General features: G+C 35.1%; 1 protein-coding gene across 1 annotated transcript; it reads right to left on the bottom strand.

Moving 5' to 3' along the window:
- Window positions 1-16,909: 16,909 nt before the first annotated feature.
- On the bottom strand, window positions 16,910-69,258 carry dmrt99B (doublesex-Mab related 99B). The gene is made up of 3 exons (XM_074181098.1): window positions 68,715-69,258; window positions 20,747-21,155; window positions 16,910-18,029 (listed from the first exon to the last, which is right to left on the bottom strand). The coding sequence occupies exons 1-3, from the start codon at window positions 69,196-69,198 to the stop codon at window positions 17,729-17,731; spliced, it is 1,194 nt and encodes a 397-aa protein (XP_074037199.1). The 5' UTR covers window positions 69,199-69,258; the 3' UTR covers window positions 16,910-17,728.
- Between the last annotated feature and the right edge of the window lie 2,831 nt (window positions 69,259-72,089).

Below are 72,089 nucleotides of genomic sequence, written 5' to 3'. Positions count from 1 at the left end.
TTATTTTAAAGGAAGAATTGATTCTGTAACCCAACCAACCTTTTATCAGAAAAATTATTGGATCACTAAACTAGTTAACTGTAAATATAGAATAGTTACTGATAGTTGTGCCTGTACAGGTTTGTTCGTGGTGGATTGCGACCATTATTTTAGTTGTTGAATTTTGCAATTGGAGGTCTAAAAAGTTTATCGAGTCATCGGTTTTTAGTGGAATTGTGAATTTTATGTTTTCGTGAACGTGGCTTTTATCCTCCATTTTGAATGTTGGAAGTGAAAGAATCAATTCCAAATCGCAAAGAGCATATTCGAATGATGTCAATATATTTTGGTGCACGTCACTGGTTAAATATTTTCGAAGCGTATGAGTATCTATTGAAGTGAATCGTTCAAAAGTATTTTTGCCAATATATTCCACATGCTTCTATGACTTTTGAATGACTGAATCGTAAAAAGTTTTCGACAAAAGTTTATGGAGACATTGAATGGTTTGTCATATTTTGTAAGGATGTTTGGAGGTTAGATGATTATGAAAATATGTCACATGCACTTCAAGTATTATGAGTTTATAGCTTTTGAAAAATTCGGCAGGAAATATCGAATAATGGAACGCTTCGAATGATTTTTTTCTAATTGATGATTCAGATTACTATAATAGTGAATATACACCTTCCATTTGTAATTTGTTTTCCATAACATAAAAAACACTAACAATTTACGTCTCCTTATTCTCAAAATCATTTTCAGGTTACATTCGTCCAATTAAGAATGGAGTAGTCATTTCATTGTTAAGTCTCATTTAGGGATAATATTTTCGATTATATGTTCATCAAAAATTATAAGTTGAGTAATGAGAACAATGTCATCTGGCTTATAGAAGATTAGAATCAGATCTTAAAATGATTCACAAAATAATCAATGGTATAGTATTTCCAATACCAATTGGAACAGCTCAGAAGGAATTCCCGCCATGACATAGGCGTCGGCATATTATTTTTCAGTGGTAGTTTTTCAGTTACTTATTCTTACAATCATAGCAATTGATCACCCCATGAAAAAGTTATCTTGACTGAATTTTTCCACCATGGATAATTATGAAAAACTCCGAAATTTAAGGTAGTTGATTTCCGAGTCGAAAACTCTAAAATACAATGAAAACACAAATAATCACAATGAATTCTCGTCAAACATATAGTGACAAAATAATAGAAGCCAACAAAATTGCTACAAAAATCAAAATTCTTCTTCGCTATATTCGGATGAGGTGGAATCATCATCGGGTTGAATAACGATCGGATTTATGGAACTTTGCACATACTATTCGTTCTCTTTTTTTATAACGTGGGCCACACAGTTCTTTCACACATCACTATTACCTACTTCATTCATCACTAGCCTTATATTTTTAAGCCCTACAGCATTTCAATTGGATTGAACACACAATAGTATGGAGGCAAACGTAAGAGAATATGACCACGTGTTTCACACATCGAATCAATAATATACTCTATTTTGAAATTACTTTGTTTTATGTTCGCCAATAATACCTTTTTCGTTGGAATCTTTTCGGGTATTTCCATGTCATAATTTCGCATGAAATCAACAATATCTGCTTTTTTTGTGCTATTGTTTGGTATTGTAGTCAATAACCGAGAATGATACGAAGCGTTATCCATAACAATAACCGAGTTTGGAGGAATATTTGGGAGAAGCTGCTCACTGAACCAGGTTTCGAATAAAGCTGCAGTCATATCTTCGTGGTAGTCAGTAGACGAATCTTTCATATTTTTGGCCGACAGAAGCAAAGCGTTAGGTACGAAACCACTTTCATTCTCGGCATGCAAAATTATAACACGTTTCCTTGAAGAAGGTGCAAAGCACAATACTTGGTTTCGTCTACCCAGCCATATTTGACAACATCATGGGTGTCAAACCAAGTTTCGTCGAGGTAGATTATATGTCTGCTGGATTCTTGGTAGCTTTTCATTCGCCTCAAACATTCTTGTCGGAGTTGAAAATGCATGTCGATTCCATTATGACCATCCGATTGTTCAATTTTTTTTATTTGAAACCGCAAGACAATAAGACGCCTCGTAGAGATTCTAAAGATTTGTAATTGTAATCGGGATAGTCGAGTAATTTATAGCAAATCATTTTCAAGGTTGGTACTTCCTTTATTTGGTATATATCATAAATTGTTCGCCGAATCACATCTTTAGTAGCACCATCAACGTTTGCGAGTTTTTTATTCCTTTGTTTTCGTTTCAAAAGGTCTCCAGAAAGTACCCAAAAACACTAACATTTTCACAAAAATCGGTTTAAGCGATGATATTGGAACCTTTGGTGTAAAAGTTGAAAACTTTTTCTAGAGATCAATTACCCTAACACTAAACTGATATTTTTGCACTCGACGCGAAATTCGCTAACAAGGTTAGCACCTTCAGAAGCAGCAAATTGATACTGAATCTAAAGAGAAGGGTTAGCTGTTTATATACCTAAAGTTTTTTGGTCCGATGTGGACTTTGTTTGTTAAATGATGATTATCCTAATTGATTTTTTGGTAATCAACTAGTGGAACCACTACCTGCAAATTAATTTGTCTGCTTTTTAATCTATTCCTGACAAATTAATTTGTAGGTAGTGGTTCCACTAATTAATTACCGAAAAATCAATTGGGATAATCATCATTTAACTAATAAAGTCCACATCGGACCAAAAAACTTTAGGTATATAAACATTTAACCCTTGTCTTTAGATTCAGTATCAATTTGCTTCTCCTGAAGATGCTAACCCTTTTAGCGAAACGCGTGTCGAGTGCAAAAATATCAATTTGGTGTCAGGGTAATTGATCTCTAGGAAAAGTTTTCAAAAATCGGTTTGCAAAACCACTCGCTACCTCACCTAACCCCACGAACACACGGCACTGATAAAGAAATATTGTGAAACGGACAAAAAATTATTATTCAGCCAGTCCAGCTGGCCGAGCCTTTACTCCTCAACTACATTTGATTGCACGTTTACTAACTATCTGGGCGACTAGGGGCCACAGGCAAGAAATGTTTATGACTGTACTCTTATTTTTATTGCCGTTCCAAGAGGGAATGGATAGACTATAGCATTAATTCCCCGGAACTTGTTGACCTTATAACTTTGATTGTAAATCCAAAGAGAACAAGAAATACAGAAATTTTCAAAATACCCTTTTATCATACCAACTATGGCCAGACTGAGTCTATCGGTAGTACTTTGAGACTTGCAAATACTTATAATGTGAATTCAGAACTTTTTAATTCTTCTTTGGAATCATTTAAAAAGATTGAAAGTATCGTAATTGATTGGATTATTTTTGCCTTTTTTTGTATATGTTTTTCTTACAACTATCTGTTATTTATGGTATATATGTGTGAATATGTTAATTATTTTGTAAAAATAGGCAATGCTGTGAATAAATAAACAAATAAAATGCTCTTGCAATAAAGTTGTTGAAAAACATATTTCAAATCTAAAAGTATCGAGATGATTAACATGAATTTTAATAATTGCTCAACTCTAAGGCTTTAAGTTCGTCGATACTTTTGAGAGATGACCCCAAGTTATTGTAGTTGTTCACACATATTGGACGTATTCTAAAGAAGAATACTAACAACGGTCCCAGGATACGACCTTGTGGAACCTCCACTTCGAAAATTAGTCGTATATTTGTTCTTTTCATTTCGATTTCGAAATGTGTTTACACTCGAAAGACGATAGCTCTCGACTACCCCGAAAACATAGTATCCAACACAGGTCACGAGCCCATAACAATCATATCAAACCGCACGTTGTAATTAATTTCTGAAGGGCCGCCAAACGTCACAATGGTTGTAACAAACATGTCGCCGTCGAGAGCCATAATTGTAATTCATTTTTGAGTGCGGCCACAAATCTAGATAGAGAACGAGAGGGTAGACTTGCATTGATGTCACTTGCAGCTACCCTCGTGGCTGTAGATTCGCAGTAGACCAACTACTTAGGTTAATAAAATCGAAAGAAAGGGTGATTTGCATTTAAAATGCTATTCTCGATAGCGTTTTGTTTGCGGCGATGTGGTCTGTTCCAGAGTTCGAAGGGTTCGTGTGCCCTGTGTTTAGGAAGGGTAAGGGCGTGATGATGTCACCTGGTAAGAACTGGTAAAAGAGGCTTAGTCCTGTTTGTATTTATTTTTGACCTCAGTCAAAATGATTCGAATTTTTATTTAGTCCGGATACAATAATAATACGGTAATTATTTTCAACAAATCTACAAAAAATCTTCAGCATCAATTCTGAAGAGCTAAGCAAATGAAAGGTGAGGGTTCAGTTTTCTTTAAACACCAGGAAGAGAGAAACTGGTCTTCCCAAAGCAATTTGGGGCCAGAATAAGTAGTAGTTCATCATGAAAAGTAGGTAGTTCATAAATTTCGGTTTTGAAAAAAAATACCCAAAGACGTTTTTCAGGGTGTAATTCCTGATTAAAATTGGCGCATTGCAGGAAACTTGGATTTGAGTTGTTAAAATTCTAAATTTCTGAACGGTGTTCAGGGGAGAACAAAAAATTGAAGTTTTGATCACGAGTAAACTATCTTTATTTTCGACAGTATTGAAAAGGTTCATTTCATTTTGAAAAGTTGTTCAAATTTGAAAACAATATTAAGATTTTAAATCACAGTCACCTACGTAACAAAACATAAAAAAATCAATTTTGTTATGGTTGTAGCCTCTTAGCCTCATATGACTATAATTATATTTCAATGCGAAATTCCGTCCAATTCATTATTCGAACCAGTATATCGATGTTTGTTGAAAATGGTTTGAACTTTTAGTAGTTTTTTGGTGTAAAATTGATATTTCACTTTTTATACAGTGTGACCCATTTTTAATAGAAACACCCCCCTAAAATTTGAAGTTGTAAACCGATTTTAATATTTTTTTTGAAATGTCAAGTACTAAAAGGTCTACCTTGGAACAAAATTTGAAATGTTCATTAAAGTTTCAGGGCATACTACGATATTATTTCTTAGTCGAAAATCGGGATTTTTCATTAGCGATTTTTTTATTGAAAAAATCACTACGCCACTGGATTCAGAGTGTCTTTAAACAGGTGTGACCAAAATTTCATGAAAAAATATTCATTTTCAACAAAGTTATGACTACTCAAAAATTCGAAAACTCACACATCTAACAGTTACAAAAAACACCCTATATCAACAGATATAGCCATGAGAATATTTTTTTATGATTTCAACAGTAAAGTGCCGCCAGATGAAAAAAAAAACAAATAGCGTAAATATTTTTAATGAAAATAACGGAATTACATTCAAGTTTTCACGCAAATTAACTAAAACTAAGACCTAATATTTCAATTTAAATCTTAGTTGCCACGGAAATGATATTACAGTTTTCACTTGTGAAAGATTTAAGTGTACTATTGTCAACAATATTCTCCTTACAGTTCTTCGAATTATTTTGTGTCATGGCTGCAAGATTGAGCGTAAGAGAAAAAATTGAAATCGTACGCCTTTCGGGAGATGACGTTAGAAGTACTAGAGAGTATTAGCTGCGGTACGGTAAATAAAATAAATAAAATATTCAATGAAACTGGTGCAGTATCAAAAATGATGTTAAAAAGTAATCCTGTACAAAGACGAAACAGGAATGACAGGAATAATCAAATCATTTTAGATTATTTCGGAAATAATCCTAATGCCAGTATAAGGAATGCCACTTTAGATTTGAATATTCTACAAGAAACTATTCGGAGATGTCTCAAGGCGAAGAATATTAAACCTTTCAGGCCAAAATTTTTTCACACACTTCAAGAAGGCGACGAAGCAAGACGCCTGGAATATTGTTCATGGGGCCAAGGGGAATATTCAAACAATAGAAATTTCCTAAAAATATTTTATATACCGACGGAGCCACTTTCACTACAAATGGAGTAGTGTCATCACAGAATTGTCGCTATTGGGCAGCGGATAGTCCTAACTGGGTAATAAACTGTAAAAGCCAGTATTCCCAAAAAATCAACGTCTGGTGTGGGATATTGAACGAACGAATTATTGGCCCTTTCTGTTTTGTGGAGAACATTAATGCGCAGAGGTTTCTAGAATTTTTAAACACAGAGTTTTGGGATGCTATTCACGAGCTGCCAATCAATGAACGATCAAATTTAATTGTCCAGTTAGATGGGTGTTCAGTTCATTATGCCAGAGCTGTAAGGCAATGGCTTAACGAACATTTTCCAAACCGATGGATAGGCCGTGGTAGTCCGTTTATAGAGTGGCCACCCAGATCTCCAGACCTCACAGTTTTGGACTTTTTTCTCTGGGGACTTCTCACACAAAAGGTTTACAAAAACCGCTCAAGAGATAGAAATGAACTTTGTGCAAGAATTCGACAGGTATGTACAGATATTAGCCCTCAAGAACTAAGGAACGTAATCAGAAACATTCATTAGCGCTACGACACATGTATCAAAATACGTGATGGATTTGTAGAGACTACTAGAATATGAGTTAGTATCAATTGTTGCACTGGATCGAAACATTTCAATAATTAGTTATTAGTTACGTTTTTTGAAATATTTTGCTTCATTGTTAGTTGAATTGTGTGAATGTAATTCCGTTATTTTCATTAAAAATATTTACGCTATTTTTTTTTTCATCTGCCGGCACTTTATTGTTGAAATCATAAAAAAAAAGATATATTGTGACAGTAAGCTGTGTGAGTTTTCGAATTTTTGAGTTGTCATAACTTTGTTAGTAATGAATATTTTTTCATGAAATTTTGGTCACACCTATTTAGAGGCACTCTGAATCCAGTGGCGTAGTGATTTTTTCAATAAAAAAATCGCTGATAAAAAATCCCGATTTTCGACTGAGAAAAAATATCGTAGTATGCCCTAAAACTTTAATGAATATTTCAAATTTTGTCCCAAGGTAGATCTTTTAGTACTTGACATTTAGAAAAAAATTATTGTAATCGATTTACAACTTCAAATTTTAGGGGGGTGTTTCCATTAAAAATGGGTCACACTGTATATGTCCAAAATAACTATCAGTATGATTCAATGACAAAAAATAATTGACTAAATTATTTAAAGCCAAACAATTAGGTAATACAAATCTATAAGTAGTACTAGTACTCTTTATGAGGCTAGAAGCATAAAAAATGAATTTCTTTTTTTTTTTCGCAGGTGAATATTAGTGGAGTTTCATCCCCAACACCAAACCGTTATTTTATCACCTCGACACGTGTTTAGATCACCAAGTGATGAAGATGATCACTTGGTGATCGAAACAAACAGTGCATTACATGTTACGTAGATGGCTGTGATTTCAACTTTGAATATTGTTTTCAAATGTCAACAACTTTTCTGAATAAACTTTTTTAACAGTGTCAAAAATAAGGGTAGGTTACTCTTGATCGAAATTTTTATTTTTTGTTCTCTCTTGTACACCGTCCGGAAATTTAAAATTTCGGTGACTCAAATCCCAATTTTCCGCAATGCACCAATTTTTTTCAGGCATCAAATTTTCTGACAAATGGATAACTAAAAAGTTTCCCATATGGTGCAAACTTTTTGAAACTCACTGTATGAGACAAAGGGAATACGATATACTATGAATATTTTGGAACAGTAATTTATTTTGTATGGTTCGTTACAAAACATTCAACATGTAAATCAATGTGACACTTTTGATATCTGGTGGTACTTTTTTCGTGACAAGAACCATATCTAGTTTGTTTCTCTTAGGGCATAACTGAATGGTCCATTCCCTCAAATCACAACTCTAAACCCATATTTTTGTAACAATGAATTTTTTTAATTTTTAGTGAGCAGGATATCGGCTATACTTCTTCTGAAGAAACGCTGATCCTTTACTGATCCACAGTTTTTTATGCAAATGCCAAACATTGTTTACTGCTATATCTAGCCTATGAGTGACTGAATCACTTTTTACCGATCACAGATATGTGATATGAACTAAAGAACTGAAAGAACGTTCCCTGCAAGTGGACGTCGATGAATATCTCTCGAATACTTTCACCATCAACGCTGGTGTTCCCCAGGGATCCATATTGTCTCCAACCTCTTTTTTATTTTTATTGTATATCAACGACTTATTGAAAAAAACCAAGAATCCAATATATTGCTTTGCTGACGACAGCACACTTGTCTCGTCATTCCATTTGGATTCCAGAACATCGGCTACGGAGGCACATCTTCACCGGCAGCAGAAGGTTGAATATCTTAATGAGGATGTAGAAATGATTCTGAATTGGGGTGGAACTAACCAGGTTCGATTCAATGCCACAAAAACCCAGGAATCGGTTTTCTCCAAGAAGATAAATGTCTCCCTACCAGATATAATAATGTCAGGTCAAACAATTCCGCTTTTCCGTCGATAAGTTTGTTGGAGGTCAAAATGGAAACCAATATCTTTTGGCACAATCATATCGCTGGAATTGCAGAGACTGCTTCTCAAAAGCTTGGAACACTGTTCCGAACTAGAAAACTGTACACACCTCAGCAACATTTGATGCTTTATAAAGCTCAGATTTGGGTGATAAACAACAATACACTTGAGTGATTTTGAATCCAGTTGCAGCAATATAATTTTGACGAAATGTTTGAAAAACATGAGTTTATGTTTCTCCGTGATCCAAAATCAGCCACTAAAACATTAATTTTTGAGAAACTAAATTATTTCCGTCATCAATGACAGAACATACTTTTCTCATGCGTGATGACGTTTATCCAATCAAAGCTCCATTTCTATGAAGACATTTATTTCACAAACTATTCCTGTTATCATTATGAGAAATTTCTGAATTACATACTACATACACCTCTCTTTGATGAGTGGAATGAGAAGTATCAACAAAAGTATAATCAAAATCAGTATATTCAAACCTATCAAAATGAGCAGAACTCTAATCTTAGAATCTTCATTTATAAGTTCATTTTCACTGTCGTCTTCATCTATTTTAGTTGCAGTGTAAGTGACGGTTCTACTTCTGATGCTTCGAGTTTCCTCTGCCGTTGGCTGAATAAGACCTTGTGATGTTATCATCTTCTATAGATTGAAGGAAATTTGACGTCCAGTCAAATGATTAAATGTCAAATGCGTACAGGGGTTCTTGAGATTATTTCTAGAAGTGGAAGATTTCAGATTGCCATCATGGATCTCAAGGGTGTCATTGCGGCAATCTAGAGTTTCATTGGCTATTGGCTATTGGCTGCACCGCGCTGATGAGGCCAATAGCCAGAAACACATGTCCGCGGTTTGCCTCCATATTTCTTGAGTGTACTGTCCACGAATTTCCCCCTTTTGATGTATATCATACACACTCGATAATAATCTATATCTATGTATTTATATCCTGGACCCGGAAGTCACGCAGGTAGCTATAGCTGCCTACGTGGTGATGTTAAATGATGCCTGGGAATGCTGGGTCTTCTAATTGAAACCACAAATGTGCGGTTAGCTCCTGTTGGTGACACCGTGCATATGTGATGTTTTTTCATTTTTGGTAACCAGTTGTTGTACATCTTTGCAATTGGCTGCACCGCGCTGATGAGGCCAATAGCCAGAAACACGTGTCCGCGGTTTGCCTCCATATTTCTTGAGTTTTCTGTCCACGAATTTCCCCCTTTTGATGTATATCAAACACACTCGATAATAAGCTATATCTATGTATATATCTATGTATATATATATATATATATATATATATATATATATATATATATATATATATATATATATATATATAATCTAGAAAGGTTAATGCAGTCAAGCAGTCAAGCATATCATTTCTAGAAACATGTGGATTCGTTTTCCGATGGCATTTCAGGTTAGCTTCCCAAATTTCTGCTACCGCAGTTGTTGGTTGATTGGTCAAACCACCAACACTGACATAAAAACTTGACTTGGGTGTCACACCAATAGGTGGTTCCACTTATGTTTCGCTTGCGTATACGCAGCTATTTTGATCAAGTACTTTCTTGGTTTTTTCTCATTTTGTCTTCAATCGAGGACCGCCTGCCCGGTACTGACGATGCCCAATAGGCTGAAACAGCTGTCTACCGGTGGCTCTTAAATTGAAATCAATATGGAAATGATCAAAAAGTACTTATCTATTTATTTTTTTATTTTCATGGAATTATTTTCCAGCAGCTTGACTGCATTAACCTTTCTAGCATTTATATCATTTCTAGAAACATGTAGATTCGTTTTCCGATGGCATTTCAGGTTAGCTTCCCAAATTTCTGCTACCGCAGTTGTCGGTTGATTGGTCAAACCACCCACACTGACATGAAAAACTTGGAAAGTTGACTTGGGTGTCACACCAATAGGTGGCTCCACTTATATTTCGCTTGCGTTTACGCAGCTATTTTTATCGAGTACTTTCTTGGTTTTTCTCATCTTGTCTTCAATTGAGGACCGCCTGCCCGGTACTGACGATGCCCTATAGGCTGAAACAGCTGTCTACCGGTGGCTCTTAAATTGAAATCAATATGGGAATGATCAAAAAGTCTTGTATATAAATCTCTCAAATACATCTTGTCTTATATATTTATGTTTTGGTCGTCGAGTAATACAACACATTTTGTAACATTCAGTTCATTTATTCAGACACTTTTATTTATCGTATACAGTTAGTTACACATTCTTCGGAAAATGATACACTTTATTCTATCTATCAATATATAATACACAAATATGTTGGTAGTAATTCTATCAATATAATATATTCTTTCTATTCTACTTTCCACAACAATTCTATTATACACAATTATATACAGATGTCATTTGCTACAATTGTCTAATACACATCAGATATCTATGAATCGCAGTATTTCGATAAAATCATCATTTAATATCTCATCGGGAATCATATATACAAAATAATCAGTTATCATTAAATTTGATCTAGCACTGCAATAACATTTTTGATAGGGAATTGGCTAAGTGAAACCCATTTCATGTTATATGGAAAAATATCTTGATTTGTCCAACCCACATTGATTTGTCCAACACAATTTATATGAATTTTATTTCGTGCCTTTCTGTTCAAGTTTGAACGATTAATTTTTACTGTTCGAAATTTCTATTGCTTCGGAGAGTTTGAAACAAATCTCACAACTACTTTCTTCACTCATTACTGAAAAATATAAATATAGTCCTTCTTTTGATATCATGACTTATTGCACCGACATAATTACCAATCACGGTAGTTATCAAAAAATTCTGAGTCACGTAATTCCATATGTACCCCTAAAAAAAAGATACTACTCCCGGAACTGTAAGATCAATGAATATTACTTGAAGTATTTTCCCAACATCAAACCGTTATTTTAACACCTCGACACGTGTTTCGATCACCAAGTGATCATCTTCAAGAGGAAGATCAAGTTTAGTTTAATCTTCCTCTTGAAGATGATCACTTGGTGATCGAAACACGTGTCGAGGTGTTAAAATAACGGTTTGATGTTGAGAAAAAACTCCAGTAATATTAATTACTACATCAAAGGTTCCATCATCAGTGCATCATAAGTAAAATGTAGGATCAATATTTATAATTTTCCCAGAAGGTTGTTAATACGCCCTGAAACGGATACTCTAGCTTGCGCAAGACACACACTTCGGACTTTTGAAGGAAACCTATTATTTCAACTTATTAAAATATCAAAATTAGGAATTGAAAAAATTCAGCCACCTACTGGATGTATGAATGGAAAATAATTCATGGTTTTCCACTTCTTTTTTCTGTTCAAACTTTCAAGCCCCTTATTGTCTCTTCATCAGGAACTTTAAAATTATTGAATGAACAAAGGTATGGACAACGCGTTTATATTTACGAAAGTGGTATTGAAATGAAGTTTGCCAAAAAGTAGCAAAAAGATCCTCATATTTGTAAGTCAAGATTAAAATTGGTTAAAAACATATCACATTACGTATTATTTTCATGATGATATAATGAGATGATTATACAGATAATATGTAATTAAGAACTGGAAAATGAACTCAACAGGTTGTCTGATATGATTGACAAAACACATGAAAATTTGATAGAAAGTGTTTGACAGAATTTCTTGTTCTGGCTATTGCAGTGGTGCCAATGAGATCTCACGGAACTATAAAATGATATATAACAGAGAGTGAAGCTAAAGAGTTTTTTCTACGGAATTATTGATTGTTATCAAATTTATTATCTTCATTTAAGCAAAGGAGATAGGTATGAATCAGGCTTAGACTTTCAATGTCTGTCCTGAAATTAATATTATCTAAATGTTTAAAACTTCATTGTATGAAATTTTTATGGAACTTTATATGTTTACTTGGTGGGTCTAAAAATTAGTTCTAGTCTATTTTTGATACCCTCAAGAGATAAGGGTGCTCCACCCCAAACTTTTTTTTTATTTTTTCGTCAACATTTTTTGTTTTCATTTTTTCATGATGTGGCATTAAAAAATACATACAACCCTCAATTTTTACCTTTCTATAACCAATCCTCATTTTTTAATAGTAATTTTATCCATTATTATTCATTATTCATCATTATTGCCACCAGGCGTCTACCGGTGTCACTTCTCACTCAGTAAACGGCACAGATGAGAACGAGGTGAAAATATATTAATATCACGAATCCCTGTCATACCTATAGACGTGCCAATTTATGTTAATCGTGTGCAATTTTCACTCAGATTGGCATTTGCAATGACTTTTGAGTCCCAAGGCCAATGTCCGTTTCTGGCATGGATATGAGAAAATCATGTTTTCACACGGACAATAATTGTATATAGCATGTTTTTGAGTGGATAAACCATCAAGTTTGATTGTTCTAGCTGCACATGTACTAACGAGACTAACGGGAAAAGGGATTGATATTATTTGTCAGTGTTATTGTTCTGTCACACACTTATTATGAGTTAGTTAATATTTTCTACCCGAATACATCAGTAATTACTGTGGTTGATTGTAAGACAATAGGCTTTTGGTATGAGGAATAAGACACCTACATATGTTTTCGAATGAAAATTAGAAAAATATCTAGAAAAAACTGCATCGATTGTTGTTCTAAGTCTTGTGGTAGGCTCATTTCAGTTATTATTCATTTGTAGTTCTAAGTATACCAAGAGTTGTCCATCGTTGGACGCGAAATTAACATCGAAATCTCCTGCTGAAATTAGTGGCAACGGTTTTTGCTAATTCTTCAAAGCCTACTGGATTGTAAATGCTCGCACTTCTCTCTCTCTCTTGCGCCTACAGTAATATACGAAACATATCTCTCTCTTTCTATCTTCACTAACTTATACCCCCCTTTAAACTTCCGTTCGCCTCGCCTGATCACACTTTTCGTAACTCTCTCGTCCCGCATTGAGCCTAAGTCAAGCACGCGTAGAGAAGTTTCACTTCAAAAATTGTTGATTCAATTCGTTGAAAGGACAAGTTGCCACTAATCTGCTATGAGTTTTAATCTAAATTTTTGAAGAAACCGAACTTCCGCAGAACTTCCGGTCAAGCCCTCTGAGCCAAACGTATTAGCGGGCCATAAATCGCACTACAATAAATCAGCACGCTCCCAAATGAGGGGAAAATAACCACAGTTTAATTCAGACAATGAAACCGACATACGCCACTGTTTACAATATAATTTATATGATCTGGTAGCTACAGGCTAACAATGGAGACCTAATAACTGGCTTCATGTATTCAATACAGTCGGGTCGCCCCTCGATGAACAGAGGGATGAAGGGATGGAACTTGATTCATATGTATTTTATAATTAAATTTTGATGTGATTGTTCGGCTGGAAACTCCGAAACTCCGACTCCAATAGGTCTCTTCTCTGATTGTTCGTCTCCACTCGCAATTCGTTTTATTAAATTTATTATTTTGTGTAACATCGTCGGTGCGACGACTCTCAATGGTATCTTTTGTTCAAATTTATTTAAAATTTCATAAGGCTGATATTTTCGAGTGGGGGGCATTGTAATAGTACAAAATTTTCTGATTGATTCGGCCGTTACTTGATGAAGATCCATAGTAAATTCATAAACTACACCTCATGATTTGATTCACAAACTTTATTTGTTATTTGACATGTTTCGCTAACACAATAGCTTTTTCAACAGTGATTCAAATCACTGTTGAAGAAGCTACTGCGTTAGCGAAACATGTCGTGGTATATTTTTCAAATAAAGTTTGTGGATATCAAATCGTGAGGTGTACTTTATGGAAAAATAGTACAAAACATGCAACTTCTGACTTGATAGTTAGAATTGGATCTCTGGCATACGATATCTAAAGAGATGATTTAAACTAAATCTTACAACTGAAGACGAAGACAATTGTAAATCAAATGTGAAATAAAAGATGAGCGTTTGATTTTACTTTTCGAATTATTATTATTAAATGTAAAGCATTCAGGTTTCCAAAGAGGCCTTGAAGGCTGAGAGCTATTGAGATTTACTGATTCTAAGGCGGTGCAACGTTTTTGTGAAAAGCTAATTGAAGTGACACATTAAAAATTTTGTTGCAAATCAGATCCACATTCTAATTCAAAATTAGTGACCTTGGCAGAATCTAAGCGATCTATGAGCATATGAAATGAAAGAAAGTTCCAATTAATGACTTCATAACCTAAATTGTCAAGCAATGACAAATTTTCTTGAAAAACATTCAATACATTTCTTAACAAGTGATAGGTTTCATAAGTAATTTTTTCACATTGAACTACAGCCTGCCAATGAGCGGTTGCAATGGGGAATGTTCCTCCTGACGAAAATCAAGTAGTTTTCATAAAAGAGCTCTAAAACAAAGGATTTTAAACTTATCATTTCAACCTTTTCCTTTAAAAAAATACTTGAATACTTTAAAAATAGGAATGAAATAATGCATTCAACATTTAAACGGATTCGTTTCTATTTCACCATTTGGCAACATCGGATATAGCTAATGAAGGACAATGAATCTGTTACCTGTATGAGACAAACAAAGATGACATATTTCAGAGACGTGCTGTTCTGTTTACTTATGTTCCGAGTTCCGAGACATTCTGTGACATATGACATTTTGTGCACCTGACCTATCTTCCTCTATATAAATAAATAACAAAACAACTGTTATTTATGTGGCTTATGGAGGTGGTATTGAACTATAATTTATATTTTGCCATTCTTGATATAGGCGCTGTGGCCAATATGTGAATTAGAAACAAATCCCTTTAAAAATCAAAATCCAACATTTGAAACATCAATTTGAATAGTTTTCGAAGTGAATTTGAAAAACTCATGAATTAAACTCAACTTTATTTTGTTCAAACTTGCATTTGCTGTAATAACCCAAATTGAGGAACATTCCCCATTTTCCAAAAATAACCACTTCCTAACCGCTACTAACCAAAAGGTGGTAGCGTTTACTTCCAGAATCGTCTAGAAAGTGCGTGACATTCTACATAAGACAGAGTTTAGCGAATTTGTTACTTGAAAAGGGCTACTGAAATTGCGCTGATAGCAGCACGCGAATATACTAAGGCTGTAGATGGAAAAAATAAAATTCGCACAACGCGAAAATTTTTGTAGAATTCTACCTCTTATAAAAATTTTTGGAGAATTGAACTTGTCGCTCACTTGTCCGGCACAGCACAGCACGGCGCAGTCCGTCGCCTGATGGCAACGGGTAGTAGCATCGTCCACTTGTCCAGCTACAACCAGCATACTGAAGGTGCTGTTTGTTCGATTTCAGGTGAATTTCACTTGAAATCGAGCGGTGACAAAAACATGTCTATTAGTCAGCAGTTCTGACGAAGTTGTCATTATATTAGCTGCATTATTGGATTAGAAAAAAATAGTCACAAAAAAGAATGTTGTGGGTCCATCCCATAAATCTGGGAGAGTTTAATCATCTTTTCAACGATCTGAAAGAAGACGAGGTCAAATTTTTTCAGTATTTCCAAATGACTCCAGGCAAATTTTCAGAACTTCTGGACATTTTTGAGCCTGCCTTAACAAGCTACTCAATTTTTCCTCGTCTGACACTGCGCTGTCAACTGCTAGAATAGCAAAATAGAAAGACAGAAAGTTCCCAGGCAATTTTGGACAACTTGATGCTGGCAAGCGCTGCCCGGCGACACGCTCACTTGGCCAGTCCGTCACGTTCCGTTATTTGCCGGTCAGGATCGGAGAGCTGGAATCCTTTCCGGCGGCGGACGCTCTTGGCTGTGCCATGCCGGGCTAGAGGACGGTTGTCCATTCTTTTTCATTGTTCCAATCCTATCCGTATTTTGACCGTACGGGCCGTGCTGTGCTGTACCGGACAACTGGGTGAAAAGTTATTGAGACAAATTGTTTGAGACACGAAATAGATTGTCTCTGTTTCTCAGTCTTACGTCAGGTACAATAAAATCAATAGTATAGAGAATTTCAGGTACTTTCAGATTTCTAAGAATGTTAAAAACAAAAATCACTTGCGAGGACTGACGGCGGTTTTTCAATGGTTGCATATTAAATTCTTGTAATTGGCTAGAATATGATATAAATAAAGGCCAGACATTGTGTTTTCTGAAAAAGAGTGTTCTTAATAATCGTTTCTGGATTTTTTCTATAGTATCAGAATATAAAAAGGTCTTTGGATTTCAACTGACACAACCATATTCCAGCTTAGAACGAACAATGGGGTTAAAGAATAACAAACAAGTATCGTGGTTGAGTTCACGACTAGATCTTAAGACAAAGCTCATTTTTCTATAACATTAAGACACACCAGTAAAAATGATCCCGAGATCTTTAATCTTATTGATTCTCTTTAAATGGGTGTGATTGATAAAATAGTCCTTGACTTCTTTCGCGTGAAACTCATTATTTTGCATTTAGCTCCGTTGAGAGATAGGTCAGGTACTGAAAAATAAGAATATACATTATTGAGATCACCTTGAAGCCTATCAGAATCTTTTTCGCTTTCGATTCTTCTAAAAAGCTTGAGATCATCGGCATATAGGAGAAATTGAGAATGCCTGATATACCGAGAAACGTCATTAACAAATAACACGAAAAGGAGAGGTCCCAAAATCGAGCCCTGCGGAACTCCCGAAGTAGCGGTGAATTCGAACGAAGATACGTTGTTGAACTGTATGAACTGTATTCTGTTGTATAGATAGGGGTGAAAGAAATCAAGTGTGTTGTTCGTGAAACCGAATGCTTTCAATTTCAGGATCAAAATCTCGTGGTTGACTCTGTCGAATGCCTTGGCCAAATCAGTGTATACAACGTCTATGCCATAATATGCCAAGTGAATGAAACTTTCAAGTATCCTGCACTAATGAGTCCCTAGTTCGTGTATCAAAAGAAGGACATATATTCTTAGGAATAATTTCGTGAATTGATGATAAATCATCAAATATTTAATTTTGATCTGATGCAGAGCGAAGAAAGATAAATTGGCTCTCCCCTGATCAAACATTGTCACATTCAATTCATCAAACTTTTTTGATGTTGTTCATATGTTTGAACTCTGAGTATGAACATTAATAATAAAAAAACTACATTGTTTGTGAAATGTTTCGGAATTTTTTTCGTCTATATACTTGTAACAGAAGTTCCTCTACAACATTTCTGATCAACCAACCTTTTCCAAACACTATTATCACCAAAGATCACTTCAAAAATGATTACTTCCACTACCGTTCCTTCCCAGAAACGTAGGCTATTCAGAGTAGCTGGTCTTGTCCGACCCGGTGTTTGATCCTGGAGAAGAAGCTGTAGTGTTTTCGTTCTTGTACAGATCGTGAACAGGACCCATCAGAGACAGATAGTCCGTAGGTGGTCTAATAACTGTTGGTAGGTATCCAGTACCTGCGTAGGGAGCTGACAGGAACCTTCTCGAAGGACTGTACCTGTGGAAGTTTGGAGGCGGACCTAAAGGGGAAAAGGCTGATGGAGCTGATATTTCCTCATGAGAACCGCTGACCATGAGCTCCATCGCTTGCAAGACGTCGCCTTTGCATCTGTAAAAAAAGAAAAGTGCTCAACCCAGGTGGATATTGAATTGATTAAAATAGTTGATTGAACTGGTTGAAACGTTGCCTGTATTTGTTGCTGATAATCTGTAGATGCTCAAAGTTATTCATTACTCATCTGATACTGAATTATTACAATGCGATTGATATAACTTTCTGAACGCTCTGGTGGTATAAACTTTTTGCAATTGAATATGAACAAATGTCATACATTTACTTCATTACGTAACATAAATCACAATATTAGTCCTTATAGAATCAAGCAATCGGACCTGGAAACATCAAATACAATAAATATTTAGGAATCACTCTTGCCCTAAAAATGTCATTCAAACCCCACTTTGCAAATGTTACTTCTGGAGCACTGAAAATGTTATGTTTCACTCTTAGATCTGCAGAGGAATTATCTTTCTATCTTCCTTAAAATAATATATTGCTCAATTGTTAGATCAAAGATTGAATACAACTCCACAATTTGGTCCCTTCATATAGTGTGTATATTGATATGCTTGAAAGTGTTCAAAACAAGTTTTTAAGGTTAGGTTAGGTTAGGTTAGGTAACGTCCAAAGTGAGTGGGTCTATTTGGCCCTTCACCGCAACCCTCAAGAGTTTATTATGGCACACACCTATTCACACTCGGCCAAATAAACCCAGCTTCTTAACGAAGCCGACTAGTGTGTATAAAATATTAGAATAATATCTTATGCTAATTCACAATATATTCAATGGTAGCATTAATTCTCCGCAGCTTGTAGAACTTATAACTTGATATGTGAATCCAAAGAGAACAAGAAATACAGAAATCTTCTGTATTCCTACAGAAATCTTCTGTATTTCTTGTTCTCTTTCATCATATCAACTGAGTCTATTGAATCATACAGAATGTGTCTATAGGTAGACTTTTAAGACTTGCCCAACATTTATAATGTGGATTTAAAACTTTTTAATTCTTCTTTGGAATCATTTAAAATGATGGTGAAAAAATTGTAATTAATATGTTTTATTTACATCTAGCTGATAGTTTTCATATGTGTGATTTTGTTAATTATAGGCCATGCCTATAAATAAATATAACCTTTGTAGACTGGTCAATTTGAGGGACACAAATATCAGTTCAATATTTTGTTACAAAATTAGGCTCTTTAGAATCCTTATTCGAATTTCCAAGTATGAATTTTCAAAAGTATCTCTCAGATCTTCTTATGATTACTACAAAAAAATGACTGTGTTAACAGATATTGTAGAAAAAATGAACATATGTCAATGAAAACAATTGGAATAGGGGAATTTACAGGAGATACCAGCTTTTTTGACGTTCCACTCTTCCATCATCAAACGAAAAATATGGAAAACTCTAAAAAAGAAGAAATAAAAAAAAGAATGGAATAAAATCTTTTCGCAAAGATGTGAACTTGGTTTCACTATTAGGAAGAAATTCTAATTCCCTTTCCAATCAAATAAAATTTTTATGACTGGGATTGGATCAATTGACAAAGTGAATGTTTGAACGATATGCTATAGTGACAAGAGCAGAGTTGATTCTTCCGGTGTCATACAGTTCTAATGTTATGAACGAAATAAGTGCCTTATAATGTTGTTCATGAGGAGATGAGACAAGTGCCTTCTTTGTCTCGAAACTTCGAAGCACACCATCAAGGATGATAGTTTTTGAATGGAAAAAAGTGATTTTCGTGATTCAATGTTAATATGAAAGTTGCTTTTTTGAAAGGAATTTTTCCTTTCATGTAATTTAATATTCACTATGGATTGTACCACAAGTTATTACACGTATCGCTTTGTCAATAAGGACTAATTCTTGGACAACAAAGCACAGTTTTGATTGATTGATTGATTGAAGTATTTGTTTCGAAATTGGTTTTTATACCAGTTACTTTGATAATCCAATTGCTTTGAGTTTGGCTAATAGCATATGATGATCAATTGCATCAAATGCTTGCACAGAAGCTGGAAAGGAAGATAAACTGGTTGGTAGGAAGTCTCAGGAGAAGCTTGGTCGACCGAATATTGAATACTGTCACTGATAGTGACTGCCTCAAAATATTTTCTTGCCCTTTTTGGGTAGATGTTAAACTCAAGCAATCTTTTAACAAGGAGTGAACGTTCTTTATTGTAAGACGAGTTGAAAAACCTACAAAACATTGCATTTCTTAGGTTCGGTGACAGCTACTCCATCGGGACCAAAAACTTTGTTGATGTTGATTTGTTTCAACAATTGTCTAATAGTGCATTGCCGAAAATTATTAGCTGACATTTTGGATTGTACAATGGCAAAACTGAGTGGTGTTTTTCTTTGAAGGTAAACTATGGAGAGAGATGTCTGTATTTCAGTCAGCAAATTTGTTTTTCTTCCTTTGTTTTTGCTGTTGAACCAATAAGATCGCATTCAGTTATTCTCAATTTGGATTTATTGGCTCTGAGATTTTTTCACCACTGTTAGTAGAGGAGGATTTTTAGAGGCGACAACTTACTCGCAACATATTTTGAACCCTTATTTAGCGTTAGAAGATCGCTTCTTTGGAAAATGAATCTAAGCCTGAAGAAATTTGATCAGAAACATGTCTATGGCTTTCAAGCATTGAAAAAGAATAAACAGCATGCAACATTGAAAAAAAGTTGTAAATTAACAGGTTTCCATCAATCTGAGAAATGAGCAGACTAATTACCCTTTTCTTTTTTTACATACCTTTGTAAAAGCGCTTCAACATCAGATCTCCTTCTTCCAGGAAACACCCTCATCAAAACGTCGATGGGGCTCCTCTGGGCGGGATATTGGGGCTGAAACTGGACTGGGAACTGAGCAAACTGTTGATGGTATGGCATGAAGTTGGAAGCATGCTGGTGCGGAGGTGTTTCGGGACTGGGTTGCTTCTCTCTTTTGATCGAAAGGTTTTCTGGAGCTTCACTTTGAGTATCTTCCTCGACATCTAAGTCGGGATCTGGGCTTGTGACAGGATCGGGGGAGGGGGTGGGGGCTAATAACGTAGGAGGGTTGTTTAGAGGGGACGTCTGTCTACTCCTTTTGACTTCTTCTTGGTCTGAATCGGATTCCTCCAAGGAACAGTCTTCTAAGTTTATTCTCGGCCTTTTCAAAGCTGAAACAAAGAAAATTCTTCATGAAATGTTTTTTAGTCTACTCAAATTCAGCTTAAATGAAAATGTAGTTTCCATGGTAGGGATGATTTTTGGGCAAAATTTGTAAATACAACGAAATTACTGAATAATTAGGTCCATCAATATTCTATATAACACAGGAGTGGACTTTTCAGTTTGTCATCCAAAAAATTTATTGAATTTTCTGATGAATTATTTTTATTAAATTTTCAGATTGTGAAAGGTTAAAAATCTAGAAAAAAAGCAAGAAATGTCAATTCCTTAATAATATGGAATAATAGCACGAAATTGAAGTGGACGAAAATCAGAGCCAAATTTCATTTTTTTTTATAAAAACCATGATCATAGAATTGAAATTCTACCATGAATGTTTGAAGGTGGTTGACAATGTTTCGTGGTGCATTTCATTAGTTCGGACTTCCATGGTCTAATATGATATAAATCCATTTGAAATCCCTGAAATAATCTGAAAAATTAAAAAAGATTTGCTAAAAAATATGTTAGGAATCACACGTTGAAAGGTAAGACCTCGTTGATTCTTAGCTCGCATAAGTTTCTTAACTTCTGAGAGTTATCGTTCGTATGGGAGCGACAGCTGATTAACGGAGAAACGGATTTTAAACAGATTTTTAAACAGAAAAAAAACTGAAATTACAATGAAATAAAATACAAGCAACGATTAAAAATTGAAGTATCAACAAGAAATGAAAATTAAAAAGTATTAACAAGAAATGAAAATTAAAAGTTGAAAGAATTCAAGCCAAGTTACTTCACGACGTTTCGATTTTTAGTATCCACAATCATCTTCGGGTGATGACTGATGATGGAGGTTCATGACTAAGAGGTGGTAGCGGTATGACAGTTCTCAGATATCAGTCCCGCCCTTCACGGTGTACCCCTACCTGGCTGGGGTGTGATGGATGATGAAATTGTTCATCCTTCAACGGGGGACATGAGGGCCTCATTCCTCAGAGTGTCGGGGCCTTCTATATCGGGAACGGTCATATACAGCATAATCTATAGCTTTCCTAACTAACTCCAAGATCTGACTATTTATAGGTCATTCCAGTGCTTTCTCCGCTTCATCGGTTTCAGCAGGAGCTGATCATTTGGCGGGAGTTGGTCGTGTTCCCCTTGATTTTAGGTTTCCATATGTTGCGTATCTCTACGCTTGCTTGGCTAAATGCGTTGTTGGACAACATATATGCGGCTTCTTTGAATTTTCTTCTAAACCAGTGTTCCTCTTTGTGGATGATTCCAGCTTGAGACAACTCGATGTTATGTTGTTGAGTCCAAACATGCTCTGCTATTCCTGATTTGCTGGTTTCTCCTCTCTGTGTGTATTTCTTGTGCTCGGCAATGCGAACTTTCAATGGCCTCCTAGTTTCACCGATGTATGATTCCCCGCACTCGCAGGGTATCCGGTAAATGCAATTTTTAGAATCGCAGTCCACGTTTGGTGGCCTGGTTTTCGTGAGGCTGCTACGGATGGTGTTTCCAGATCTGAAGCAGGTACAAGTACTGATTGTGGCGGCTTCTCTTCCTTGTGAAGCCCTTGTTGTCTTCTAGCTAAAGCCTGTTACACCATCACTTTGGAGTAACCATTCCGTTGAAGGTAATTTTTGATGATGCCTAGTTCCTTTTCGAGACTTTCCTTTGTATTACAGAGCCCGAAAGTACGGTCTAGTAGAGTCTTGATGATTTCTCTTTCAATCGATTGATGGTGGTTGGATTCCTGGTTCAGATACTGTCCTGTGTGAGTAGGTTTTCGATATACAAATGTTTTCCATTTAGTGTCGGTCCTCTTCACCAATACATCTAAGTATGACAATTGGTTGTCTACTTCCTTCTCCATTATGGAAGTGATGGAAGGACTTACGTTGTTGATGTCCTTCAGGAAGGTGTCTAGTTCGGCATTCTCATGGTCTTTTAGCTAATCTTTCTGGTTTTTCAGTTTCTTTCAGGGATTTCAAATCAATTTATATAATATAAGACAATGGAGTTTCAAACTGATGAAATTCTACCATGAATATTTTCTTCTTACCTGATATACAGGGCGTTTCATTTGAAATAATAGCACGAACGAAAATTAGAGCAGAATTTAAAGCTTTTTTGATAAAAACGAATCATTATCATAGAATTGAAATCCTATCATGGGTGTTTTCTTCGTTAATCATGAATCACTTAATGATTTTTTTCGAAAAAAAAAATAATAACTTTGAATGTGGCATAAATTTTTTTTAAAGCGGGCCGTGTTGAAATTAATCGAGTCTCAGGCGCTTAGCTGCCTGGGTATGATCTTTCTCGTACTGACGAGAGGTAATATTTCAAAACCGCGGTCTGCAGGTGATCTACTTGAATAATTTCATCATGGTCCTGCTCAAATGTCTGTCGTAAATAATTCAATATCTAGCGTGGTATTAGCCAAGGAAGTAATTGTTTTCCGCCAGACGTTTACCACAGCCTACTGTGTAGGAAGTTGGGAGAGGTTGATACTTCAAAATTTCTCCATAAAAGTAATATAATAGGGGATAATACTAATGAATAAAATAATAACAAAAATTATCATCGACACAACCGATCAACCACCATCTGAAACTGGTAGAGTGTAAGGAAAACATGTCGAGGTTGACCTGAATGCTCAATTTCATCCCTCGATCTTTTCCATTCTACCAAAACGACCCTCACAGACGCGTGAAGTGTCAATAAAGTGAAATAAAAGTGACCACTAATCACTTCTGGATATGACCCATAAACGAGTTCGCTTCGTCCTCGCTTGCTGTCTATATTAAAAGGATACTCATATTTATAAGGGCACATCCCGCATTCTTGGCTTATTGCGAATTCCACAAGTATCATTTGCCGGTAATGAAGTGGCGACGGTCCTTTTATACGGCCCTTGTCGACTCTGTCATCACAACTGGCAAAATGTCTCGTCTTCTCGCTCTGTATGCGTGAAGGGTGCTTTTCCTTTTGGATCTGTTTCAGTTCGAAACATTGATATGAAAAACACATCGATAGAATCGGAAAGACCTGATCAATCCTTGATAAAATTAATTCATTTTTCCTTACAGCGGCCCAAAAAGTTATTTTGAAAGTACTTTTTCTTTAGAGTAATTGAATGTTAATTAGTTGTTCTGGAAGGGGTTTCTCTGTCAGTTTGTATATCTGAAAGTAACTTTTATGCATTTTTGGAAGATTACCTTCAGAAGTTTCCCTCAGTTTTTGTATAAAGATGGAGAGGTAGAGACCCAGAAACTTTCTCTTCAAATTCTATGTATTGTTCATTGGATAGTGTTTATTATGGTCCATTCGGTATTAACTGAGAGTGAAAGAATTTCAGGAAGGCAAACATGCCGGTACATCAAAAAAACAATAGAGTCGTCACAAGCAAGTGGCACTGCAATTCATCCACAAAGTCACCAAGATATTTCTACCCTATATGTCCCTTGAGGACACCGCTAAGTAACCACTGAAATAGTGACTTGCCACAAAGAATTCCAGAAAAGGCGGCAGACGCTGTTTATCACATTGCGTTGAATTTAGTATTATTAGGCGTCGGATGGTGGTATTAATATCAGTTTTACAATTAGATATTCCGTATGATGTGAAGATTATTGAAATATCGTGAAAATTGATTTTGTTTAAATATTATTCATATCTAAAATATTTTTTCATTTAGGATTGTTACCTTCTACAGATCTATAAAGTAATCAGCATATTGAATTTGAAAATGAATTCAAATGTAGAAAGGGCAAAAAAGTACTGCATTTCATAAATCAGCTTTTAAAAAAAACTAATTTGTTAGTGACTTGAATTTATAAAATTTCGCATACATAAATGAATCACTGGTAAACACACAGTTTGCTGTCGATTTTTGTTTTTACTGTTTCCAGGTAATTTGGGTCTGCTGAATCCAAAAATGCCACCAGATTTGCTCCATCAGTTCGTTTTCATAAAATACGACAACAGATCACATTTCTAACAGATAGGGTAATTTACCGCAGCACTACCTACATATATGCAGTGCTGCTACCCATCAAATAAACGAAACACGAATAAAAAGTGAGATATTTATTGTACAACAATATACTTACAAAAACCATCACACATATCTGCCAAAAAAACTTAACTTTTCATGTAACCTAATTTGGCGTCACCTAAAAACTTCCTTTCATATGATTTTCTTGCGGAGGCTTTAAAAGGACGGTCCCTTTGAAGACTTCAGCAGTAATTCGCCATCATGTGAGTGTCCTACCTCCCCTGATACCTCTCTTCCATCGTTTTGATATATTGGTGGAAGCGTTCCCCTTGTTCCTCACTAAGGTCACCAAGATTTTCTGGGAAACGGTCTGAGTGGCTGTGGAGTTGATTAATTTTAATACTCATATGACAACCGTGTTTGTTAAAATTGTTGAGCATTTCTTCCACTAAATCCCGGTATTTTCCGATTTATTGTTTCCAAGAAAATTTTCCACAACTTTCACAAAAGAGCACCATGCATTACACTCAATTTAAGTCATCGAGACTGTAAAATGCGAATCTTTTATAAGTTGTCGTATCTGAGGCCCATCAAATATTCTGGCTTCCAATTTTTCTTTTCTGAGTGCAGGGAATTTGCTGGACAAGTATTCAAAACAAGGACGATTCTGGTCTAGGGCCTTTACAAATTGTTTCATCAGCCCTAGTTTAATATGTATCGGAGGTAATATTATTTTCTCTCGGTCGACCAATGCTTCGTTAACTACGTTAGCTTCTCCTTGAACTGAAGCATCTCTAGAACACCATTTTCTTCTACTCCAGTGTTGGTCCTTAGCCCTGCTATCCCTAAGACACAGGAAACAAGGATATTTTGTATAGCCACCTTTTGTTGTCTCATCTTAAAATCAACACTGATGTTGGTCATACTTGATGTTTTTTAGCACCAGCGATATTGTTTTATATTCTTCATTCAGTTTTGTAGAATGCCCAATTGGTATACTTTCATATGTGTTGCCATTATGTAGAAGGACACACTTTAAACTTCGTTTGGAACTGTCGATAAAAAGACGCCAGTGATCTGGTGTATACTCCGATACACCCATTTTTTCTAACAGTCCTTTAATATTGTTACAAGAAACCATATCATCTTGCTGAGAAAGAAAAAGGCAAAAGATCTTTTTGTCTATTACGGTAGTATGTAATTTTGATGTCTCGATAAAGAAGTTTCTTTTCCTTTAGTCTGGAGGCAAGCAACTCGAAAGAATTCTTTGGCAGGTTCAAATCTCTAATAAGATCGCTTAGCTCTTCCTGAGTAAAGCGCTCAGGACTTGTTGAATCCTCTTCAAAATCACTGTCGTCTTCCTCAACTGTATTAGTCTGTAGTTCGTCAGATAACGTTTCGACATTATCCTCTGATAACGTAGGTAGCTAAATATTGCTAAATATTGGAATGGGTATCTGGTCAAGTTGATGTGGAATTGGTCTTATTGCTGAATCCAGCAATGATGTCGATTGTTACGATGTATGTCGATTGTATGTCGATTGTTACGTATGTCGATTGTTACGATTAATGCCCTTTATATTCACAAGACAGAGATAGCAATCGTCAAAAGGATTTTTTGGTTTCCTCCAAACTTTGAACATTTTCGTTGCCCTTTCGTCCACTGTCGCAAGTTTTCAAGACAAGTTTTGCACACTACATATGTAGCCCAGGATTTATCTTGATCTCTTAAATGAACACCAAAGTAGGCTTGATATGCCCTTTTTATAAAATCACAAACTGGTTTTCTACTTTCCTTTATAATGTACTCGCCACATTTGTAGCAAAAAACGTTCGGGTTATTCACTCTTGCAACGAAACTCAAGTTCAGACTAAATTTTACAATGGAATGTAGTCGACTTTATAGGAATTTATTATGGCCATTTCCGAGAAAATACTATTTACTTATGGGACAATAGGTAAGAAGCAATAAGCGCTAATTTCATGTTATGGGCATTTCCAATAAGTACACTTCAACACTTCAATTAGAAGTCATTAGTGTGCATTTGTCTTAGAATTTGTTAATGTTTTAAACATATTGCAATTATAGTGGTGGAAAGTACAGAAATGTAAGAATATTTAAGTATTTGATGAGTATGTTATATCTCGAAAACTAGAGCTGATACAAAGAAAAGATTTGTATTTTTGGAATCAGCACAGATGAATTAACCAAAATCAGTTGATTGTTTTTCAGCAGCAAGACATTTTTTTTTGATGGGCTGTTATATGTATCATCTGGTGACGTTTTGAAGACTATCCATTTCCTTCATCCAACCTTTTCAAATCAAAACAATATAATTTGTAGTTTTAATTAGTCATTTGATGTAAACAATTTCATATTATTATTGACACTGATAATATCAAATTGATCGTTGGTTTGATAATAATAATAATAATAATGACTTTATTCATAAAAAAGAATAATTATAATCATACAAACAAATAATAGCTATGTTGAATAAAGTAAAATGGCAATAAGTGCAGAAGCACTTGCTTCGCCTAAAAAAGAAAACTTAACACATACACACATACAGACACTTTTTTAAAAATAATGTTAGGGCTATAAAGTGACCAAATTGTAAACCTAGAAGGTGAACGATCAGAAGGGTGATATTTTTCATTTCATAATAGGTACTGTTGTAAAAAAATTCAAAAAATAATAACGCGCATTATACATTATATTATAAAACTGCTTTATACTTAAATGAATTGATGTTAATGATGTACATGCAAACATATGCATCATATGGGTTCAGGTATATAACAAACATAACACACAAATTTCAAATATTTCTTTTGTCAACAAGTTCAGCAAAAAAAATTCTTGGTTGAGATAATATGAATAATCTTAATTTTTTCTTGAACAAATGAATAATTGTGATACTGCGCATTTCGTCGGGAATAGTATTGAACAGCTTAGGAGCAAGGTAATTGAATGAATGCTGGAAAATTGATTTTTGCGTTTGAGGAATAACGTGTTTATTTTTTTTACGGGTGTTGTATAAGTGAGTCGGAAAAGTGAAACATCTGTTTTTGTAATAAGCTATGACAATATTATAGTAAAACAGTTGGCGGATATCGAAAACTTTAGCTTCGGAATACAATGATTCTGTTGAATAATGTGGTGGTTTTGTTGTAGTATCAATTTCAGGAACCTGTTTTGGAGCACCTCAAGTGGACGAAGGTGTTTATGGAATGTTCCACCCCAGCAAGCGATTCCATAGCTCAGATGACTCGCCACGAGTGCGTGATATAGAATTTTGAGATCAGAGTATGTCAGTATTTTCAACAAATATCTGAATTTGTATAGTATACAACGTAACTTATTACAGATATATTGAATATGTGCCTTCCACTTGAGATGTGAATCAATTATCACACCAACATTACATGTTGTCCAATCTTCAATTGTGAAAAAGAAGGATTACTGAAATTATTGCAACTGAAGGGTAGATAATGAGTTTTATCGAAATTTACTCTCAAAAATCGAGCCAATTTTTTATTGATCCGAGATCAGTTTCAACAATACTTTTCAGTTCCTCCCAGCCATTCGCCTTGTAGAAAATAGCCGTATCGTCTGCGAAACCTGATATTTTACCTTTGCTTTCGATAGAGTACAGTCCATTCACATATATGTTGAAAAGGATTGGTCCTAAAACCGTGCCTTGGGGAACCCCAATAACAGTTTTTCGTGTGTCACTCAACACGTCATCAATTCTCACACACTGGAATCTATCAGTGAGGTAACTTCTGAACAAATTCAAAGTTTTGCCTCTTATACCAATATCCTCCAAGGATTTCAATAGAAGGTCATAGTCAACTGTGTCGAATGCCTTCGACAAGTCGATGAATATGCATAGGCATGGTTTATTTTCATTAAGAGCTGATGATATATCTGTGATGAGAGCTATGATTGCGTCCTGAGTGGATACTTTTTCGCGAAACCCAAACTGACGATTAGATATTATGTTATATTTCGAGACGTACGATGTTAACCTTTTTTTAAGGATTTTTTCAAAAACTTTGTTCAGGTGTGTAGTAAGGGAAATGGGTCTGTAATTTGTAGCCACTGTCTCATCGCCGTTCTTGAATAAAGGAATAACTATTGTTTTTTTTTAGTGCTGTTGGCCAGAAGGATAAAGTCTTCGAAACGTCATCAGATAGAGGTAATCTTCGAAACTGACAAGACAAAGATAAATAACACTATAAAAATTGTATAAAAAAAATTGTATCCGTTAAAATCTGTTTTTCCGTCAACCAGCTGTCACTCCCCTATGAACGACAGCCCTCAAAAGTCGAAACTTGTGCGAGCTAAGACTAACAAGGTCTCATCTTTCAACGTGTAATTCCTAACACGGGTTGGACGATAGGAAGTGAATATCGATCGTTCGTCCTTGCGGTTCGAACCACCGATTCACACAGAGGTTGATTGAATGATTTCACTTCCCAACGTCCAAACCGTGTTAGGAATCACACGTTAAAAGGTAAGACCTCGTTAGTACTAGTTCTTATGGGTGCGACAGCTGGTTAACCACCACGCTACAGTCCTATCTTCGAAGGCAACTATAATTAATGATCAAATCAAATTTGATAAAAAAAAAGGTTTTTTTATGTTAGCCTACCTTCCAGCTCAACTGTTAGCTTGGAATCGGTTGATATTTCTGTGACCCTTTGTCAAAATATTCCTTGAGAAATTTTCTCTACGTAATTCTTCTTCTGATGGTTGATTTAACTGTAAACAATTACCATCTTTGAAACTACAAACCGTTGAAAATGAATTGCAAATATGTCCTTCAGCAAATATCTCGAATTTCTACAAGTACGCTGTTTCCACATAACAGTGGTAACGTCGGGTGCTTAGAAACACATAGGAATATCCAACCGCGGATTGATCAATATTGAATACGTTGTGTAAATATGGGCGTTTGAATATGAGAAAGAATCGAGTCTTACATGTATCGAAATATACAGGGAGATTTCAAAACAATGGATCACCGACTAGATGAGCTTGTAAATAATGAAAATGACCATTGAAAAAATTCTGTCAAACAAACGTATGTTCACAACTTTAAATTTTGATTTTGATACTGAAATATTTTCTAGATGCAATAAAACATGAGTCATGTCTACATGCAATGTTACTATCACCGGAATCTTCAATTTGCCAGTTTTTTTTTTGTATTTTTATTTTTCTAGTAATTGGCCGCTGATTCTCCTGATCTGAACCCATTCATTATTTTTTTTTGGAGCATAATAAGTACGTGAATTTATTTTCGATCATATTTTCTTTGCGACTAAGTAACTAATATTGAATGCCTAATATGGAGATATACAGGGTGATTCAAAAGTACTTTGACAAACTTCAGGAGTTGATTTCTCACAATATTCTAATATGACTTGTCCAAATAAATGAATGTACGGAAAAGCTTCGTTTCCAAGATACAGGATGTTGAAGTTTTATTTTTATTTTCGTATTTTTTTAAATAACTTTTGAAATACTGAACTTAATTGAACGAAACTTGGTAATAGGAGGTTTTTGAGGTGTCGAATTCGAACCTGATGTTCTTATTGCTCTTACTCGTAGGGGGCGCCACCTATACGTCTTTTTCTTTTTGAAGATTCATCATGGGCGTACTTCTAGCACATTTTTCAGTAAAAAAATCGATTCCTCTATGATATCTACGTAAATAAGCTACCCTTGTTACTAGTCGCTGTAAGCAACCGTTTTCTAAATATTTGGACTTGAAAACTTCAAGTCGATTATTTGATAATCGATGCATGGTGAAGTTATAATGAATATTTTGCTTTTTTCACAAGAATGCTTTGGAAATGAATTTGACGTTTTACTCGTTTGAAGAGGTCATTACTGTTGGGTACGTTCCTTTATGACATCCTTAAGCGAAATAGTTATTTTTGTATCAAGGGTGCATAATCAGTATTTGTTTTAATAAAATTTGCAAGAAAAGTCAACATTTTATTTCAGGAAATTTTTAATGCGTAGAATAAAATAAAATAAACGAAACTAAATTGTATTCAAATAAATTGTTGGAAGTGTCCACCTTCAGCGAAGATACAGGCAGTCAGTCGTCTAGTCATTGAATCTCGTACCCGCTCAAAAATTATTGGTGTGTTTCTTTTTGTTTCACAGGCGTCTACTATTCGGTTTCTTAGATCTTCCTCGTTCACTACTGGAGTCTTATAAACTTCAAATGTCCCGAAAGATAAAAATCTATCGGGTTTAGATCTGGGGACCTTGGTGCCCACGCCTGGTTAGGTTCTTCTACATCCCCCGACCGATGCATCGATTTGGATAGACTGTGTTAAGGAATTCCCTGGCTACAACGCTAAAATGGGCGGGAGCCCCATCATGCATAAACCACATACGGATACAAATTTCTAATGGTACATTCTGAAGTAGTCCCGGTAATTCATTTTCTAAAAAGTTGCGCCATTCAGTCGGAGCGGAAGAAAGAAAGGACCTATCAAGTAATTATCAATTATTGCCGCCCATACATTTACAGAAAATTGATACTGATAATGCCTTTCACTAACTGCGTGCGGATTTTCGAGAGCCCAAACATGGTTGTTATGAAAGTTTGTGATAGCATTCCGGGAGAAGTTTGCCTCGTCCGTGAAGAGTACATATCTTGAATATTGAGGATTTCCAGCCAATTTTCTCAAAAACCATTGACACATAGTAATGCGTTGGGGAAAGTCTCGTGGCAAAAGAACTTGTACCCTTTGAATTTGGTATGGATAAAACTGTTGATCGTGGATAATTCTCCAAACTGTGGACTGAGTAGAATTGACAGCTTCAGCAATTACTCTTGTGCTTGTTTCTGGATTCTCCTCGAGAGCGTTCAAAACAGCTTCTTCCAATTTTGGGGTTTGGACTACTCGTGGTCTTCCAATAATATCAGCTGGCCTCTTGAAGCTACCTGTTTCTGCCAAACGACGGTGGAGACTAGCAAATGTTGGAGCTGAAGGCAGTACTCGATTAGAAAATCGCTCTTGGTAAATACGTCTTGCTTCGCGCGCATTGCCATCCGCAAGGCCATAAACGAAATGCATATCGGCTAAATGAGCATTATTCCATTTTTTCTAAATAAGTGTTTTCTCCTTCTACTTACGGAAACTTCAACAAAACGTCTAACTGTCACAAAATATGTAATTACCAAAACTACTCACAAACGTCAAATTTATTTCCAAAGCATTCTTGTGAAAAATGCAAAATATTCGTAATAACTTCAACATGCATTGATTATCAAATAATCGACTTGAAGTTTTCAAGTCCAAATATTTAGAAAACGGTTGCTTACAGCGGACTAGTAACAAGGGTAGCTTATTTACCTAGATATGATAGAGGAATCAATTTTTTTACTGAAAAATGTGCTAGAAGTACGCCCAAAAAAGTTATGAATCTTTAAAAAAGAAAAAGACGTGTATGTGGCGCCCCCTACGAGTAAGAGCAATAAGAACATTAGGTTCGAATTCGACACCTCAAAAACCTCCTATTACCAAGTTTCGTTTAATTAAGTTCAGTATTTCAAAAGTTATTTGAAAAAAACGAAAATAAAAATAAAACTTCAACATCGTGTATCTTGGAAACGAAGCGTTTCCGGACATTTATTTATTTGGACAATTCATATTAGAATATTGTAAGGAATCACCTCCTGAAGTTTGTTAAAGTACTTTTGAATCACCCTGTATAACAATGTCTTAAGCAGAGTTTGGCAAAAACTTGAATGGAACTGGCCAATCCATTTGAACACTATTTGTTGCTATGTAAGCAACATATATTTCGGCAAACAATAGCTTCCTCAAGCAATAATTACTCATAATTTGCAAGCATTTCACACTATACTGATTACTACCTATGGTTGTCAGAAAACCAGTTGATTAAACTACCTGAAAGACCGGATATAATCCATAAGTTACCAAGTTCTGGTATTGGTACGAAACCAGATTAGGACATGGACCAATAAGAAGCGCACAGAGTACTGGACAAAAGTACCTGGCAACAAACACAGTAGAACCTCCATTAAGGAACCGTCCGTGAAAAGAACCGAAGAACTACTTCAATATAGTAGGGATCGGCTCAGAATAATTAAAGGGTTACTAATCGGTCATTGTCCGCTTAGAGGACACCTGAATAAAATGGGGCTGTACAACGGAGACCTCAGCTGCAGATTATGCAACGAAAGACTCTACACATCTTATGCGAATGTGAGGCACTGAATCACAGGAGGCAAGCAATATATGGACGTACAAAATTACATCCAGAAGAATATGACGAACCTCCAACACGGAACCTGTACAAACTAGTACAGGGAACGAGACTGATGGAATGGGTGTCATGAGAAGATGGGAGAATAAACGCAATAAGCCCAAGAGGCTACAATGTTTTCTAGAGACTTGGACTAAATGGACAAGTAAGACAGCTTCCAAGGGACCAAAAAAAGTTCTGGTAAAAACAGGTAAATAAATTTAAGAAACACTTATTTATTGGTAAGAATAGAGGCTTATTATTCAAATCACTTGGATCGTTAAATATTGTGAATCTTTGAATTTATTAAGTGTTTCCAAAAGACTGGGTTTGAAACCTGTCTTTTGAAAATTAAGAGATTTGAGTGGCATGCTTTGGATACATTTCGCCATTTCGAAAATATCTGTTGTTTTTTCAATGTGTTTAAGATGTGCATACAGTTTGACTCAGTTTATATTGAACAGGGTTGAGTTTTTATTCACCTCAATTTCGTAAAAACTAGGAAATCTTTAGTCGACCCAAATAAGTCACCTTTTTTAAATGTTTATCCTCGTCAATTAAATCGGGGTAAACGTCCTGTAGTCTCGATTGTATAGTTTCTTGGACGATAAAGAACCTACTTAATTGCTAACGTAATCATTGTTAATCGCAATTTGTTTCAATAAATTCAGTGTGGGTGGTTTGCTTCACCCACCCAATCGACCGTTGTGTGAATCGGTGGTTCAAGCCGCAAGGCCGGACGGACGATCGATTTTCACTTCCTATCGTCCAACCCGTGTCAAGAATCACACGTTGAAAGGTGATACCTCGTTAGTTCTTAGCCTGCATAAGTTTCGGTTTTTGAGAGTTGTCGTTCGTAGGTAGACGACAGCTGGTTAACGGAGAAACAGATTTTCAAAAAGAAAGTCCTGTATCGAAATCCACATTAGACAAAGAAAAATCCAGTAGTTTGTGGATAATACTACTGAATGCTGTTACTTTGTGTTGATATAAATGGGTGGAAGAATAATTAATGATATTCTTGTGATGTACTGTTTGGAACCTTTGGTGTATAATTGAATATTACTGGAGTTTTTTCCCAACATCAAACCATTATTTCAACATCTGGAAACGTGTTTCGATCACCAAGTGATCATCTTCAAGAGAAAGATTAATCTTCCTCTTGATGATGATGATGATGATCACTTGGTGATCGAAACACGTGTCGAGGTGTTGAAATAGCGTTTTGGTGTTGGGAAAAACTTTAGTAATATTCAATGATATTATTTGACCTGTTTTAATTAATATCTTGAGTAAATTGTATCAGTTAGTGTTTAGCACAAGCACTCATATTTTTCAATGAAAGTCAGCGGTAATTATTCAATATCTAGTCAGACTCCTCAGTTTCCTATATTTTTACAACAAATTGATATCAATAATTTTTGAAGTGTTATACTGCTGTTGTCATATTATGGAGTGGGAGGAATTCCGTACTTATCGTCAAATCATCTTTAAACGACATGGTGACAAAAATAACTTTCTTAGAAACGTCCAGTAACTCAATGAGTGCCTCAAGGTTCTCTTTTAGGGCCAAATATGTTCATCATCTACACAAACGGCCTTTTCAAAAATATCAGGGCTGATGGACCTTGGTCAATTGACAACTGAGTGCTTACTGAAGTCAGTAGTGGATGAGACTTTGAGATATCACTTCCGCCTTCGCAGTCAAAACGTATAGTACTGAAAATGTCTGCTGCAGTAGCAGATGAAACGTTTGACAAGTTACGTTTTACCACGGCCTACAACCTTATATATTTACGATGTGTTATGAGGTTTTCAGCAAAATATTTACTTCAAAGCAGCTGTAACAGTGAAGTTCGAGGTATACTGAGTTGTACCTCAAAATGATGAGCAGCCACAGTCCGTCGCGTATTTTTGATATGTACCGCTCTTGGTGTAATCAAATGTGTCAAGTCACTGGAACACCTTCCGTGAAAGTACCTATAAAAGAGGGAAGAATCTCCAACCTTTCTTCGATGTTCCAGACTGTCAAGGTTGCAGGTGACGTTCGTGTCCACAATCAGGCGAATGGCTCTTTTCTGGATGGAATCCAGCAGCTTCAAGGTATGCTCAGCGGCGGAGCTCCATACATGTGAACAATACTGCAAAAAGGTCTGATCTGAGCTTTATAAAGCATCAAAAGTTGCTGAGGTGTGTACAGGTTTGGTTCGGAACAGTATTCCAAGCTTTTGAGCAGCCTTTTCAATTCCAGTGACATGATTGTGTCAAGACATATTGGTTTCCATTTTAACCCCCACAAACTTATCGAAGCAGAAAGCGGATTTGTCTGTTCTTGCATTATCATACCCGGTTCGGAGATATTTATCTTTTTAGAGAAATCCGATGCCTGGGTTTTCTTGGCATTGATTTTCAAGGTTTGGGAAATATATTTTCACAACGACAACATTCATGAAAAAAGTTTCAGAAGAATACGATGAAAAATTAAATAATCTTCCATTCAAACACAGATTGATGAATTAAATTCGGTAAAAATAATAATGGATAACTGAACATTGGTAAAGTATACTGCGATTCTCACTATTCATTCGAAAACCACCCTTATTAACTAGGCTACTGGCGGATTGATTCTAATATCACATAAACTTCTACATTGCACCATGCCTGATACTTTTATTAAATCTTCAGCAGGTACAACTGTTATTGGATACCGGAGTACAAACACGGAGGTAATCGTTTGAAAATAGATACTTTTGTTAGCAATTCTATACAGTTACCCTCTTCAAAAACTCGAATCCGTATCGACAGAAGATAAAAAAAAGAATTTCAATATACAAACACTCTTTATTAACTTGAACGTAATTGTACACCCAGAGAGTTTCTACCGATGCGGCGGTGTTGATTATGGTGGCTTGTTGTATGATCTGGAAACAGTCGATTTTTATCCCTGACGACAAGGCTTAAAACGACCTGACAGTTTTGGTCGTTGCACAAATATAAAATCGTACATTTTATTTTTTTGTAATCATTCTTTCCCTTATTGAACATATAGTTGGATCCCCTTGGTTCCACTTCAGATTCGAAAGGATACTACGATAAATAAACGTAATTATTTTTATGTATTAAAGCATTTTTTCAATTTGTCCTAATGAACGAATTCTACAAATAATTCGTTTTCCTTGCTATGGCAATGACTGTATTTGTGGCATTAACGTAAACTATTTTCTTGAAAACGTTTACAATTTCCTTGATATCTATTTCAACTCATAATACTGAAATGAGTGAATTCTGAATTACTTTGAAATTTCATACAAAAATACCATATTTATCATCGTCACCAAACCAAATATCGGTATTGATTAGACACTATTCGTATCTATAATCCGGTCAAATTAAACTAAAAAATAAGAGTGAAGGTACATAAATTTACAACAAGCTGCAAATGCGTGTAAATGTTCAAAACATATCAAAAAATAAGATTTTAAAATTCCGAATGATTGCGATGCCTGGAAAAAAAATTATTCGGGGTCAAAGGACAAAAATCTCGAAAAAGTTGTTTTTTCGCGATTTTCAGGAAAACGGTAGTTTTATCATGAAATAACCTCAGATAAAAATTATAGATCATAAAATTCTCTACAAAAAATGTATTTGACTTTTCTTTCTTAGAGCCACCGTTTCTGAGATACGACGAGTCAAAAAGTTGTTAAAGTTGTAATCGTCATTATATGCATAAGTATGCCACGTATATACATATCTGAAGTTGTAATTTAAGTAAAAATATTTTTCTATTGGTATACATGAGTATAAATATAAGAATATCAGGTAGAATGAAATCCAGTCCCTTAATTTGTATGCTAGTGTAAACTTGAGCCAACATCTTTTCTTTCTAAAGCCAGGAAAAGCTCAAAGTCAAACCGAAATATATTCGTCAAAAAGTTTATCTACTTTTGCAAAGAGTCAAAATCATGTACTATTTTCACAAGCAATAACTGTCTGTGATACGACGTCTGCATTTTACAGGAGGGGGAAAGCAACAGTCTTTCAGTCAGTTCAATGTGCTGAAGTTCTCAAAAAAAGTAATTCGACTCAACAAGAAATTATCACCAACGGGAATCAGTTTCTTCTTTCTATGTACAAAGCTCCGAAAAAAATCACCTGCTTAGATAAGTATCGATATGCATCTTTCGTAAAAAACACTAAAAATAAGTTAAACAGGTGCAATTAGCTTGTCTTCCTCCAACCTCAGTTGCTGCTCATCAACATTTTTTCCGGGTATATTACCAAGTTCAAGTGTGGCTTGGTTATCAGCTAGACTCAAAAGACTGGGGTTAGAAGTTGGTCGACAATGCATTAGAACCTATTCAGACTTTACACCCACCTGCGCCGGAAAAACTGCTGAACACAATTTTTTGCAACTGTAAAAAGGGATGCAGTGGTTGTGAAAAAGTTGGGCTGTTGTGTTCTCTGGCATGTACACATTGTCAAGGCCAGTCATGTTCTAATGCTGAATCACCTATAGTGGAAGATTCATTTGATACCAATGAGGAAACATGCGATACATCACTCTTGACGCAGTTTACCTATACCCAGGAGGAAGAAGAAGATCAAGAAGAAGAAGAAGACCAAGAAGAAGAACGACGAAGAAGTATTTGAAGGTTATGACTCAGATGAATAAACTTTTACATTTTTTTAATTTCAATCACTTTTACATAATAAAATATATTAGGAAGGGTTGGAAATTATATAATGACAACAGACAACAGACATGTGGAATAGGCCTACTGGAGAAACTACGTTGAAAAAAATGCGCTAAGTACACTACCTTATAGGTGGCGTGGAAACGTGTGCATATAATGACGATTACAACTTTTTGACTCGTCGTATCTCAGGAACTGTGGCTCTAAGAAAAAAAGTGTTGAAACATTTTTTGTAGAGAATTTTATGATCTACAATTTTTATCTGAAGTTATTTTATGATGAAATTTACCGTTTTCCTGAAAATCGCGAACAAACAATTTTTTTCGAGATTTTTGACCTTTGACCTCGAATAAATTTTTTTCCATGCATCGCAATCATTCGGAATTTTAAAATCTCATTTTTAACTATGTTTTGAACAATACACGCGTTTGCAGCTCGTTGTAAATTTATGTACCTTCCAAAGTCTAGATTGACCGGATAACTATTCGTATTTCTCGTACGGAACCTATTTGGAAGATTGGTTTCGCCTTTTTTGGGAATAGGCTGAACGCAAGCAATCTTCCAACAAAAAGGAAAAATCCCTATCTTGTAAGGAATATTGAAAATTCTGCAAAATACTGGTGCGATTTCATTGGCACAATTTTGAAGTAGTGTGACGGATATTTCATCAGAACCAATGTGTCTAAATTCTGTTTTAAAATCTGTTTTTCCGTTAACCAGCTGTCGCACCCCTATGAACGACAACCCTCAGGAGTCGAAACTTGTGCGAGCTAAGGATGAATGAGGTCTTACCTTTCAACGTGTGATTCCTAACACGGGTTGGACGATAGCAAGTGAAAATCGATTGTTCCGACTAAGGCTTGAACCACCATTCTTATGATATGAGGTTTTACTGCAAATTCCTCATCACCACATCACTGTGTGTGATTTTCAGGGCGCAAAATTATATAACAGAATACAAAATTTGGTGAAAAAAAAACTTGAGCAAATTCTACATCTGGATGAAAAATGTTTTTAGTCGATTTCTACAAATATTTGTTTGCAGGTGGTTGACAATGTTTCGTGGTGAATTTCATTAGTTAGGACTTTCATTTCCTACTATGATATAAATCGATTTGAAATCCCTGAAAGAATCTATAAAAAATTGAAAAGATTAGATAAAAAAATAACATTTATATCAAACCGGAAAAAAACTGAAATAACAATTAGATAAAAATGTAAGCAAAAATTAAACTATTAACAAGAAATGAAAATTAAAAATTATAAAAAAGAAATGAAAATTAATTTATAACATCATATTTATATAATTTATATATTATTTATTGATATATTCAATTTATATCATATTAGACAATGGAAGTCCGAACTAATGAAATTCTACAAATATGTTATTGGCTATTCAATATCTTATATTTTGTAATTCGAGTGCATTTTTTCATGAGTGTTTTTTTGAATACAATAATATCGTAATATTTCATTTATAATGAATTAATTTATTGATTGATTTATATGCAAGTTCTAATAATAATTATGGTTAGTGTACTAATTGCTCGATGACTGATCAAAATAGCACACGATGTGTTTGCAATGCTTTTGGGCTTGGTTTCAACTACCGAACATATTCAACAAAATACCCCAGTTTCATATTCACACAAATTCTCATTTTTTTTAAATTGCCGTATTTCATTGTCCACGCCATTGGTAATGCTTTTGAAACCGCACTGAATAGAACAAGCCCTCAACTCTTGTAAACGAACTGGCAATAAACGGAAACACTCGAAACGAAAATTGTTCTCGATGAAAAAGACTCATAATGAAGCCAACGCGAATGTAAACTGTTTTTTAAAATTAGTCTCGGGCTGACCGATGCTCGAGTGACTTGTTTTCATGGAAATTTCCACAACGGGACTTTCAATGGGCTGCATTGAAAACTGAATCGAATAAAGGACCAACTACGAAGTTGATTTTTCCGGTACGCACTCGACATTTTGTTTTAATGGCCGGCGCTGGTCATTCCAGTATTGAGTGGGCAATACTCGAAAGTAAATGTACCTAATCTTCAGCGGTGGGATACTTTCTATAATAATAATAATAGTATAACTTTATTCACTTAACAGGTAGCTGTACCTGTTACCAATTCGGAAGTTTATAATGCTATTCACGAAATAAAAAACTCTAATTGTGTCGATATCTATAATCTCAACAGTAAAATAATTAAGGCAATTTGCGATCTAATTGAAAAACCTCTTACCTATTTGTTCAATGCTCGTATTTACAAATTCGAAAACAATATGTCGACCTAGGACACAATAGAACGTCTAATTTGGAGCCTATAGTACACGGTGTTCCGACAGGTTCTGTGCTGGGACCTGTCCTATTTATAATATTTATGAATGACCTTTTCTTCCAAGTTCTACCCCATAAATGTGTGGTTTATGTCGATTACACATCTATTGTCTGATCAGACAAAAATTGCAAAAATTTATTGAAAAACTCTGAACTTGCTGAAATCCAAGCTGAAAAATGGTTCATTGTGAATCTTGTCAAACTTAATATGGGAAAAACCCAGAGACTGATATTTTCTTACAAAAACATGCTTTTAGAAGGAAAAACAGCCCAATTACTTGGTATAACTCCGGATGGCTCCCTTAATTGGGCATGTCATATTGATGAATTGAATACGAGAGTATCCAAATATCTGTTTCTGTTGGGGCAATTGAGAAAATTTGTTCCTATTGACACTCTTCTCGCTGTCTACTATGCCTTTTTCTACTCGTTCATTAGCTACGGGACACTTCTTTGGGGTAATTCTACTTCAGCTGGAAAGATATTTGTAACACAAAAAAAAGCAATAAGGATAATTTCTAATGCGGAATATCGGGACACATGTCGTCCATTATTAAAAAAATTGCGAATCATGACTCCTCCATCGATTTTCATTTTTCAGTCACTGCTGGAGGTACATAAAATTAGGGGCACTTTTTTACCTAACTCTCACTTTCATAACTAGAAAACACGTGGTGCTAATCTGCTAAATTCAATCTACAGAAATCTTCCAAGAATTCCTTAGATGTTAACCTATACAATATCTTGCCAACTACAGTCAAGAACTTATCACATACACGTCTTAAAAAGGACATAAAAAATTCCTTATTGATGAAGGCATTTATAGTATAGATATAGATGAATATATGGCTGCTTCCATGGTAATGGCTGGATTTATCTTTTAAGCGAAAGTGCGTGTAATAATATCTTTCAAAAATTTTATTGTATTTTGTTATACACTGCTGCTTGTAACAATGTATTTTAAAAATTATTGTACCCCTTTTGGGTGCCTTGTGTTTTCGTTATACTATAGTGTTAATGTTTTTATTTTATTTAGGTATTATTCAATTTTAAATGTTTGATTTATCACCTGACTTGCTAAAAATGTTTTAAACATATACGTAGTCAAATAAACTATCTATCTATCTATCTATCAACAGAATACAAAATATAAATACATTTTGAAATCATTAATAAATGAATAAAACAGTAAAAACGATAAGTACCCGAGTACTTGTTTCGTTATAGCAATAAAACATACATAAAATTAATTTCAAATAGATCTATAAAAATTATAATGAATTTTCATTAAAGTAATATAATAAAATTACAGGTGAGTATATAAACATTAATAAAATTTCAATACAGTAATATGATAAGAAAGCAATGAGTGAGGAGATCATATGCGAAAAATATATTAAATTCAGTCGTTAAATGCTCATTATTCATTTTTTTTATTGTTTCAGGTACCCGAATTATAAAATTTTAACGAAAAAATGAAAAGGCTCGTCGAGAAATTGATTTCTTCAGAATGTACGGGTAGGTGAGTACATTTTGATTTCATGTATTATATTCGGGTTCTGACTTAGCTGGTTCTGAGTTACAGAAATGGAATCTGATGTTTACACATAGGAAATATAGCTCTACTATATCAAAAAATAATGAATCTTCATACAGGCTATCGGAAGAAAATCTGAGGGGTTTATTGAGAATTAGCCGAAAGGATCTTTTTTTGATTATTTCCAAAGTATTCAAATATATCCATGATGCGTTTCCCCAAATCGTAATAGCGTATCTCAAATGACTATCAAAAAGATAATAATACAGTATTTTCAATTCGGCGATGGGCAAACATTTTTTAAGAGTTTCAAATTGATAAATAATTTCAGGCAGTTTTTTAATCATACAGTTGATATGAGAGTTATAGTGAGTTAATTGGAGCTATTAATTAGCGATCATGGTTTTTAGGACATAGTGAAATCAGTCATGCTGTAAATAACAATTCAATGAAAAGAATCGATGAATGCCTGGCAATTAACGAAAATTTCTTCGAGCATATTTTGGAAGAGTTTTTATATTTTGCGTTGAGAAACAGTGCTAATAAATAAAAAAGTTTCAATTCAATATTTATTCATCCGAAATCCTATCTTCAATAAGAACCATGACGACAAATTGATAGCACTTATAAACTTTTTGTAACTGTTCGAAATGAAGGTTTCGTAGCCCGTTACTGTACGTCGCGTATTTTTTTTGATTTCAATGAAATGGCTACTATTTAGAATAATGTTTAGAATCGAATTAAAAATGTCCTATTATACCAATAAGGTTCAATTAGTATATTGAGATTTCTGGATATCATGTAAAAATGGTTGATATTCAAGATGGAGTTCAAATTGAAGGATTGTGTTCTTATTTTTGTGAGGTTATGTGGATCAGTGAACTGTGGCAGTTCATTTTTCATTTCAGTTAGTTTTATTTGATTTAAATATTCATATGAATTGTCCCAGTACAGTTAGGGTCTAGTTACTGTCGTAGGTAATCTAATCAAATTAAACTCCCTAATTTCAGTTTAAGCATTCATGCAAATTTTCATTATTAAGTCACAATTATATTTGATTCCATTGGTTCAATTTGATTAGGACAGTGACAGTGATTGACATTGTGAGGATGATGTGAGGCATAGCTAGCCACTGAAAGTCACGCGAGGTTAAAAAATATTGACGCCTAGATTTTGATTTCACGACAGTCAGTTTAATCGCTGATACTTAAATCGTTATTGGAAAGAAACGTTTAATCACTGGCAAACTCCCTTTTGGTAGCCTGGCAGCCAAAATAGACTGTTTTCCTCATCTTATCGCTCCAAAGGAAACAACCTGAATATTTTTTCCCGTTCCTCTACAAGTCATCACCATAACTATCATTGTAACTTCCTTTTGGAGCCTCTGTCTGTCGATAGTTTCGTTTTTCAGTCCAATATTTTAGTAGAATGTTTATCAACGACTTTAGCCAAAAAAAACTGTATCAAGAATAACGCTATCGCCATGTTCATGCTTTCCATCCTATCCGGCGACAGGACACCGCATAAACGTCAACTACCATTGAAACGCTAAGTTCTATCTATGTTTGGCGATAATACTGAACAGTTAACATGTCTCCGGCAGTAGCCTATATATTCAGACATACTGTGTAAGACAAAGCAGCCGGCGTGTTCGTTGAATCCGTTCAAACAATAGCAAGCCGAACACACGGCATGGGGGTTGGGATTTATAACGTCTACATTTGACATTGAGGGCGTTTCTAGGGATTCTGTATCGTTTCAGATCTGCAGTCGTAGGTGTACGAAAGGAGAGGAATTGCACAGTTGAGAACCGATTGTTATCGGCGCTGGGTTGAAAGGTTTCCATATAAAACCCCACTGTTCAAAAAATAAGGTGAATGTTTAAATTTCGTGTGCTACGTACATTCGGCCAGCGAATGGTTTGTTAGCATAAGCATAAAGATTAGAATTATTTTGAGGGTGGTACCTATTCAATTTGATACACTCTATATGATGCTTTTGTATAGTTCAATCGGTATTACCTGAGAGTGAAAATATTTCGAGAATGCAAACATGCCGATAAATCAAAGAAAGCAACATACTCGTCTCAAGCAAGTGGCATCGTAATTCATCCACAAAGTCACTGAGATATTTCTACCCGCTATGCCCCTTGAGGACGCCGCAAACAAGCCATTAAAAGAGCGAGTTGCTACAAACGACATCTAAAGAGGCGGCTGACGGTTTTTTTCATATCGCGTTAAATTTAGTATTAATAGGCGTCGGGATGGGGGTATTAATATAAATTTTACAATTATATATTCTGTATGATGCGAAGATAATTGAAATATCGTGGAAACTAATTTTGTTCAAATATTTCATTTTGAGAAGGACCATTTATATTTGGAATAGTTTTTCATTTAGGATTGTTACCTTCTACAGATCTATTGAATGATTAGAATATTAAATTAAAAAAAAAACACAAATGTGGAAAGGGCAAAACCTGACTGCATTTGATAACTCTGCTTTTTGGAAAAAAAATCTGATTCATCAGTAACTTGAATTCATAAATATTTGCATATAAAAATAAATATCATCTGGTGACGTTTAAAAAAATATCCACTTTCATTATTCAACCTATTCAAATCGAAAGATTATACTATATAGTTATAATTCGTCTTTTGATGTAAATGAATTTGATATCATTATTATTATTGAAACTCATGATATCAAATTGATCGTAGCTTTTTATAGTGAAGATGGATAAAGTCTTCGAAACGTTACTAGATAAGTATTCAAATAGAATAGGTTTTCGCGGTGAAAAATTTTAACAACTGTATTTTGGGTTGAACCGCGCTCAAAGTTTCACATTTTTCTACGTTTCGGCTTCGACTTTGAAACCATTTTCGAAAAGTAGAAAAGTGTGGCTGTACTGACACACTTCAGGGTTTTGATGTTCTTGTCTTGCCAAACTTTCGAGACCGTAAGACCTTTATTGACCCATTATTCATGCAAATAAAAAATAGATTTCTCTCAAGTATTTTCTTCTCCATTCTACAATCTCTGGTTTTTCTATCAACAGGCATTTTCTATATTGTTTTCCAAAAGTGAAGTTCTAAAAATTGTCGATCTATTGACACCGGTCATACTCGCGCATTTTTGCACTACTTCCTTCTCACTTTTTATTTCGGGTGGATATTGTATTCTTAAACAGTCATAAACATTCATAACAATTGCTTTTTCAACAACTAGCTTCCAAGTTATTTAACTTTTTATTCAACGCGCTTTCTAAGTAAACTGAAGAATATCACTAAGACTAAGACTAACCCCGCTACCATGGCCTTTACACTCCCAACAGAAAATAATGTAATATTTTCTTCTTATAGAAAAAGCCAAGTCGGTCCTATTGATGGGTGCAGTGTGTCTGTTGACGGTATAAATATTTATACCGCTTCTAAAAACAAAAAAAAATGGTTTTTCAATCCCCTTCAACTAAATACTTATTTGTTGGAGAATTTCTTGGTTACTACTGGAAATATTTTTATATTTGTCGTAGTTGATTTGTTATTTTGTTTGTTATGAATGGTAGAGATGTAGAGGTTCAGGTAATTTCTTACAGGTAATCTCAATTATGGTTACCTGAAGTATATAAATATGACTGTAAGGATAATTTGATGTATTAATCACTTGAAAAAGCTAATGTTTAGCGAAACATGTTGTGATATATTCTTTTAATAAAGTTTGTGGAGATCAAATCGTTTAGGTGTAGTTTGTGAAATAATAGACCATCATCTTCCATTCAATGTTTTCCTCAAATCACGTTTCAGTTATTTTTCTCTTCATTGCACTAGACCAAAAGCACTCGAAAGCTATTGGATTGGAATGCAATTCATTCAAACGAAATACGAACATCTCTGAAACGATGTAATTCTTGTTGCTTGTATAAGTGTACTATTCCCTTACAAGGATGCTTTGATGCACTCCTAATGATCTGAATATCTGTAACTTCCATTCAATGTGTATGATTTCGAAATGGTTTTGGAATTCTTCGAGCGTTTTTTTGACGAATTCCATTCCAACAGTAATGACGATTTCATTGTTCATTCTTGAAAAAAATGTGAACATATAATGAAAATATATTGAACAGAAGTCATTTTTTGTGGTGGAAATCAAAGTTTTTCTTTTCTTTCTGGAGGGATTTTCGTCTTTTACAATCTGAATTGATAAAGATTATAATGGAGAACTTTTATCGTAAATTCACCATTGAAATTTTTATTTTTTAGATCGTGGAAGGGAAAACTTTTTACAAAAGGTCTATAAACGATATGGAACTGTAATGAAACATAACAGAAACATTTTTAACGAACAGGTGACATTTTCAGATAAATAAAGATTGAACATATGAAGGTGGATCAATACAGGGTGTTGAGTAGGTAATATTCATGAACATTGAAACCTATTTTCATACAATAGGGTTGTATTCGTAACTGTTTGGCGACTAGAAAAAATATAATTCTGTCTGAGGGTTGCCAGTATTTGAAATGACATCCCAAACCTATTCAATGATCTGGATGGATGTAATTGACGCAAAATAAGCCGCAGACCTTGAAAATATTTTGAATGAATCATCTTTCATTTCATTTATTTTTTCGAATTATCATCTACGATCACAATACCTTTCTACCTGTTTGACCAGAAAAAGATCAATATTACAGAGTATTCCTACATAATTCTATTTGAATAATGGAAAATTCGTAACAAGAGGGTTCACAATTCAACTACTTGTTCTGGATTGTATTTAATACAGAAGACAAAATAATATCTGAGATAAAGGTAACGCACAGCAAGTAAACAACATAGAACAACAGCAAGTAGGTAACCTAGAAAGAGTAGTTTATACAAATGATTAGTGAAAACTTGTGAAAAATAAAAATAAATCCCTACCTTAGGTTCAGGAAAATGTATATGAATATTTGTGAAACCAGGTTTAGCTGTTATATTGAACTGTTATACCTCAAAGGTTCTATCTAGGGGCATTGCTCAAATATGTTTTATTAAAGACCTTTTTGTAACTGGGTACTCCAACAGGAGTACCCAGTTACAGGAAATGCTATTATTACAGGGTATTTATGAAATAAATATTGAAAATAGTGGAATATAGAAATGTATGAAAGTAAATATTATAAGTATATATAAAATATTCGTATACGAATAATTTCAATAGAGGAGTGAGAAATTGAGTATATAACAAAAAAAGTTACAAGTCATGCAATGTAGCAGTACTGACACAGATGTTGTTTATAGTATCATCAAAAGTGATTGTGGATACATGATACCAAGGCGTTCAGAGAGTCGAAATGACTATCGCAATGTTCACAGATTATATTGAAGCTACTGCACATCAAATTCAATGGTGATCGTAGCATAATATTTGTGCGTGATGCTTCGCAGATTGTGTCGACCTTCACTCCTTGTTACTATGAAATTGATCTCTGATAATAGAACCGTAATGTCAATGTTGTTGTTAAACCAAGGATAACTCTTCTATTTTCCACACATCAAATCGTGTCAACAAAATGTATTGATCGATGCCTCTCGTGGGGTATTGACCATCAAATTTTAGACATAACTATTTCAGGAACTTCCTTTGCACGTTCTCAATTGGTATTTGGTAGTAGTAAACTGGAATCCATAACACAGAGCCATACTCTTAGATCTGGCATACGCAAAGTATAGCAGTTTTAAGTTTTTGCCATTTCTGTTAATGAATCCAAGCATCCTATTTGCATCAGCAGTCATAATCCTTGTATGTGTTGTAAATGTTAATTTACTGTATGTTATACCAATAACTTTTATCTCATGTACTCGGTTGATTGTAGTATTGTTGATTGAATAATCGTACATTAAAGTTCGCTTTTTTGTTGTAAATTATATTATTTTACATTTGGTTGCATTCAGTTGAAGACGATTATTATTAAAACAAAGTTTGATTACATCTAATTCATGTTGTACACGGTGGCAGTCAGTAATGTCGTCGATTTTATAATATAGTTTCAGGTCGTCTGCAAATAGTAGGCTAGGAATATTCAAAGAGGCTGTCAAGTCATTAATAAAAATAAAAAATAAAAGAGGCCCAAGATTAGAACCTTGTCGTGCCCCAGATGAAACTATGTACTGGGCCGATTTAAAAGATTCATATTCGGCGAATTGTTTTCTGTTAACTAGATATGATTCAATTAGAGTAAGCAGTTGGTTAGAGAGTCCCAATTTTGTCAATTTGCTGAGAAGTACATAATGGTCAATTTGTTCGAAGGCTTTTTGAAAGTCTAAATGAACAACATCGACTTGTTTTTGCTTGTCCAGGTTCGTACAGAGATATTGATTTAAACATGCAAGATTTGTCATACATGATCTTCGTTGTACGAAACCATGCTGGGTAGGAGAAATAACTTTTTGAATATGGGAGTACATTACATTTTCTGGATGAAATCCAGCATCTTCATGTTATGCTTAGGGGCGGAGCTCCATACATGAGAATAATACTTCAAATAAGGTCTGATCAGAGCTCTATAAAAGTGACTACAGTTTGCTGGTTCGAAACAGTATTGCAAGCTTTTGAGAAGCAGCCTTTGCAATTTCAGCGACATGATGGTGCCAAGACATATTGGTGTTCATGGTGTTCGCAGAAAGCAAAATTGTCCTGACATTATTACATCCGGTTCGGAGACACTCAATTTTTTTTTGGAGAAAACCGATGCCTGGGTTTTTGCGGCATTGAATTGAACCTGGTTACTTCCACTTTCATTCGAAATCACTTCTGGATCCTCAATAAGATATGCTAACTCCTGATGCCGGTGAAAATATGCAACTGCCGCCGCTACATTCATTTTATAAGATACTTAGTTTCTCATCTTCAACATTTTCAAATCTCTTTTGTTATATTTAAAAAAAAATAATATCATCTTCATTTCCAATCTCATAAACTGGTTTTATAATTTCTGGACTCATTTCTGATTTCGCAAGCTACAAAGATCGTAGTTTCAGACGCTCTAAATTAAAGTTGTCAGTAACAATACCTCAATAAAGTCGGAAACTTTTTAATGAGAGATAATAACGGCGGAAACCGTCGTAAATTCCAACAATGGCCAAGAATTTACTTCAAACTTCACGATTCGATATTGAATTAAATTCGTTCTATTGCTTTTTAATTACCCTAACTCTTAAAAGAGAGAGAAGGAGAGAGGAAACAAGACAAAGAGATGGAGAGAGAGACAATAGGGTGTCCTCATTCTCAGAGGGGTGAAATTAACAGTTAGCACATATTGAGTTGCTGAAGCTCTGACGGATAAATAAGTGCATTTTACATAGAACTCATGTATATCAAATATTTTTTCAGGGAAAAACAAGATTTAGAGAAATTTCCTTCAGATATACGTTCATCAAAATTACATTCTTCAACGGATCAAATTAATATGACAAATATGTTCCAGTACAGAAGAAAAACAGAAATACCTAAAAAGCCTTTTGGATTTTACTTTGGAAAATTTTGGAAAACTTCCAAAGGGAAGAAAAAATAATTGAGCTCAAAAAAAAGTATTTCCAAATATGTGTAGAGCGTGCGTATAAATTATATTCAAATACAAACTGACAGAAACTCCCCCCCCCCTCCGAAACAACTACTTTCATATACAAATGGAATTATACAAAAATCACTTATTTTATTCAGGTTGTACTCGAAACTTTCGTTATGGAATTGAATCAGATCTGTCATTCCTCGGAACGCTACACAATATAATATATGAGAGAGTTACGACATACAATTTTACTTACATGGATTACTATTATCATCAATAGAGAATATCGATGTTTCGGAATAAGAAACTTGCTTTATTGCCTCTTCAGTACCAATCTGGATTGAATTACAAGATGAACCACTCAATTCAATAATGAAATTAAGACATTTTATCAGGTGTAAACCTTCATGGGCCACTTTTTTTGCAAAACTTAGCCCAAATGACAGCCTTGAAAAAAAGCCTACTGCCTAACCCTAGCCTAACCTAACCTAACCTACCCTAACGTAACCTAACCTAACCTTACCCAACATAACCTAACCTAACCTAACCTAACCTTACCCAACCTAACCTTATCTAACCTAATCTTACCTAACCTAACCAAACCTAACCTAACTCAGCTTCATCAGTTAGACTGGTACATCAAACTATTCTAAAATGTTTTTTATACAGTGTGACACATTTAAAATGAAGACACCACTGTATTTTAAGTCATATTTGATTTCTTGTACAGGTGTAAACCTTCATTTGCCGCCTTTTTCGCAATACTTAGCCCAAATTCGAGCCTTTAACAAACCTACTGTCGAACCCCAACTTAACCTAACCTAACTCAACATAACCTAACCCAACCAAACAAATCTAAACTAACCTAACCTAACCTTACCTAACACAACCTGACCTAATCTAACCGTACCTAACCTAATATTACCAAACCTAACTTAACCTAATTCAACCTACCTAACCTAACCAAACCTAACCTAACATAACCTAACCTTACCTACTATGAGAGCAGAACATGTGATAATTTTGATAATAAAGTTTGTGAAGATCAAATCGTTAGTTTGTTTTTTGTGAAATTACTAAATATCAATAATACATGCATACCAGCTCTCCAGAACACAGATTCTACTGATAATTCAAGAAAATTCATACCAAGCAGTACCATTATGAATATGAATCGTTGCGAGGTAGATCATTTCGTCTTTTGCTTCAGCACCTCATCCCATCGTCACTTCAAACATAAAATCTTGCATATTATGGTTAAGAAACATGAAAATAGCAAATAATTGGCTATATCTCTTCAAGCAGAGAATAATTTGTATACGTTTTAGCTTTGGTTAAGTACATGCTTTTTTCATTCACCAAAAGGCAAGAAGTTTCCGCATTCACCTGTTAAAACTGTCTGTGGTCTTGGTCGTTTATCGTTCGCTTCGTAATAGGAAGGTTATTATAGCAAGCTTGTGTATAATATACATAAAGTAAGAAGTGGTGATGCAATTGAACGACATAAATGTACGGTTTTCACACGTTTTATGTTAGCTTAACCTGTATGTTTGTTTGTTTGTAACTCTCCTTTTCATTTCATATCGGGATCTGTATTTGACAGAATTATCAACATTATTACTTGATCTATTCGCGGGCAGATGGCGCTGTACGTTACCACCTTGATATATCGACATTATTGCTTGATCTATTCGCGGGCAGATGACGCTGTACGTAACCTCCTTGATATAATTCGAACTCACTTTACATGTATTTCTCCATTTGAAAAAAGTATTTTTTTTATTAACAAGCGCGCCTGCTGCCTTGGGTTTGGTAGCTGATTTTCAGGGCCCTCTCCGGAATCGGAAAATATCAATGGTCATTCTTCTAAACAATATACGGCTGATTGATCCCAAAGTTTAGATAACATAAATATGGTTTAAAAAGACTAAAAAACACGCTTTTATAGCATACGAAACCAAAAAATGGAAAATAATTATAGTTTGAAAAACTAAAGAACACGGTTTTGAAGAACATCGAACTGAAAAGTTAAAAATATATATTTTTTTAAATAATTGAGACTTTGTAGAACAAAAAAACGTATTATGGAAATGTCATTACGATGATGTACGTGGAAAAACAGATTTTTCCACGTACATGAAAATAAATATTTACCGGCAAATGTTTATTTTTTGTGAAAACGGAATTTTTTATCCGAAAACCATTGAAAAATACATCCGTCAAAAACACTTGAAATATTGAAAGCTTTGCCATCTGTATAAATCAGAAATGTACTCAATTGTCCGTAATGATGTTTGCTGATGAGGCGGAGTCATTAAGAAAAAATTGACCAATCTTGTGTAACAGTTACGCAGACAAGTAACTTTTGTTATTTGCCAAGATAATGGCTTGACAAACACCGTCCACTTTTCCCTCATTTTTTAAATAATTCACGGAATGTTAAAAGTACCTCAATAATATCTATACGTGTTATTTTAGAACGGAGAGCAAATATTTGAAAACTAGATTTCACTAATAACCAAAATATGGGGACGGGTCTTGTTGAAACTAAATAAATACATTAAAAGTTTCCATTATTTTCACAAGATTTATTTCAATAAAACGATGGGTAAACATTCGTTATCGAAGTGATGTTTGCAACACTTTCATACGGAATTAGGTGTTTTGCTAGTTTTGCTAGCAGCAAGATTATATGTACGGAAACTACGAAATGGGAAACCCTGTACACGATTGTAGGTACACGATAAAGGGTAAAAATCATTATAGATTCAAGGTAAGACAGATATCAATGATGTGAAAAGGCGATTCGAAATTGATATTATTCATTGTTTCCATTTAAAATTACGGAAGTAAATCGTTTTTTGTGATATTCTTTTTATACAGGCCAACGATAAAAACACTTTTTCACTTAAAACACCTCATTATTCCGTTTTTTAGGGTACTAAATTCAAATATGACACTTATTCCACCTACCATTTTTTCACATTTGCACATCAATATTTTAAATTTTTTGATTTATCACAGAACTTAACAGCTTTTATATACTACGAATAAAATTATAAATTAATTTGTGCTGGATGTAGAAGAGTTGGCAGCACTGCTGAAACACATTTACTGTCCAGAAAAAGGGGAATTATATTGTTCTGTTCACAGCTGATGTTTTGTTTACTGTCAACCTAACCTTACTTTCTAGTTTCCAGTACATGTGCTCATTAAAATGTGTAATCGCGGTTGTAAGAACTCTGCTGACTGTTTTTGTTATATTTCTGGTGAGTTTGTTATTAAAAAACATCAAAGAAACATTACAGACTTTGTGAAAAAGGTTTATTTCCCATATTTTGGAATTAAACTTGGTGATCAAGATAAATTTTGGGCCCCGCATAAGGTATGTTATGTTCGTGTTGAAGATCTTAGAAAATGGTCAAAAAAGGAGAAAAAAGCCTTCAAGTACGTTGTTTCTATGGTATGGAGGGAACCTAGAAACCACACTGATGCTTGCTACTTTTGTAGTATTGATATTACTGGCGAAAAACAAGAAGGTAATTAGTCACCCTAACCTAATTTCCGCCATCCGACCAGTAGGGCACGATGTAGATTTGCCGGTCTCAGAACCTCCAGATGATTTGAATTCTGTTCAAACTGAAATGTTTTCTGATGTACTGTCAGATATAGATGAGCAAGATGATGAAAAGTTCCAATGTGATACAGCAAATATAGAGGCTAAACTGTTTACTCAGATTGAGCTTAACGACTCAGTTAGGGATCTTGGGTTGACAAAAGAAAAAGCAGAATTGCTTTGTTCTAGACTGAAAGAAAAGAACTTGTTGCCAGTTGGAACTAGCATATATGTATATAGGAAGAGTGAGAGCAACAGTTTTCGAAATTTTTTGGACAAGAAGGTGATTTAGTGTACTGCTCAGACATTCCAGGTCTGATCAAAGAGTTTGGTGTTGAATACAAAAAAGAAGACTGGAGGCTGTTTATTGATTCTTCCAAAACTAGTTGGCCATTCTGTACATATGAAAGAGATCTATGAAAACCTAGAAATAGTGTTGAATAAAATTGGCTATTCGGCTCATGGTTGGTATGTGGTGACTTGAAAGTCCATGTTTCTTGGGTGAATGGGACAGTAGAGCAAGGGATCTACATTGGTGCAGAAAAAACTGGCCTGAGAGGGAGTCCTTAAAACTTAGCGAGAAGAACATTCTCCGCAAAAACCTTGTAGATCCTAGAAATATTCTCTTATCTATAAAGTTAGGCCTCGTCTCAGTTTATGCTTGAGAAAGCTATTGAATAGCTTTTTGTAAAATCCTTTATAGTGAAAATGTATGATGAAAAATGTATTGTTTCATTTTTCATTTCTCAAGAAAGGCATTGCCTAAAGATGGGCCTTAATTCAAGTATATCTGTGTCAGAAGTTTTCAAACCTTTTAGAGGCTAAACTTGAACAAGGCGTCTTTGTAGGACCCAACATTCGAAAAATGATGTTCGACATAAACTTTGAAACCACAATGACCATACATGAGAAAGAAGCATGGGTATCATTCAAGCAAGTTGTTACAAGATCCTTGGGAAATGTAAAAGACCCAGAGTATCGTACCATTGTAGCTGAGATGTTAAATTTTTTTAAGGAACTAGGATGTTTGATGAGCCTGAGCCACTTCTTGAACAGTCATCTTGATTACTTCCCGGAAAATTTGGGGGATGTTAGTGAGGAGCAGGGTGAGCGTTTTCACCAAGATATTAAATTGATGGAAAAACCTTACCAGGACCGCTGGAACATCAACATGATGGGAGACTACTGTTGGTAACTTCACCGTGAGGGTCAATAAGCGACTCATCGCACGAAAACCTACACAAGAAACTAGTGAAACCTACATTACAACATTATCATTATTTCAACTAACCTACTGTAAATAAAAACCATGATAGTGATTTAACATAGTGTTTGATTAATTTCACCATATACCGTACATTATCTAAATTATATAAAAAAGTCAATTTCTCAAAAACTATAGGTGATACGAAGAAATTAAGACCAGATATGGATTCAGCACACAAAAATCTATAAAAATCAGCTATTAAAGTAAACAAAGTTTTCAAAAACATTTTTTTTGTTGGCCTGTGAATCGAAGATATTTTAAATTGGAAGATTTTTTCTAGGAAAGGTTTCGTGAATTCTAATAACTTGTAAATTTGAAATACTTGATATAATATCGAATCTTCCGATAACAAATGTTAATAAATAATAAGACTTTTCTTCTGTGACCTCTTCGAATCTATTTTTCCGGCACGTTCAAATGAAAAAGTGGGGAGCATTGGGAAGAATCCATACAATCTCCCTTCACAACAAAAAGGCCGAATGAAATTAAAAATTGTAATAGAATCGTTAAAGTTTTATCACTGAAAGACGAACGAGAATACGTATAAAAGAACTCAGATTTTCGACAGATATATACTTGATTAAGGAAGCTGTATTCCTGAATGAAAAATCGGAGTAACTCGATATTGCTGGAATAATAATACTAATTATAAAGGAGATATTGTATGAAATTTTTCAAAGTTATTCAAACAATTCGGAAGAGAATTTGAAATGACAAGCCTGAATGTATCTAGCGATGGTATGTGCAGTGCTTGTTAGGAATTACACGTTAAAAGGTAAGACCTCGTTGATGTTCAGCTCGCACAAGTTTCGATTTCTAAGGATTGCTTCTCAGGACAGCTGGTTAACGGAAAAAGACTTTTTTTTAAACAGCGATGCAAATCAAAGTTCTAAAAACACTTGTGTTTCCTTAAATCTTCTATTGAAGGATACAACCAAAGATAATGTGCCGAACTGATCCAGTCATGTCTTTATCACAAGTATTATCCAAAAACATAATATATCTTTCCAACTGGTTCATCTATTACACCACAATTATGAAAATTTGTAGGTTAGGATTCAATGAAACCTTTGAATTTGTTTCATTAAAAAAATACTAAAAAACCTCAAAAATATCAAGATAAGCCTAATAAGCCTATTGAATAACAATATTCATTCTAGCTTTCCATTAACACAACTTTCAAGATACTATATATTTTTTTTGTCGGGTTCGAAGCTAACCATATTGTGGAATTTCCTCTTCCATGCATGCCTGACAGAAAATTACTTAAATTATCATTTCCGACTTCCATTGTCTGATATTATATAAAATGATTTGAAATTCCTGAAAAAATTAAAAGAGAAGAATTAAAATGAATAGCTGAAAATAACAATTATCAAGCAAAAAACCTGAAATGAAATAATAGTGAAATAGAATACAAGTAAAAATTGAACAATTGAACAGAAAATAAAAATAAAAAGAGATTCCAAGCCAAGTTACTTCACGACGTTTCGATTGGTGGTGTCCACAAATATCTTCGGGTGATGACTGGACTGATTCCTCCGAAAGATGACTATTTATAGGTCGTTCGAGAACTTTACTTATCCCCGCTTTCCATTTTCCGCTTCACTGGTTCCGTGGGAGATGTCCGTTTGGCGGGAGTTGGCCATTTTTCGCTTGATGACAGGTTTCCATATGTTGCGAAACTCTTCGCTAGCTTGGCTAAATACGTTGGTGGACAACATGTATGCGGCTTCTTTGAATTTCCTCCTGAACCAATGTTCCTCTCAATGATCTCAGCTTGGGACCACTCGATGTTATGTTGGTGGGTCCAAACATGCTCTGCTATTCCTGATTTGATGGTTTCCCCTCGCTGTGTGTGTTTCTTGTGCTCGGCAATACGAATATTCAATGGCCTCTTAGTTTCACCGATATAGGATTTTCCGCACTTACAGGGTATAGGGTAAATGCAATTCTTGGAATCGCAGTCCGTGTTTGGTGGCCTGGTTTTCCTGAGGCTGCTACGGATTGTGTTTCCGGATCTAAAGCAGGTTCTGATGTAGTCTTCTGACGTAGAGAAGTGCAAGCACTGGTTGTGACGGCTTCTCTTCCTTGCGAGGCTCCTGCTGTCTTTTAGCCAAAGTCTGGGGTAGCCATTCCGTTGAAGATAATTTTTGATGATGTCTAGTTCTTTCTTGAGACCTTCCTTCGTATTACATAGCCCCACAGCTCGGTCTAATAGAGTCTTGATGATTCCTCTTTTAGTTAATTGATGGTGGTTGGATTCGTGGTTCAGATACTATCCGGTGTGAGTAGGGTTTCGATATACAGATGTTTCCCCCTTAGTGATCGCAAAACATTTTCTACTCGAAGATGAATTAGGAATTTACAATGATTGTTGGACTATCTTTGATAATAAAACCAACACCTAAGAGATGTGCTTGGTCGTACCGATCTAGGGCAGAAATGTCACTAGATATCCAAGCCGTCGTCGGACGAGATTCATTCTCTTTCTTTCTCTGCAGAAAGCAGCAAAGTAACTAGATGAAGCAGAACATTTGAATGCTTCAATTTTATACTCTGGTTGCATCTAGTTGCCTTGCAGCAGAAGATAGAGGATGAATATCGTTCGGCAGTTTGGTTTTACATCGGACTGCCTTGATGAACCTCGTTTAGCTTTGATATTCGTGAATTGAGTCTTTGTCGATGCTACAAATGGCATCTCCGTACGGATAGATGCCGATTCTTCCACTTTCTCAGACAGTTGAGTCCAATAATGCAATCGTGTCCACTCATGGAAACTTGGCTGGTGTTGGATCGTGTACGCTTTGTCTTTGGACTCAGGTTTCATCTTATAGTCTTTCAGCGACAGCTGAAGTGAAAAACAGAGGACAAATTTCATTTGTCAAGAGGTGTTGCGCCTGATATTTCTTAGGCCTTTGACCGTGTGTGGCATGATGGATTGGTGGTGAGCAAACAAGCACTACATCATCCTGGGAGGTCAAAACGACGATGTTAATATTTTGAACACTTTGTTTTTAGGTTTTGGTTTCAACTAATAATTGTCTATACTCCAGGATAACGACGAATATGAAAACACTTCATCCCAAGTCCAATCATAGGGAATAATGAATCTCCAATGATATTCCAATTATCACAAGCACCTTTCTCGCGTATTTTTATAATCAATTTCGTTCAATCACTTTCTCGAACTGTATGCCGGAGCAAAAATGGATCTTTCGAGTGAATATTGAGTTTCAAGTCACAATGGAGGCGAAAGCGTCGTTTTCTATACAAAACAAAATCACAGCGTCCTCGCACGACGCCCCTGTTGGCGAATGTTGCGTCTGACGTCTCATTTCTCCCGATAGCGTCCCGACGTCGAATCATTCAAATTAAAGTATGTTTTTTCGTATCGTTTTGTGCTCGACGATAATTGATTTACATTCGACGAGACCCGGTTGATTGGCTCCGCGTTGCAAGAGGAAAAATGGAAGAGGTGTGTGAGTTGATGCGGAATTACTCAGTTGGCTCATAGTCTGGTTCACAAGTTGAAAATGGTGGAAAAATAGAGATAATGGTCGGAAAAATACATGCAATGGTTCATTCGATCTGGAATGATATCTAGAAGAATGTACCAAAATCGTTTTTTAGCGCATGAAACATTGCATAAGTTATAAACAAATTCAGATGAAAAAAAGGTACTAAGGTTTTTCTATTTCAAAAACTACGAAGAACTTAGAAATTGAAAAAAAAAGATCCTTAAAGAAGCAGTGATTTTCGAAAAAAATCCTTCGTTGCGAAACGCCAATAATAGGCCTCGCGGACCCAGTATCTATAACGAATACGTCACAAAAGAAATTTTTTTACAACTATTAAATTTCAGTTTGAAAATTTATAAATATTAAGGTATATTCTGAATACTATAAAGAATTGATTCCCGTTGGAAAAAACCTCAAAGTGAATTATTGAAAAAGCTAGTTATTAATTAACAATATTTCACGTCACTTGCGTCTTCATTGAAGACCACAAAAATCTTTAAATGATTTTCTAAAAAATGTTTTCGCTTCGTTGAACACTTCTTGTTAGTGTACTTGATGAAATCGCGCTATGAAAGATAAAAAAATATGAATTTGTTCATTATAATTTTTTATTGTAACAAAAAAAGATAATCCAAGTTTTGTAATTTTTTTTATTTATCATCATTTTTCCATTTTTGTATTGAAGGAAGACATTCGGTAAGTTGTACAAAAAATGTTTAGCGCTATTTGTTTATGAATTGTTTATAAACAAATTGGCTGAGTATTTTTTTATAATCTGTCAACAAGTTTCAATCGACCCTAATCGTTATTTTTATATTTCAAATGTTTAAATGATCATTTAAGAAATGTTTGCATTTTTCAAATCATAATCAGTATTTGTCTACAAAGTAATATTTTTTAATAATATTTATTATCAACTTAACAATTTGTTAAAAATAAATTTCCAACCGCCATAATGAATAATTAATAAACGGATTTATTAAAGTCGACAGAAACCTATTTTCAGAGGGTATCTGAAAATAGGTTTGAAGTTGTCTTACAATTGGTACTGAAAAACTCATATATCAATGGAGACATATCTATATTCAGCAGATTCTTCTCTCAACGTTTCATCATCAAATTTAACTACCAACTATCAAGGAACTGACTGATTTTTTCCTAGAGTAAGACTATCAAATGAAAAAGTTTTCATTATTCCTTTTTTCACATACTCACTTAATTTTTTATTTTTTGAAGGTGGTTGACAATGTTTCATAGTGCATTTCATTACTTCGGATTTCCATTGTCTAATATGATATAAATTGATTTGAAATTTTTTAAAGAATCTGTGAAAAAATTTAAAACGTTTAGCTAAAAAATAACAATTATATTGAGAAAAGAAACTGAAATTACAATGAAATAAAATACAAGCAACACAGCTAAATTCAATTCGTTGTGGACTTCCTTGCCATTCTTAGACGTATTGGTGAAGAGAACCGACACTAAATGGGAAACATCTGTATATCGAAAACCCACTCACACAGGACATTATCTGAACCATGAATCAAACCAACATCAATCGACTAAGATAGGAATCATCAAGACTCTACTAGACCGTGCTTTCGGGCTCGAAAAGGAACTAGGCATCATTAAAAATGACCTTGAACGATTGGTTGCCCCAAAGTGATGTTGGAACAAGCTTTAGCTAGAAGATAGCAAGAGCTCCACGAGAAAGAGAAGCGGCTACAACCAGTACTTGTACTTCCCTACATCAGAGGATTGTCGGAAAGAATAAGATGGATTGGGTCCAAGTATAACATCAGAACCTGTTTCAGATCTGGGAATACTATCCGTAACAGCTTCACGAAAACCAGGCCGCCAAACGCGGACTGCGATTCCAAGAATTGCATTTACCGGATATCCTGCGAGTGCTGAGAATCATATATGAAGAAACACACACACCGAGGAGAAACCAGCAAATGAGGAATAGCAGAGCATGTTTGGACTCATCAAAATTACATGTATATCAAAAGTTACCCTCTCTATGACTATGTATGGATTGGATTTCGGAAAAAACTATCACATACATTGTGTGATGTAAGTATATACACCAGGTGCAAATGTGCTGTAAATAACAGTACTTGGTCAATTGGAATACATTCCTTTTACAAGTCTAACACGAAATATTATTAGACTGAAGTCACCAGCACTAAGTTCTTTCAATTTGATGACTTTGTTTATATCAACGAACTGAAATAATACTTTAAAGGAATTATAAAACAACAACCGCTCCAGGGCGACTTCATTGATTCCAGTGGCTCATTTGCTTTTGCAGATGCAGGAAAACTTCAGATGATGTGGGAAAAACCCCACATCATCTGAAGATCTTGATCTGATAATGTCCTCTATTTCATAAAACAAAATGTAGGGTATCTCCAGGGACTCCAATAAATTCAACACATCGCCAGAACACTTCGTGACACGACTATCGTCAAACTTAAATCAGTCCGTTTCGTCTTTGACCAAGGCGTAATAATGACCAGATTCAACGCCAGAACAGTGAACACAGTGAACAGTGACTGCTTAAAGATCACAATAGTTGTCTGTTACATTGAAGGGTTCATCTATTCCGAACCTTCGTAAGAGTTTGGTGCTTCCGTCAGGGGTTGAGTCGTGTTTGAAGACCATCGGTGTTATTATTAGATTACTGGTGCTTCAGCTATACTTATTTTCTTATAACAGTCAGTTAGTTTGGCGCATGTTCGACAATACAGTCGATCATCACGTTAAAATTTCCATTGTCAGATGATTTAACAATAAGCTTTGCACGGACTGGTAATTAGTCATATTAGAAAACGCTAGTTGAAGTTCCAAAAATTCACATACGTTTTTGATGGTACAATTTCGAAGTTATGAAGTGAATTGAATCTATTAGGCAGTATTCTTGTTCTGGTATGAGCAAATATTTTTTGTAGATGAAATAATAATGTTTCATTAACAAAAACTCGTTCGAAAGCCAATATACGGAAAATCAGCAAACCTCTAGTAAAATTCACCCCTGCAGTGTAAGTGAAGTATTCACTAATGACCCTTGTATCGTTTTCGAGAGCCATTAGCAGAAGAAGTGAAAGAGGGGCGCTCAATTAAAGAGATTTACTACCTAACCTCGAAAACTTAAGCTCGTGGTGCAATACTTGGACGCGTTTTCGATTATGGTTCATGAATAAACCAGACCATTAATAACTTCAATATATGGGGATCACAATGGATATAGAAACGTTTCAACAGTCTTGTTGGGGGTATTGTTATTGAAGACGTTGGTGAGATTTATAATAGAATACATAGTTATGGTATTTGGTCCTTGTGGTTACATACATGGGAATTCGCAGAAAACTGATCATAAGATACTTATATTAGGGGGAAATTTTGTAGGTGGTAGTTATGAGATGGCGCAGTGCGAAAGTGCATAGAAATACCATGGTAATATTTTGACAAAAAAACTGAATTGCAACATACTAGTTTTTGTTTTATTCATTATCAAGTTGTTTTTTTCACAACAAGTGATAACTCTACTGAAAGTGCTTCAGCTATATTTATAACAGTATCAATAACATCTTCAATAACCAGTATATTCGTGTCATCAGCGTAATATATACAGAATTTCCATTTATATGCACTAATTGATCATTTGCAAATAGTAATTACAGGAAAGGTCCCAAAATGGATCCCTGAGGCACACCATCGGCAATGTGTTTTTCAGAAATTATATTCACCTCAATTTTCACTATTTGTCTCTTATTTTCAAAATAGGAGGTCAATAAATTGAGTCGCACTCCTCTAACCCCATATCTCGAGAGTTTTTCCAGCAAGAGGCTCTGATTAACGCAATCAAACGCACGTGAAAAATCAATGAACAATCCATATGCTTGTCGTGAAAGGAAATAATGATATTAAATAATAAAGGATAAAGGTGTATACGTGTTGACGAAAGATCAATTACCGTATACATATACATACATACATATACAAACATGAAGAAGAAAACTTAGTCTACAATGAAAACGAAAACCTCTACAGAACAGTCTTTTAGTCCTATTGTATTATTTCAGAAATTATTCTTTATATCGATCAGTTGATGGGTGAATGATCTAGAAAGGTTTGAAATCCAATTTTTTAGTTTTTTCTTGAGTAGGCTAAGCAATTTGATTGTTTTCAGTTCACTGGGAACTGCATTGTATACTCTGGGTTTGAGGAAATATGATGAACGTTGGGATATTGTTTTACAGACGAAAGACACTGCGACGTGGTTATCTCCTTCCCGAGTATTATATATATGCACATAGTAATTTTTAGATACTTCATTTTTCTGCTATAACTATCAATACGTTCAAAAATAATTGTTTAGTATCTGAAACTTTTGCTAGTTGATAAATTCCATCACTGGAATGTAATCGATTTTTCGAGTATATTATCTTTAGTATCCATTTCTGGAGTACGTCGAATCCGTTCATTTGATTATTGTAGGCACTTCCCCAAGCTATTATTCCGTACTTCAATTGTGATTCCACCAGTGCGAAGTATAAAATTCTCAAGTATCTTATTTCAAGAAATTTCTTGATATGTTCAAACTTTGCTATGAGGCTCCTCAATTTGAAACTAACCTTTTTTATGTGAGTGTCCTATTTTATGTGACTATCTAAGTAGATTCCCAAGTATTTTATGTTTTTTATTATGGGTATAGTGAAGGTGTTATTATTGTCGGTGATTAATAGATGTGAAATATCCAGAAAATTGGTTTTGATGATTGAAAACAGAAGACATTATGTCTTATCGAAATTAATCGTGAGTAATTTGGAGTCGAACCATTGTTTAATTTTGAGAAAATCTTTGTCGACTCTGCCAAACAACTATTGCCAATTTTCACCAGAAAATTGCGGTGTCATCTGCGAAACTGATCATTTGGCCTTCTGGGACTCCAAATTCCACAGTTTGAAAGTGACTGAGTCTGCCGTTAATTTTTATGCATTGCTTTCTTCTTTCTAGATAACATTTCATCAGTTTATATTTATTGCCTCTAAATCCTGCACTTTCAATGTATTTAAGGAGTTTCTGGTGACATACTGTATCAAAAGCTTTTGTTACATCCACAAATATGCTCAAAGAGGGGTGACTTTTTTCGAGCGTTTGATATACTTTTGTAGGCAATGATTCAATTGCATCATAATTGATTTGATAAAAACACTAAAAAACTCGGGTGCAACTAGTGATTGGTGACGACACTGTGAGTGAACAACAGAAAATAGAGCAAGGTGTCCCTCAAGGATCTATACTTGGACCACATTTCTTCATCATTTTTGCGAATGACTTATTACACTATTTTCAACAACTTTCATCAGTACACGTAGTAACATATGCGAATGATACAAATTTTCTTTTGACAGAGAAAGACTCGGCCACTCTATCAGATATTACTGGAAAGGTATACCAGCAAATTATAACATGGGCAAGTAGAAATCACCTGAAAATCAATATAACTAAAACTATGCTGATGAAATTTACTATGGTTACAAATGAGTCCGAGTTTTCAGTATATATGAGGATGATGATTTTCATGTAGAATCCTCTAAAGAAACTAAATTATTAGGCATCACAGATGATTACAGACTCTCCTGGATACCACATATCGACTCACTTTGTGAAAAACTACGTAAACATTGTTACGCGTTAAGATTCTTGTCTAACTACTGTAATGCTGAAATCTTGCTGAGCCTGTACTATGCCACTATTCATTGTCATTTGCGATACGGGATTTTGAATTGGGGAAGGGGATCGTCCGTGGAAAGGATTTTCATATTACAAAAGTCGGCAGTCCGAATAATGGCTAAACTGGGATGGAGAGAGTCATGCAGGAGCTCTTTCAAAAACCTGAAACTTCTTACGGTTGTTGGGATATATATTTATGAATTATGTATTTTTGTTTATAATACCAAATCAAGTTTTTTATCGAACAAGCAAACTCAGGATTATCCAACTCGCTCTGGAAATTTGCTAGTACCTCGATCACATCGAACAGCCCTCTACCAGAAAATCCATCTTTATCTCGGACCGAAAATTTTCAACAAATTAGACGTAAATATAAAGGCAGCCACTACTATAAATATTTTTAAATCTAGATTGAAAACTTTTTTAATCGAAAAAAATTGCTACTCCTTGGATGAATTTTATCGATGATTTTATTCCTCTCCATATTATTTTGTGTTTCTTTTTCATTTGGAAAATCATTTGTAAATGTAAATAGTTTTTTTCTTTTTTTAAGCTGACGTTTTCCTTGTTATTGTATATTGGAAGATATGTTTTTTCATCTTTTTTCCATTGTACCTTTCAACAAGTGAAATATTTGATAATAAATAAATAAATCATCAGTGGATCTAAACTCCTGGAACCCATATTGGGACGGGGAAAGGATTCTTGTCTCCATTTATTTATAAATGCTAACTTTTTGACACCGCCATGTTTATATATCTTGAATAGTATTTTGCATGCCAGGCAGAATCCATCAGAGTTCTCTATTTCACGTTATGATTCAATACCCTATCAATTCCGTTGAAAGTATTTGGAAATCTCGAGTCACAGATCAACGCTGGTGTCACATAGTCCTGCTTAACTATTCAACAAGCTACCAACCGATCTGAAAAATATTAATGGTTATGACAACTTCGAATTTATGTTGAAAAGTCGCCTTTATCCACCAACCATTTTATCCCATTAAGGAATTTTTTGATTGTAAGAATTTTAAAAACCGTTGTTTTGTGTATGTTTTTTTATTTGTTTTCATCTTTGTTTTTAAGGACGAAACACAATCACTACAGGAAAATCCAAAAGGCGCTCTAAGAGAGGTCCCTGTGCGAAAGTAGCGATTCACATTGAATTTGAATCGCTGGAGATTAAATCCATTTGGAAAAACATTCTCAAGAAGTTTATTCCACATAATCGCAGTTCTCCAGATAAAAGAGTTCTCAAACACTGAAGTTCGAGGTGTACTGAGTTGAACCTCAAAACGATGAGCAACCACAGTCCGTCGCGTATTCCTGATATGTACCGCTCTTGGTTGAATCAAATGTGCCAAGTCACTTGAACACCTCTCGTGAAAGTATCTATAGAAGAGAGACAAATCTCCAACCTTTCTTAGATGTTCCCGGCTATCAAAATTGCACGTGATGTTCGCGTCTCCAATCAGGTTGATGGCTCTTTTCTGGATGGAATCCAGCTACTTAAGGTTGTGTTTGGGGGCAGAACTTTATACATGAAAACAATACTCCAAAGAAGGTCTGATCAGAGCTTTATAAAGCATCAAGAATTACTGACGTGTGTATAGTTTTCTGGTTCGGGACAGTGTTCCAACTTTTTGAGAAGCAGCCTTTGCAATTCCAGGGACATGATTGTGCCAAGATATATTGGCGTCCATTTTAACCCCCAACAAACTTTTCGAAGCAAAAAGCGGAATTGTTTGACCTGACATTATTATATCCGGATCTGAGACATTTATCTTCTTGGAGAAAACCGATGCCTGGGTTTTTGGGGCATTGAATTGAACCTGGTTACTTTCACCCCAATTCAAAATCACTTCTAGATCCTCATCAAGATATGCAATTTCCTGCTGCCGGTGGAGATGTGCCTCCTTAGCCGATGTCCTGGAATCCAAATGGAATGACGAGAGATAATATTTTCCCCCTGTTCTAGTCCATTGAATACAGCATCCTTTTTTTTGACATAATAATACAGATATTACTGTATTGTATAACTCTGGTAAATCATTATTTCCGAAATCATATCTAAGATAAGAATTGATACTGTTAGCATAGATAACATTTACACGAAACCGGTGTATACTAACATGTTTTATGTATTCTGGTATATAATTATAAAGAAAGATTCCAGTCTAAAACTTGGTGGTGTCAGTAATCCCACATTGAGGTTACGCACATCGGCTCTATAAATAATCTTCCTCTGAAGGTAACTAGATTTTTTGCTAATGAAAATGCTGCAGCATGCCAAATTTTCCTGTCTTACTTATTCAACGAAGCAATATCATGAAGTTTGTGCGAAATTCGCTGCTGCTTTTTTGTGATAGCGTATATAATTCCCAAACACTTTTTTAAAATCTAGCTTATTTCGTCTAGTTAGGAATTGATTATATAGAACATCTGCATATAACTGTCATTCAATAGTTCGAGAGCTTGCGATAATAAAGACTTTAGCCTCACTGGAAAAAAACGCCTCTGACTGTGAATATTTCTCAATACAAAATATGATCGCTAAAAGAGTTTGTTACCGTGCCTCGTGAAATTCAATAAAGCATCAATTCAACACCCAAGCGTTTCACCTCATCCAAAATTTCAAGACGTTCATTATCTTTTTGTATATTAATAGCATATAATATCATATAATATAGTATATAACAAAGTTGCTTTGTTTTAGGCCTCAATAATGATGAGGCAATGATTTGACGCTGTTACAATAAACGCTTTCAGATCTCGATTTATTTGGGTGCAAGCATTATGTTTTCTCGACTGAGGCAAAGTGTGATAGAGCTGAGTATCGTCAGCGTACAGGTAAATTTTACATCGTAGAAGATTGGGATATATGAACAGCATACAGTAGAGGTCCCGAAATGGAACCTTGCGGTACACCAGAATTAAAACCATCTATGTTCACTTTTTGTTGGTGATTTTTTCGAGAAAGATTCATTACCTATGGCAGATAAGAGGGTTTCAATGGTAGAATAGAAAGATTTATCATCTGGACGAAACTTGTCTCAACGAAAGATATACCGTTTTGAAAAGATGTAGTAAGACAAACACATAACAAGTTCAAATCAAGCAGTTTTGGAAGGCTGCTCTATTAGATTGACGTCACCTTCTAGAAATTCCAGTATTTATCTACATTTTGGTCGTTTGAACTACCCACAGTTTTGCTTAAAAAAAATTATTCATTTGCATGTTATTGTAAAATTGGGTATTATTGAGGACTGAAAACGTATCTAGTGAGTATAGGAAGCAGATTTTGTTTTGTGATCATGAATAGTTTTGATAGTTAATCACCCAGTCTAGTTGTCACGTATTCAAGCGCTTGATAACGAATTTCTTATTTGCAGATGTCCATCACTTGTAGGTATGTCAGTAGCTCACAGCACCTGCTAGTTTCTTTCTCTAAATTATCTATAGTAGTTGGTTCCGTTTCGTAGACATTTGATTTCAACCATTATCATAGAAAAAAGTCGACTGAAGTCGAATCGGGTGACCTGGATGGCCATTCTGAAAAAACTCTCCTTTTGATCCATCGATCCAAAAAGTTATAATCGAAGAAGTATCACACTCGGACTACGCAATGAGAAGCTCTATCTTGTCGGAAACCCACCCCACTTCGAATAAAGGATCTAACTATGGTGTTGTTGCTTGGCATTTCTTGATTATTAGAAATCCTCCACAATTTAGGTTTGCTTCCAAAAAGAATTGTGCTGGTTCCTCAAAATTTCTGCCCAAACATTTAGTTTTTTTGGCGTTTTTGAGTGTGACTTTGGCGTGCCATATTGAAATTTGAATCACTCCAGTATCGAAAAGTTTGACGATTCAAATTGAGCTCTTCTGTTGAATTTATTAATCATTTTCATTTTGTAAGGATGGAATTTGTGTCGATGAAGAATTCTGAGAAAGTTTTTGTCGAATGATTCTCATTGGAAACGCGAGCAGTTGTACTTGATTAGTTTTTCCATGTTCCTAGTAAAAACTCACTATGCCAATCTGTTCTTGAATTGTACAAAACAATTATTGTAAAACAAAACACAATAAACAAAATGATAAGTCGATTTATTATCATTTCCTGTGGGCTAATTCTCAAATTATTAAGACCAAAAGACCAAACTTAGGATTTTTACTTCGTGTAATAATCCGGTGTAGAGTTTTTCCTACAACTATTCAGTTCACAAACATTTCATTTCGTTATTTATTTTCATTTTTGTATTATAAATTCTTGTTAGAAAATTAACTTTTCATAATTCTATTATCGATCAGTCGTCCAAAATATCCATCTGCTTGAGTTTTTTATGTTAATTCTTTTATATTAATTTTCACTTATCATTTTCGTATTATTTCATCGCATATCATTGAAATGCCCTCGTCTCTCGAAAAGAGAGTTTGTTGCCGAAAAACATGGATATTTAGAACGACAGAAACCACTTAAGAATTTTCGAGTAGGTACCTTTTATGAATTAAGAAAAGGAACCAAGTGGTTGACCTTTCTTGACTAAATTTATGACCCCGACCATTGCGAGAGATTTTCCTAGCCGAGGCAGTCAGTCAATTTAGGGATTTCGACCGGGAACTAATGCTAATTCTGATTCTCCTCGCCACGAGGTTGCACTGTTATTTTTTGTTTGTCGTTTTGTTTGTGTTATTAATTAATTGTATTATTTGTAAACGCTGCTTCCGTCTGATTAATAATTCACCTATCACCAGTCCCGACACCAGTATAAATGCCGCACACTTAAACTGGTGATAAAGTACAGCAGAAATTACATTTTGATGTCTAGGTGCATCATACAAAAATATCCAGTACTCTGTTGTTCGTTACCTCATTGAGTAATAGACCCATAACTAACCTTCCTGAATATTGGCATGCTATAAAAAAACACCCCGTACATTTGGTTCATCTATTATTTCTGTGAAATATGAAATCTGGACTTACTTGGACTAGACGCTTCCGACGAATCAGACGCAGTAGTGAACGAACTCCTCTGCATCAAAGGCGACATTCCCACATCAGCTGGAGCAGTTACCGACGGACTTGGAGCTGGAGCCTCCGAAGCTGCCTGAGGCACAGGAGCCGGAAAGAGGATCCCCAACTCCCTAGCCTCATTCTCCTCCTGAGCCTGCTGCCTCCTCAGGGCCACCTGGGCTGCCATCACCCTCTGCCTCTCCGCTATGAGGGTGCATTTGGCACAGTTGCAGTCCCTCCACCGGCAGTACCTCTTGTGACCCTTGAGAGCCGAGACGACGCCATGGTTGCGGCACCTGGCGCACTTTGGGGTTCGCTGGTACCTCTCCGAGGCCCGCAGGAAGAAGGCTGGGGGGATAGCCCCCAAGACCGGATGCTGCGACATCAGAGCAGACATATCGACGCCGCTCCCAGGAATACTCATGTTCAGGCGGTCAGACCAGCAACATTTCATTTAAGTAACAGTTTTTCACGAGAGTCTAAAGCACTGTGCACAACGGGGATGATTCACCGACTGACAGTTACTGTTGAATGATACGCTTTCCGGTGGTAGATACTGTACCCCATCTGTTGGCTCTCTGCGCCAGCCAATCGGGCCTCGCTCTCGACTGGCCACGCCTCTCGCCGGTGACGTTTTCGAGAGGTCCGCCCACCACCCCGCATATGGATATTCAGTTTATTATGTGTAGTATTATGATGGGAAGTAGAATAGGAATATACAAACTAGATTTCAATGGCAAATATATTACCGGTATTATAATGGGGTTTGAAGGAAGGCCTTGCGAGCGTTCTAGTTTCTCCTGATGTGCTATTGTTTGGCTTTTTGAGTGCGATACTATATAATTTAGTTTGGATAGATTTCGGAATTGCAAGGGTGGGTTCGGGGGGATGTTTTGCTAGTTATTTTCGGACAATGACTGGGCTGTTTTGTGAGGAGAAAGCTTATGATTGTACAATTATTTTTCTGTTGTTTCATTTGTGTATTATGGAGAGAACGAAAAATAGGCATGGATATGAATGATGTAACTAAAGATTATATCCTATCATGAAAAATGAAAGATACGTAGGTAAAAATACGCAATTTTATAAATTTTTTAACTGCGTGAGAGAAAATGAATCTCCTGAATAAAGAATATACAGTAATAATGATATGATAAAAATAATATTTACTCGCCAAAGAAAAAAGAATGCAGATATTAATATGATACTTCAGTTTGATCCTAGCACTGAATGAATAAAGACAAAATCGCCAAAGGGAAATTATTGAATGTGGTAAATTACATATCTATATTTTATTGAACGACAGTCAGTTTTTATGGAGGAAATTCATCACGAAGAAAACTGTATGGCAATATTCAAGAGAAAAATGATTACAAAAATTTCTGGTACTATATGTCACACTAATACAATATAAGCCGTGAAATAAAATCATCATTACTGAATATAGTACCTAACTATACGAATAAAATTGATGTAGGTATATTCAATATACATATTTATTGGTTTTGAAAATATTTAACATGAATTCACAGGATCTCAATGAATACGAATATGTTGACAAGGTTTTTTTGTTGAGAAATATATTTTAGTATTATTCAAAGAAGGACATTGATTTTGTATTTGAGACAGAAAGATGCATATTTTTATTTCCATAATATGATTTTATTGGTAGTACTTACATTTTGGTATTTTTTCCAGGAGAATACCGGGTGTCAACGAATCTATTAGACAAGTCATAACTTCTAGACTATTAGGTGTATCAAAACGAGATTTGGTACAGATAAATGGTATGTGGAGAGGAGAGTTTTCACATATTGTTCACTTTCCGGTCACTTCCGGTTTCAGCGGAAATGGCTCCGGTTCTGAATTTTTTAATGGAACACCCTGTATATTGTAACATTTTTGGATTTCTGAGACAATTCTGGATCAGAAACTCACATTTCCGGAAGTTTTTCAGCCTACTTGATTTTTTCAGAGTCACTTTTAAAATTGCATCTAGGTGGCCATGATCGGACGTAAACTAATCTATGGACCTCAGGTGATATCAGAAAATTGCAATAATGGAGTTTTAGTGACTAGTGTGTTGAATATGAATGAGACAAGTTTACAAAATAACATTTTCGTGTCTAACTATTATTTTTCAAATGGTGACCATTTTTTGACAAGCACTTTCCGAAAAAAGGATTTTTTGACAAATCTAACGATACTAATTTATTTGCGATTGGATTACAAATAAGAACATAAATAAAATATTACTGAGGAAAATACTCGATACAAATTCATTTACTTTTGTCAAGGGTGCCATGGATAGGAATGATGCATAATATTTTGCGGTTATTTCCATCAAGTCCACTTTGGAGAACAAAACGCTCACCTAGGTTATGACAGTGACATAAGCTTTATGAGCAGAAAGTAGAAGTTTCTCTTGATTTCCGTTAATTTTAGTTTAATTTTTCGTCGAAATAATGTATACTCAAAGTGAAAAAGTGGATATGTTGTGTTGTTATTGTTTGGAGAATGCCACAGAAATTCAAGGAAAGCTGCTGAGTTGTATGCTCAGAGATATCCCAATCGGCAACACCCATCTCATCAGTATTTTCCCTATGTTGAGAGTCGTTTTAGGCAAGAGGGAAATCGAGACGCAGAACAGAGGTTTGTCATAAATGAGGAGACTGAGATTAACGTTCTTGCTATGATAGAAGTTGACAAAACGGTTTCTTTAAGAGAAATTAGTAGAGAAATGCAGATAAGTCACGAATCAGCAAGAAAAATACTGAAAAAGCACGGATATCGAGCATTTAAATATCAGTTACATCAACATTTGTATGCTGACGACGGCAATAGAAGAGTAGTATTTTGTGATTGGTTGCTTCAAAATCATAGAGTTAACCCAAATTTTATCAACTTCATTCTATTTTCCGACGAATCACGGTTTACAAATAATGGCATGTTTAATAAGCAGAAATGTCGGTACTGGGCCCAACAAAATCAACATGTAATGAGAGAGGGCAATTTTCAAGAAAGGTTTGGCGTTAATGTCTGGGCTGGTATCGTTGGAAACAGAATAATTGGTCCAATATTGTTTCAAGGTCAGTTAACAGGGGTTAGATACTTGGATTTTCTTCAAAATGAAATCGAGGATCATCTTAATGATATGCCTTTAGAAGTTTTACGGCAAATTTACTTCCAGCAAGATGGAGCACCACCCCATAATAGCAGAGACGTACTTGATTTTTTAATAGAGCATTTTAATAATAGAGTTATTGCAACCAACGGTCCAGTACGGTGGCCTGCCCGCTCACCGGATCTGACTGTGTTAGATTTCTTCATTTGGGGATATGTAAA

Source organism: Leptinotarsa decemlineata, unplaced genomic scaffold (assembly GCF_025532065.1).
Source record: "Leptinotarsa decemlineata unplaced genomic scaffold, Ldec_3_MD MMD2_tig00026307_RagTag_RagTag, whole genome shotgun sequence".
Lineage (NCBI taxonomy): Eukaryota > Metazoa > Arthropoda > Insecta > Coleoptera > Chrysomelidae > Leptinotarsa > Leptinotarsa decemlineata.
Note: the sequence above shows the minus strand (reverse complement) of the source record. Positions and strands in the feature narration are given on the sequence as shown.

Excerpts from the sequence above, each read along its gene's own strand:
- dmrt99B (XM_074181098.1), bottom strand. The coding sequence starts at position 69,198 with ATGAAATGTTGCTGGTCTGACCGCCTGAACATGAGTATTCCTGGGAGC. Across the intron at positions 21,156-68,714 it reads GTCGGAAGCGTCTAGTCCAA|CTTTGAAAAGGCCGAGAATA; the intron begins GTAAGTCCAGAT and ends TCTTTGTTTCAG. Across the intron at positions 18,030-20,746 it reads GTTGAAGCGCTTTTACAAAG|ATGCAAAGGCGACGTCTTGC; the intron begins GTATGTAAAAAA and ends CTTTTTTTACAG.